At 39.9% G+C, this 72,089-nt stretch overlaps 1 protein-coding gene across 1 annotated transcript; it reads right to left on the reverse strand.

Moving 5' to 3' along the window:
• Positions 1–806: 806 nt before the first annotated feature.
• Positions 807–48,724, reverse strand: CAPN7 (calpain 7). Its single transcript, XM_043967772.1, is given in 23 exon segments — positions 807–2,912; positions 2,999–3,091; positions 3,898–3,925; positions 3,928–4,011; positions 4,014–4,026; positions 5,895–5,957; positions 7,577–7,722; positions 11,641–11,716; positions 12,529–12,664; positions 15,628–15,727; positions 15,854–15,998; positions 18,630–18,750; positions 20,199–20,305; positions 24,708–24,854; positions 28,290–28,383; positions 33,488–33,573; positions 34,779–34,905; positions 37,107–37,193; positions 38,309–38,509; positions 39,269–39,336; positions 40,992–41,149; positions 46,539–46,647; positions 48,323–48,724. Coding segments are annotated over 23 exon segments (2,436 nt in total). The 5' UTR covers positions 48,425–48,724; the 3' UTR covers positions 807–2,767.
• Positions 48,725–72,089: the final 23,365 nt, after the last annotated feature.

Consider the following 72,089-nt stretch of genomic DNA (forward strand, 5'->3'; position numbering starts at 1 on the left):
AACATGACTCTTGGTTTAAGACTTTAAAAGTTTTTTTGCCTGCTACAATTTGAAAAAAAATGCTGCATGTTTCGGTTTGAAAATTTCAGGTCCAAAATTACTTTTCTGATCTCAATATCTTGATGTTTATGTGGATAAAGAACATCAGGTCAGCTGAGATTTCAATGTAATCTTCAGTACAGTATAACATTCCTCCCCCCCCAACTTCATCACAAATACAAAAAAAGGACCAATGAATGGCATTAATCTCCCAAATTATTTAAAAGAACTAAAAACGATATAGATGCATTGCACACTCAACTCACCACCCACCCGAAGTCTTGCTATGTTATTGCAACCTTGCATGTTTATATGACATTTAATATGATTTTATACAGGATACTAGTTTGTTTTTTTGCAGGGCAATGGGGGTTGTGTGACTTGCCCAGGGTCACACAGCTAGTAAGTGTCAAGTATCTGAGGTCGGATTTGAACTCACATACTCCTGAATCCAGGGCCAGTGCTTTATCCACTGCGCCACCTAGCTGCCCCCAGGATATTAGTTTTAAGACTCTAAAATACTTCTTATGCCTAATACCAGAATAGGAAATTTCGAGCAAGTATTGTCTAGTGGACCAAAACAAGCTGTGATCATTGAAAAAAACAAACAGAAGTGACATAATATAGCTCTGACAGTCTGAACTTCTGAGAGCATACAGCAGTCTTGAAGGGATTTGAAACTTAACACATCCAAGCATAGGATGGAAACAGAGGGTCAGAATGCGCTGTGCTCAATGCTGCTTTTTAAGTAACCCTAAATAAGGAAGCTAGTTCTTATATTCCCAGTGTCTCACACAGTGCAGCCTAGCTTGTAACTACATGGAAGATCTTACTGAATTGAAGCAATTCATAAATCCTAAAGACTAAGCTCCTGCCAGCCAAGTCACAGGTGCCACCCCTATCTTGACCTAGCTCAGATGGTTCATCTTCTGGCTGGACACCACATTAATGTGCACGCTGTAGTCATATACACCAACCAGAAGTCAGAACTGGCAGAAAGTTAAAGGCCAATCCTAGCTCCTCCACATGACTTCCTTACCTTATTTTTGGTACATTCAGCCCCATGAAGGGGCTAATTAACAGTCTGTCTGACTGGCTCAGTGCCCAAAGGATGCCACTCTTCTCTGCAACTGAGCACCCAAAAAAGTCCTGTCATCACCAGTTCTTCCTGAGCCACCTTGCCTTCCTCTCTGAAGTCTTGGCCCTGTCTGGATTCCTAACCTAACCTTGGTTTTCTCTGCTTAATGTTGCATGAAGTCAGTGTTGGAGCTGTCACACACAGAATGTAATAGTTGAGGAAGAGAGAATTTGCCACTTAAATACAAAGACCAAAGAAAGCATGCAAAATGATGAGAAGAGACCCAAAGAAAGGAGGCACATGGCAGGGAGAGTCAGGCTGGCAGTCACTTCATTTTGAGAAAGGGAGAGAAGTAAAAGAAGCGCCAAGGAGACAATAAGAATGGGAAAAAAAAGCATGCATAAAAAAGGTCCATAAAACAGGTAGTTCAGACTTGAAACAAAAAAAAGAGAGGTGTATACCTAACACCTTATATCTATGTATGTATATGATTTTGCACATGACAGGAGAAAGCAGGGAATGGGGTAAGGGGATAGTCAGGCTCTGGGATTTGTGGGGCAGCACTAGAAGTGCAAGAGAAAAATGTGTGCTCAGCACCTTGCTGGCCTCCACACACAGAACAAGGTCACAACCAACTTGTTTCATTAATCTACTAAAAGGAAGAACACCTCAGATTCCCCAGGTACCAGTCCATTAACAGAATAAATCTGTGCTCCTAAAATCTAGAACAAGAGTTTAAGAGTTTACCCTTTTAACTAAAAGCATGATCAAAGTTCATTCAAACACGACCCATGGGACTGATTCTAAAGATTTAACAAGAAAGTAGCTGCGCAAACCATTTTGTTTTCACTCGGTTTCTCTAGGTTTTAAGTTAAACTGTGTAATTATTCTGAGGGCTGTAATAAACATCTTTTACTGAAATAAAAAGCCACATTAATGACAAATTAAAATGTTCTTGCTAATAAGGCAAGAAAATCTGACTGAATATCAAATTCTCAAATTATTTAAAATCTATAAATCTCCCCAAAGTAATGCGTGGGTAAACACTCGGGAATTTAAAAATGACATTAGTGACTGGAAAATTTATTCTACCTGAATGAAAATAATCACATCAACTTTTATTTAAGCTCAACTGCATTTTCTTCCAAGTGCTGTTTTTCATAAGAGTCAGAACTAAGAAGCATCAAAGTGAGTAGAAAAGAGTGTAAAAAATTAAATTGTAGTATCTTCAATGTCTCAGAGAATTTTGTCATTTTAAAACTTGATACAAGATGAACCACAAAACTGCAATAGGCAAAATATTCCCATTCTTCTCACTACATTATTTCATATGAGATGTGTTCCTAACTTAAAGAACTTGCACTATTAGGCATTTTTATGCTAAATTTACCAAGATCTCTTAAAGCTTCCAAAACACTTTCATTCCTTGATAATAATACCTGAGTGACAAAAACCTCAGTCATAAATAAAGTAAACAATTGCAAGTGTAAAGATGGAGACATGATTCATTTTAGTAAATAGTAGCCCAAGATGTGTAGTCTGACATGTACAAGTTCATCTGTAAACTTACATTCTTGTAGGAATAGAACAGTTCATATTTGGTGGATGCCTCTGAGTCAAGTCCAGAATTTACCAGTTGTTATTTCTCAGTCACTGAAGTTGTGTTGCCTTGATAGGGACAACACTGTTGAAGTCCAAGAAAAAGGGACCTTCTTGTTTAGGCAAAAAGGTACTGGGGATAATATTGTAGATTCCAGCAGGGATATTTTCCACTTCAAGGTAACAAAATCCACATCTGTATTCAAGAAATGACAAAGGCAAAGTTCATAAGATAGAAGAGAAAAATACAAAGAAAAACTAGATTTAAACTGTGAACATTACCTGTAATCACCACTGCTTTTCTTTTGAAAACCTGAAGGGCCAGGATCTCCTGCTATTGACACTGTGACAAGTTCAAACCCAACACTATATTGCCTATTATTTTAAAAAGAATGAAATTACTTTCATTATTACATACCCTCAAATAAATACAAGCTTGCAATATGGCTACATTTACAGTATGAAAACACTTTTAAGCAAGCAAGAGCTACAAAAGAGCTAGAATTCAGAAACACCTTGCATACTGTTTTTGCATTTAATTATACAAATGTCATTTATTCCACTTAGGGAGAATCTGCCAGGATTAACATTATTTAATTCACTTTATAAAAGATGGCTTTTTTGCCACTTAGTATATGCTTGGTGATTACTAAAAGTTACTAGCAGGATGAGAAGATGGCTGGCAACTGTTTCAAAAATAAAATAAGTAATGTATACCAGTCAATTTGGATTATCTTTTAAAAATCTTAACTGAAAATGTAAAGACACCAGACACAATGGTAGAACTTTGAAATAACTATATTGTAAGCTTTTAAAGAGTTAGGGACACTGGACACTTTTTGTGTTCAAAATGCCTAGTGAAGTTAATGAAATCTACAAGTCCCTGAAGATTTGAGGTTAATCCACAACTATCAATACAATTCATAAAGTGCTTTCTATGTTCTAGGTATTAGACTGGGCATGAGATAAAATAAAATCCCAAGGATTTTACATTCTGACTTATGTATTACTTGCTATCTCTTAATAAACATGTTTCATTGGTTTTAGAAAAATAAGTTTAAAAAACAACAACAAAAGACCAGCAACTTCTTTGAATTATTTCTTAAGTCAGACATGTCCTAAATTTTACTTATGTCAATACTCCAATTTTATTAATGCATTGCAAAGTCCTCTAAACAAACCTTGGTCCTCTGAGCTCAATCAGTAGCGCCCAGCCTTTTCTAGCTGGAATTGGTAGATGGGGGTTATTTTTGTGGAATCCCTGAAGTTCCCACAGTCCTCCAGCACTCGACCTTCCACTGTCCATTAATCTAAAAAAGAAAAGAAAAGGAAAAAAAAACCCCAATATATTAGTATAAATTTTATTGATAACATCTGACAATATTATGAAAATTTCCTATATGCCCAAATTTCTCTTTGAAAATGATTTCCGTCAAAAAGAATCTCTCCATGAATGGCCTCATTTTTTCAGTGAAATACGAAGCAAGGTCTCAGCTGATGGGAGGGAAAGAGGAAGGGAAGTTTGAGGAGGGATGAAATGTTTGGAAAAGCTTCTGTGGTAAATTGGAGAGTAAATCCATTAAGGTGCAAAGAGATTACCTGGTTGTTGGTGAGGGCCCAATTGAGATTATGTAAATATATTGGTAGTGGGATTCAGTCAGCATAGTTTCAGGATTTTCTCCAGTCTCTTTTCAGTAACACATGAATAAGAGCAAAGGCAGCAAATCATGGGAATAATCAAGCTGAGGCTTGGCAGGGGAAGGATTGGTAATAGTATAAGGGGGATTGCGAGAAGAAAACAGTATAGAGTTGAACTAGGTAACCCAAGGGGTCAACAAAATGGGAAGGAATCCAGGGATTCTCTGTAGCCTAAAGAATGGAGATCATGTACAAAGGCCAGAGGATGGGAAATGGATCTTTGTATTGGGGGGACAGCAATTAGGAACATTTATCTGAAATGCAGATCACTAGTATCTCAATAAATAACTTCTGGCATCCTAGGTCTTTTCTAGCAGGAATAAACAACTCCCTAAGAGCTCAGAATTATTCTCCTCCTATTCTATTCCCCTTCCCCTTGAGGTTCTACAGAGCCCTTCGGGATTTTCTAGGTAAACAGTGAGTATGCAGTGAAAATCCAAGAGGTGTGGGAGTCAAGAGAGACAGTGTCTACTCATGAGGCCACTGACTATGCTGTGTGACGATAGGGCAAGACGTCTTCTCTCTGAGGCTAGGGTTTCCTTGGTACAAAATGATCTTGCACTATACAATCTTTAAGGTCCCTTTAAGTTCTAGCATGTTATGTGGTGGTGTTATTGTTGCTTTTGTCCTTTAGAGGTCAGATTGGTTTATTTAACAAACATCCCATGAGGACCTAAGTTATGAGTAGGGTTAGACTTGACAGTCTATGCCAGGGGGCAAGGGAGAGGTTAGTGAAGCTGACAGAAAAAGAAAAGTATTTTTGGAAGCCAATGCAGTGTTAGGACCTAGGCAAGCCGCCTTCCTAATCTACCATCTACCTCCTCCTCTATTTTTATTGACATCCAGCTGTCCTGGTTGTGCTAAATTAGACCTCATGGTGTCAGCTTTATGTAGTCGACGAGGTTGGAAACTCTCTAAGGGCAAACACCATATTTCATGCTTATTGTATTTTCCTGTGCAGTGCTTGGCATAGTGATAATATAAATAGTCAATACATTTTTATTGAAATGAAGGAAAAAGAAAAAAAAGATTCTTGTCTATGGTTAGGGAAATGAGGGGAAACTAGCAAGGAGGTTCTCTGCCTCACTAAAACGGTGCCCAGCCCAGCCCAGCCCCAGGATCCTCCACAAAGATTTCTCTGACTTCCTTAGCCAAAAGCAATCACTGTTACTGCATCTGGTGTTCACCTCATCACATTTTACCTTGAATCACACATATTTATCTAGGCACATGTTTTATCTTCCTGATGGCAAATCTTATGCATGTTTGTATTTCCTCTAGTACTTTAGGCACAGTATATGCTCTCAAGTAATGTATGCTAAATGCATAAAATTCAACACAACTGGAACAGATGAGAAACCCTCTGAAATGACCTTTGCATTTCTTCTTTCCTTCCCATTTTCACCTCTATCACCCTAGTCTGCGTATAATCATGTTGTAAAATATAAATCACATTGACCCAAAGAAACATTTTACTTACCCTTTTTGATACAGTATATGGTGTAGGAATCTTTGAAAAAGTAAATTTACATGCTGAATATACCTAGGTTGAAAAAAGAAAAGTTGTATGAAACTCTACTGTGCAAATACACTTTTTACTTATAAAATTCTTTAAAAATTTAAACTGAATTCCTTGTGTAGAATGTCACAATCTAGAAGAAACAGTTTCTATTAAATGGTCACCGTTGGCCCATTTTAGATTACTACCAGGGCTGCAAAAGGCTCACCAAGTATTGTCTGTATCAATAAGGCTATGGTGATACAGACCTCCAGCAGACTCTCACCACCTCCTGACCTCAATACCTATAGGCTAAAGAGATTTGGATTCATCTGGCCTCCAAGTGGGCAGGGAACTCAAAGGTCAAGACCACAACATGAATCCCTCTAAAAATTACTTGTTACCATCTACCCTTTGCTTAAAAAATTCCAATGAGGGGGAAACTCATTTCTGGGGACAGCCCCTTCCCCACTGGGATAGCTCTAATTGTCAGTTTCTCCTTTACATTAAGCCTAAATTTGGGGTCTTTGCACCTTTTACCCATTGCTACCAAAATCCTACCTTCTGGAGGCAAGGAATACAAGTTTAACCCATTTTCCACAAGACAGCCCCTCAAATTCTTGAGGAAAGCTATCATGTATCCCCTCTCCTAACCCCCTCCAAGTCTTCTCTAGTTAAGCCTGGGTTCACCTTCAATTGATCTTTATGAGGCAGAATCTCCAGGCTCTTCACTATTCTAATGGACTGTAACTTGCCAATTTCCCTCTACTCAAATGTAGTATACACTGGAGACACAGGCTAACGTGGGCAGAGTGACAGGCTGGACCATCACAAGAGATCTGGGTTCAGATCTGGAACCTGTTACTTAACTAGACTTGGGCAAGACACTTTCTGAACATCACTTTCTTCATCCATGATAATATTTGTATTGAAACCTCAAATAGGTAGTGCAGTGGATAAAGCACTGGCCCTGGATCAAGAGGACCTTAGTTCAATTCGACCTAGTACACTTGACACTTACTAGCCGTGTGACTCTGGGCAAGTCACTTAAGCCTCACTGCCCCAAGAAACAAAAAACAAACCTCAAATAGCTATTATGAGGATCAACTGAGATAACAACGACATTTAAAAACTGAACTTAGGAGGTTTATCACAGGATGGACTTTAGATAAACTTTTCCTGAGAAATACAAAGTCCATCAAAACAAAGTACAATATTAAATTATTTTTCCCCCTAACGGAGCTATTGAATTGCAGTACAGAAAGACTGCTTAATTTTTAAAAATGAAACATCCGTTATTTCCCCCTCCACATGGGTCTGGTAACAAACCGTGCATCTTTTGTCGGTAACAGCTCGGGTTTCCTAGCACCTACTGCGTGTTGAGCACTGTGCTAAGTAGCTTGGCTCAGTTCTGAGTGGCTCAGCACCACCGAGCCAGTTTGGGGTGTGGGGTGGCAGGGCAGGGAACTTGCTCATCAGTTCAACTAAGAACAGCATCACTAAGAGAGACTGCAATCTCCTTCAGTGGAAGGAAGGAACCCCCCCACCCCGCCCTGTGAATTACAGACCCTTAGAGTGCTGGAGCATTTTTCCCATGAAAACCAACGTGCCGTCTGGCTAATATCCCTCTACCCCATCCCACTGTGCCAACACACAGAACGTACCCTGATTGTGTAGTGGATGGTATTTTGTTTCTCATACTGAGACACCACTAGTGTAAAGGTGTGAGGCCCTGGAGTTGTCAGCTTTATCTTGGTCAGGTAGTGGGGACTATTGATTCGAATTCCGTCGATATATGGAGGTGGGTCAGCTGGAAGAAAAGAGATGTGCTTGGAAACATGTTTATTAACTTCAGATTCATTTTCAGTCAGATGCCCACTTACAAGAGGGAGGGCACAGCAGGGTAGGGGACAGTCAGAATCAAAACACTTTTGAGGAGGAATAGGGTAAAAGAAGATAGAAAGTAGAGTAAATATCATGGGAAGGGAATATAGGATGGAGGGAAATAGTTATGATGACTGACTAATGTCAAAATGTATGGTACCTACTTTGCTGGGCTATTGTGAAGAAAATTCTTTGTCAAGTTTAAGGTACTATATAAAAATTATGATGAACAGGATGCTATAAGAAAAACCTGGAAAGACCTACATGAACTGAAACAGTGAAATGTACAGTATACAAAATAACAGCAATAGTGTAAGATGATCTGCTGGGAAGCATGTAGTTATTTTCAGCAAGGCAATGATCCAATATAACTCTGAAGGATTTATGAAAATTGCAATCCATCTACAAAGAAAGAACTGATGGTATCTGAAAATAGACTGAAACATTTTTTATTTTTTAAAAAACAATTCCTTAATCTGAAGTTTTGTTTTTATCTGTTTTCTCTCACAACCTAGCTATGTGAGGGAAGTTTTCCATGACTTATATTGAATTGCTTGAGTTCTTGGGGGTGGGAAGGGAAGGAGGAAGAGAAGTGGAACACAAAGTTTTAAAAAATTTGATGTCAAAATTTGTTTTCACATGTATTTTGGAAAATAAAATTCTAAACAGAAGAAAAAATGAGGTCATTAGCTTCTACCTGACAAATTCTAAAAACAAAAACAAAAAACAACCTATGGTTTTATACAACAGTTGTACTGAAACTGACTTGTTCAAAGCGTGGCAGTACAAAATAACCCAAAGAAATTATCTTGTAATATATTCAAAGACAAAGCTGATGAGGTTGACAGGAAGAGAAGGAGAGGGGGAGATAAAGGAAAGAAGAGAAAAGGACTAAAATGAGGAGTATATCACTGGGTCACTGACAACTGTTATACACAGTATCTTATAAGTTCTTCCCTATTTTCTCAGGCATGTCTTTGTCAGAGGTCATGGGAGCCTGCTTCCCCATATACCATACAAATGGTTCTCAAACTTTTATCTAAATCAACAGTTCTCAAACCTTTTGTTCTCAGGACCTCTTTACACTCTTAATTATTGAGGATCTCAGACAATTCTTGTTTATGTGGGATATATCAATTGATATTTACAATGTTAGCAATTAAAACTGATAAATTAAAAAAACCACAAAAAACCAAAATATATTCAGACAAGCAATAATTATGATTTACATTACAGTGAATTCTGAAAGTACTGATTTATCGATGTTTCTTACAAGGTAAAAAATCTTTAAAAATATATGATTTTACTCCATACATACTATGGCCAGGTCCATTTGATGTACGTCACTATACTTGCCCCAGGCATTTTTCCTCCTTCTTAGGGTTCAGTTTAAAGATAGTATGATCTATTTGCAAGTGCTTAGAAGGGGTATTAGGAAACTTGGATACAGTCTTGGTTATGCTACTACACCAAACAACAAACATTTTATGTAGCACTTTAAAGATCTGCAAAACTCTTTTATAAACACTTTGTTATTTGAGCATCACAACAACCTTGTGACCTGAGGTCTTATCCCTATTTCAAAAGATGAGGAAATTGATGGTTCGAGAGGGCTCCATGACAGCTGGATTTTGAGATGTGTCTAGGATGGCCTTCCTTCTCCATCCTTTACTCCTAAGAATCCATAAAGCACTAATTAACTGCCTTACCAAATGCCAAAGACTTAAGACAAAAATGAAAACATTTCATACCCTCAAGGAGCCTACACACCTACACACACACCCCCCCACACCCCTTGTGTGTCTTGTAAATGCCAAATATAAAGTAAGTACAAAGTTAATTTGGGGGTGAAGGTGACCAAGAAAGACTGTGAATGCAGTTTGAAAGGAAGCTCAGAATTCTAAAATTCTGAGGTGAGGAGGGAACCCATTCAGGGTTGAGGCCTAAATCTTGTTCAAAGGAAGACAGACTATTGTCAGTGAGGAACAATAAGAGGCTCAGTTGGCTAGAATGGGGAATGTGTGATGGGGTAAAACGATGTAATAAGTCTGGAAAAGTGGACTGAAACTAGACCATGAAGAGTTTTAAATATCAGAGACATTGTCTATCGGAAGAAGTGGCAGGCAGTCACTGGAACTTTCTGACCAAAGGAATGCCATGGACATAACATTTGTATCTGAAAAATATCACCTTGGCAATTGTATGGAGAGACCAATTATCAAGTTACTGAAACAGTCCAGAGACAAGAGGTGATGAGGGTCTGAACTAAGGTACCTCTACGAGTAGTGAGGAATCAGATACAAGAGATGTTGTAAAGGTAGAACAGACCAGCCTTGCCACCTGACTGGATCTGGGGAAGAGTGAGTGAGTGAGTGAGTGAGAGAGAGAGAGAGAGAGAGAGAGAGAGAGAGAGAGAGAGAGAGAGAGAGTGTGTGTGTGTGTGTGTGTGTGTGTTTGAGAGTCAAAGATGACTCCCAGGTTGTATAATTGGAAGGATGGTGGTGACACTGACACAAATAAGGAGCTTAGGAAGAAGAATGAATTGCTCTGGACATGGGGAGTTTGAATGCTTACAGGACGTCCACTTGGAAATGTCCACATGGAAGCTGGTAACATTGTAATGGAGCTCAGGAGAAAGATTAGGATTGTATACACAAATCTGGGAGTCATCCAGCAAATAGGTGATAATTTAACTCCTGGGAGCTGATGAGGCCTCCAAGAATGAATACAGAGAAAAGAGCAAAGGGTCCCGGACAAAGTCTTAGAGTACATTCAGAGAGAGGGTGGAACATGGATGATGAGCCTGTAACGGAGACTGGTGACAATTAGAACCCCAGCCTCCTTTAAAGCACAGCTCACATGCTCCCTTCTTGATTCCTCCTGATATCAACATTCTTTTTCTCTTGAAATTACTCTGTATTTCTTTACTTGTAGTACATGTTGCATTTCCTCCTGTGGGAAATATGCTTGAGAGCAGGGATTGTTTCATTTTTGTATAGATAGATCCAGCACAAAGCATAGCATCTTGCATATAGCAGGCCCCTTAATAAATGTTTGTTGACTGGATTTATCCAAGTCGCTGATAAAAATGTGAAATAGTACAAGGTCAAGCAAAGATCCCTGGGGCACTAGACGTCAGTTCTTCTAAGCTGACACCACATCATTATTTGTGCCCAGTCATTCATTAGCTCAAATCCACCTAACTATACGTCAGAGCACAAGAGTTTGCCAAATGGTTTTTAAAATCTAGGTAAACTCTATGTCCAGCATTTCCAGATTTACCAATTCAGTAACAGTCAAGGAAGGAAATCGGCCCAGGAATGACCTGCTCTTGAGGGCATCAGGCTGGCTAGCTCTTCTGGATCACTAGCACTTTTTTAGATGCATATGAACCATCTTGTTAGTAATATAATCACAAAATTTGCTGGGAATCAGAGTACATTAGCCTATAGTTTAAAGATTCTATTCTTTTCCCCAATAGTACTTTTTTTTTTAAAGAACAGAACTTTGCTTTTCTCTATTCCTGAGGTAACAATTCTACATTTTCTTTTAAACTATTATGTATACAGTATTATAATGAGCAAGGCATGAAAAATGGAAATATTGGATAGTTGTAAAAGGAGGCAGAAGATAATTGCCAATTACAAGTGATAACGAGATGGAGCTAGTCACAGGAGGTAAAAAAAACAAACCAGGGGTATCTCTTAATTTCTTAGCCAAATGAATAGTTATAGTCTTTATTTTTCCCTTTACAGAACAAAATGTTATTTTTCTCTGACGCAAAATGACAGAGAGACACACATTTAGCATGTACTGTACTGATAAAGTATCTCAACAAACATACCTGGGTAGTAAATTCTTTTCCCATCACTCTTATATACTACCATTGTGATAAATTCTCGATTGTTTGCAAAATCATCCTAAAAAACAAATAGTGGGTTTTACTATGATATGGCCAAAAAAGGGGAACAATATAGTTATAAGAAAACCTAAAATTTAGATAACAAAATTTTAAGAAAGATTAGGATTTATCCTAATATATAATACATAATGCCTGGCCCTGTAGTAAATAAGTGATTTTTTTTTTCAATTTTTTTTTTTTGGTGGGGCAATGGGGGTTAAGTGACTTGCCCAAGGTCACACAGCTAGTAAGTGTCAAGTGTCTGAGGCCGGATTTGAACTCAGGTACTCCTGAATCCAGGGCCGGTGCTTTATCCACTGCGCCACCTAGCCGCCCCCAATAAGTGATTTTTTAAGAGGCAAATTGCAGATTATTTCATAAAAATCGCCATACTAGCAGACACAATGTATTTAATATCCTAGTATCATAAAAAAAGAATAAACTTACTGCAGAGAATTTATTCTCCATAGAATCAGACCGAATAATTTGTTGTTGCCAAGCTTCCTTTAAAACATCTCACTATTAAGAAAGCAACATAAAAGGCCATCACAGAGAAAAAAATCCTATATTCTTTAGAGATTATTTTATACAAAATTTAAGAGTTAATATCTCAGTAAATGGTATATACCATTCTTTGGAGAAAAATATAAATTTGTTCAAAGAATAAAATCCTTTTAGGGCACAAACAGAAATTAAACAAGCAGTGATTAAAATAAATGGCCTCATTTATCGAAATTTAAGGAAAGATCTAAAAAAAAAAATGAGAATAAATCAACACAATACCATTTTACTTTTCAATAAACTACTTCTTGGATGACTGAGCAAAGGTACCTTGTCAGTTATGTGTCTACTAAGCAGAACCCAGACTGCAGCACCACCTTGTGGACAGTGAACTTCCAGTTTATATTGGGGATTGTTTGCCAGGCTGTACACGTCTTTTACAGGCCCATGCTTAGCATCCCAAGTACTGAAATGAGAATGAGATGATGATATCATTTCTTATGGAACTGAGAAGCAAGCACTAAATTTCAACTATAAAGTAATGTTAGTGAATAAAGCACAACAAGGCAAGGGAAATGAAAAACTCCAAGTGTTTAGGATGTGGCAAAGAATGGAACTTGGCCATAAAGAGGGAACTGTTTTTGTTGTTGTTGTTGTTGTTTTTTTTTGGGGGGGGGAATGGATGGGGGGGTCAGGGGCAAAGAGGGTTAAGTGACTTGCCCAGGGTCACAAGCTAGTAAGTGTCATGTGTCTGAGGCCTGAATCCAGGGCTGGTGCTTTATCCCATGAGCTACCTAGCTGCCCCAGGGAACTGTTTTCCCTAAAATATCAGTTGTAAAAATCTTTAACAAACAAATATAGAGACAATGGCAATGTCATTAATTAGGACTTTCAGAATATGCTGAAGTTTTATAATAAGAAACCTATGGATGGTATACTTAAAGAATCCTTGAGAATCAACTAAAAAACTAGTTGAAATAGTTTATAACTTTAGCAAAGTGGCAGATTATAAAATGCGCCCACATAAATCATTAGTGTTTCTATATATTGCAACAAAATTCAGCAGCAAAGATAGAAATTCCATATAAAATAACTGAAGACAATATAAAATAGAGTCTACCTGCCAAGACAAACCCAGAAACTATATGAGCACAATCACAAAAATTTTTTCAAGCAAATAGAGTTAAACAAGTGAAAAAAATATGAATTTCACACAAGTACATGAAGTCAGTATAATAAAATGACAATTCTATCTAAATTAATTTAAGTTCCATACCAATCAAACAACCAAAAATGATTTTATAGAGCTAGAAACAACAATAAAAGGATGCATCTGGAAGAACAAAAGGTCAAGAATATGAAGGGAATCAATTTTTAAAAATGTGAAGGAAGGGGGCTTACCTGTACCAGATCTTAAACTGTATTACAAAGCCATCAAAACAATCTGGTACTGGCTAAGAAACAGAGTTGTGGATCAGTGGAATAGATTAGGTATACCATACACAATAGTAAATGGCCATAGTAATCTAGTGTTTGATAAATACAAAGATTCAAGTTTTGGGGTTGAGAACTCACCAAATGACAAATACTGCTGGGAAAACTGGAAAGCAATTTGGCAGATAATGAAGTATAGACCAACATCTCTCATCATATACCAAAATATGGTCAAAATGACTATGTAATTTAGACATAAAGGGTTACACCATAAGCAAATAAGGGGACCATGGAGTAGTTTACCTGTCTATGGATCTACGGATAAAGGAAGAACTTATGACTGAGCAAGATACAGAGAACATAATGGGATATAAAATGAATAATTTTGAATACATTAAGTTAAAAAGGTTTTGCATGAACAAAATCAAAGTACCCAAGATTAGAAGAAAAGCAGAAAAATCAAGAAAAAATTTTACAGCAAGTTTCCCTGATAAAAACCTCATTTCTCAAATATATAAAGAACAGGCTAATTTATAAGAATTCAAGTAATTCCCCAACTGATAAATGGTCAAGGGATATGAACAGGTAGTTTTCTCAAAGCTACAGTCATATGAAAAAATGTTCTAAATCACTATTAGAGAAATGCAAATTAAAACAACTCTGAGGTTCCACCTCACACCTACCAGATTCACTAATATGATAGAAAAGGAAAATGACAAATGTTAAATGGGATATGGGAAAATTGGGACATTAATACACTATTGGTAGAGCTATGAACCATTCTGGAGACAATTTGGAACAATGCCCAAACGGCTATAAAACTGCGTATCTTTGACCCAGAAATACTACTACTAGGTCTGTATTCCAAAGAGATTTTTTTAAAAAAGTAAAAAGGCCAATATGTATGAAAATATTTAAAGCAGTTCTTTTTGTGTTGGCAAAAAATGGAGATCAAAGGGATGCACATCAATTGGGGAATGGCTGAACAAGTTGTGGTATGTGATTGTGATGGAATACTACTGTGCTATAAGAAATGATGAGAATACTTTCAGAAAAACCTGGAAAGATTTTTATGAACTGATACAAAATGAAGTGAGCAGAACTAGGAGAACATTGTACACAGGAACAGCAATATGATCAACTATGAATGACTTAATTATTCTCAGTAATACAGTGATCTAAGACAATTCTGAAGGACTCACGATGAAAAATGCTATCTCTAGAGAAAGAACTAATATAGTCTAAATGCAGATGGAAACATACTTTTTGCTTTTTCTTTTTGTTCAGTGTTTTCTTTCACAACATGACTAATATGGAAATATATTTTACATGACTGAACATTTAAAATCTACGTCAAATTGTTTGCCCTCTTATTGAAGGGGAAGGAGAGGGGAGGAAGAGAAGTTGGAACTCAAAATTTTATTTTATTTATTTTTTTTTGGGGGGGGGGTGTGAAGCAACTGGGGTTAAGTGACTTGCCCAGGGTGACACAGGTAGTAAGTGTTAAGTGTCTGAGGCCGGATTTGAACTCAGATTCTCCTGAATCTAGGGCCAATGCTCTATCCACTGCACCACCTAGCTGCCCCTTGGAATTCAAAATTTTAAAAAGAGAATGCTCGGGACAGCTAGATGGCGCAGTGGATAGAGCACTGGCCTTGGAGTCAGGAGTATCTGAGTTCAAATCCGGCCTCAGACACTTAACACTTACTAGCTGTGTGACCCTGGGCAAGTCACTTAACCCCAATTGCCTCACTAAAAAAAAAAAAAAAAAAAAAGAGAGAGAATGCTCGGGGGCAGCTAGGTGGTGCAGTGGATAGAGCACCGGCCCTGGAGTCAGGAGTACCTGAGTTCAAATCCGACCTCAGACACTTAACACTTACTACCTGTGTCACCCTGGGCAAGTCACTTAACCCCCAGTGCCCTGCAAAAAAACCCAAAACCAAACCAAAACAAAAAAACCAAAAATGAAATATTAATTAAAGAAAATTAACAAACCTGTGAATACATGTTGATTCTCTAAAAAGACCTGGGTTCCAACTCAAATAAATCACATCAAAATATTGGCACAGATCCTCCCAAGAGATCCAGAAAATACCTGAAAATTAAATATTGCTTAGAATTTAGTGAAAAAATACTGGTTATGTTTTTGCACATTGATTAAATATATTTTAAGTTGTCTAAAGCATGAATAACTTAGATTCATTACTCTTATTATTACTACCATTGTCTATTTTCTGGGCTGTTCTTGGATCAAAGTTTAAGTATTTTTGTAGCTCCGGAGTCCAGTTTCTCAAATCATTTTCACTGTATCTTCCTTTCCAACGTAAATGACTCCAGGGGTTTTTCAACTGGATAAATTGAAGACCCTAAAGAAAGGAGTACCAGGATTCATTTTCAAAGTAACAGTGAGCTCAACCGCATTTATTCAAGTTCATTTAAAAAGTTGCCCATGGGGCAGCTAGGTGGCGTAGTGGATAGAGCACTGGCCCTGGAGTCAGGAGGACCTGAGTTCAAATCCAGTCTCAGACACTTAACACTTACTAGCTGTGTGACCCTGGGCAAGTCACTTAACCCCAATTGCCTCACCAAGAAAACGAAAAACAAAACCTTGAAAAGTTGCCCACCAGCTGCTTATTCGGAGTCGATTTTTCAAGGATTCCGTGTTAAAGCATCTTTCCTCCAAGCTGTCCTCTGCATACCTCTGTCAAACTTATCTTTATGATGCTTTTTCATGTCCAAATCCAGTCCCTAAACTTCTAATGGCTCCCTGTGGCATTCAAGGGGCCCATTGCCTGGCCTTGGTTCTAGTTTTCACCATTTCTAAACACTCAACTTTAGGCAGGCCAAGCCAATCTTCCTTCTACCTTTGTGCCGCCACACAAGTTGTTCTGTTTGACATATCCTCTTCTACATCTACTCTCTAAAAAGTAATTAATATAATTAAACAGCTTATTCTAGTTCATCATCTATCAATCAGCTCTAGTTTTAGCACCTCCATTAATTTTTCTGACCACTCCCACTTTCACTGACCTCTTCCCCCATTATTATACAGTATTTATAATTTGTATCATAGATTCAACACTTTCTTAGGTATTCTTTTGCAATTTGCTATTGTTTCATATGTAGCAATCTTAGCTCTCCAATGTAAGCTGAGTGCTCCTAGTGGGAGCATCCTAGGTCATTTATTCGACATCCTTTATAGGGGAAGTATGATTGAGTAATTACCTTCTGTGACCTAATGCTGGAGTAGAGGTGGCAGAGTTCTAGCAGGCTCTTTATCAACTAGATAGCATTGATTTTATCATGCATCCAAAGGCAACAAGAAACATTTTATGGAATGTATTCATCTTTGCCTTTTGCAAAAAAAAAAAAAGACCACCATGACAATAATCAAAGTTTATGTGCCGACACAGGACATGGAGAACAAGGGTAGAGAAATTCTACAAAGAAGTCAATGATATCTGCCAGATCAAATCAACATATACTTTAATATTCACTGGCTTCAATACAAAGATGCATAAAGGAAAAGATGAATAAAAATGTCAGGTAATACGGCTAAGGATTAAGAAAAGAAGGAAAGAGCCCAAAGGTTTATAGAATGATACACAGAAACTTCATGCCTTTATAAAATAAATACCATCTTCAATAAAAGAGTTGGGAGGTAGTGAACATAGTGAGTACCCCCAACAGCCACAACATTAAATTGATAAGAAATAACTGATTATTGAAGTGGGAATCATTTCTGAATCAGCTGTCCATATAGATAAAGAATATCAACTAATTAGAACAAAAATAAAAATGAGAAGTAGATAAGGTATACAATTAAAATAGTTCTAAACAGATCTACTACTAAGCTACTAAGGCTAAAAAACGGGATGTGGAATAAAAATACTAATTAGGCACAAGCTATCACAATCTTCTAAGAAGTTTAATTGGTAAGGTAAACAAGAAGGAGGCTGAAATAACGAATTAGGAGAGAAATATGGCAGCCAAAGTAAAATTGATTTAGAATATACCCTCTTCTGCAAGAATTTATGGAGGGGGGCAGCTAGGTGGCACGGTGGATAAAGCACCGGCCCTGGATTCAGGAGGACCTGAGTTCAAATCCAGCCTCAGACACTTGACACTTACTAGCTATGTGACCCTGGGCAAGTCACTTAATCCTCACTGCCCCGCAAAAAAAAAAAAAAAAAAGAGAGAGAGAGAGAGAGAACTTATGGAGGGGAATGGTGTGTTGTAAACTATATAACTTCAAATGAGAAAGAGGAAGGGGAAACAGATCCAACAAAGCAAAGGTACAATTTTTTTTTTTGGGGGGGGGGGTAAGTCTCCAGAAGCTGACATAGAATAGATGCTTAATGAAAATATGGCCATATTTTTATACTCTCTACAAGTCTGTAAAAATGCTGTCCTGGCTTTTGTGGAGGTTTTCCCTATGCACTTCTTGAGCAGTCCTCCTCCAATACCTTCGTATTTACAAGACTTCTGTGTCTAAGTTTTACCTCTCAATAGAACACAAGCTTCTTAATGGCAATAATGATTTTGTGTTTGTTTTTCTATTTCTTGTACCCAGCAGGTACTTAAACATTTAATGAACTGGTGTGAATTCAGGGGCCAGGGTCTCAGCTGTCTGCCGTACCACTGTATTTTCTATTTCTTCTTCTCCTTGAGGAGTTCAGTAGTCATGACATGAAAGGCAGGTTAAGTTCTTCAACTCTGTCCATGCTGACAACTGAGAGCTGGAAGAGATTTTCTAGACTCCAGTTTTATACATGAAGAAAACGGAGGCTCAGAGGGGTGACTTGCCTAAGAGAACAAAGGTAGAAGTCTATATTTAAACCTAGATTGCCCGACTCCAAAATCCAGTATCCTGACATCTTATCTGTCTCTATTGTCAATATTATAGTGTAAAATGTTTTCAGTATACCACTTGATTGCCCCTTCACATCCAATAACGCATTTTTGAATGGAAAGAGACAAAGATTTCAATTCCACACCTTGTATTCTCTGATATCCAAAACAGCATATGCATGTGTTGGAACCAAACCCCACTTCTCTCCTTCCTCTTCAGACATCACTCCAGTAGCTGTGGTGATAAGAACATCCCCTTTGTGAAATCTGTAAGAGCATCAAAAGGGGAGGTGATTAAGGAAAATCACACAAAAATCAAAGACTATCCTATTTGTCTAAGGACACAAAATCTCTTCTAAAAATGTATAAACAAAAAACAAATGTAAAGACATCTCTAGAGGGAACACTTCTTATGTAACATGTCAAACAGAATAAAATCCTCAGAGTTCAATTCAGTTCAACAAACCTTAAATAAAGGCCTGACTTCCGAGCAGCATTGTGATGTAGTAGAAAGAATGCTCTTCTTGCTATCAGAAAGCTTGAGTTTGAATATCATTCTCTAACAGTTACTTGTGGGACAACACGATGTCCCATATTTGCATCCCCATATTTCCTCAGGATGAGGAAAGCCTTCCATAATCTTAAAGCAAGATGTACAGAGGAATTATCGCTGTCACTGAGAGCAGAAGGGGTGTCTCAGAAATCTCCAGTCGAATCTCTTCTTTCACAGATAACAACCCAAGTTCAAGAAAGGGTGAAATGATATGGCTCATGGACTAATACATTTTCTAACACTAAAACCTTTCCCTTACCTTACACTGTTTGTTTTATAATTTTTAGCTGCTTGTCAAGAATTACAAAGAATTGTGATCTTTAAGAAGGAAAGCTGGGGGCAGCTAGGTGGCACAGTAGATAAAGCACAGGCCCTGTATTCAGGAGGACCTGAGTTCAAATCCAGCCTCAGACACTTGACACGTACTAGCTGTGTGACTTTGGGCAAGTCACTTACCCCTCATTGCCCTGGCCAAAAGAAAGAAAGAAAGAAAGAAAGAAAGAAAGAAAGAAAGAAAGAAAGAAAGAAAGAAAGAAAGAAAGAAAGAAAGAAAGAGAGAAAGAAAAAGGGAAAGCCAAACTTGAATGCCAAATATTCAAGTTTTACATTTAAGGATGAAGGTGTCGATACTAAATATACCTCAAAAAAGATGCTATTTCATACTCATTTCTTACTTTCTTAGAGTTCAATTTTGAATGCATATCACTGTAGTCAACTCTCACGTCATCCACATGGAATTTGGGGAATAGTTCAGGGCAGTGATAAAACCACCTGTATCCTCCTGGTATTAATGTTCTCTAGACCTTGTCTTCTCAACCTACCCTTCCCCTCAAAAAAAAGCCACCCCCAAATAAAATAATATGTACTTACGCCGATTTTACTATTATTCTAAATATTAATATACTCAGAAAAAAATTTTGAAGGAAGAAAAAAATTAAAGTTTATTCTACTAAAAAGAAGACCTCTGGATTTATGCTACTCTTTCCTTCTATATGGAAGGGTAATTCCTATTTAACCGCAGAACCTCCATGTACAATTTAAAAATGACTGGTAAACAATATGAAAAAACAGGATTTGCCCCTCTCCTGAACAGTAACACAGTGTCCCAGTGACACTTTATAAAGCTTCCATTGCCAAGAAAAAAAAGGGAAAAATAACTAACCTTTGGTAAAGCATCCTGAAAGAGTTCTCTTTATTGAAATTTTGACTGTCTGAATGCATAGCAATCCTTTCTGGTATCCACCCAGTAAGTGCATGGAGATCAATGTTCTGTAAAATAAGCACATTTTGGAGATTGTTAATGGTATGACAAAGTCCATCATGAATCTGAAAGGTAGCTTTATCAATCTGTTTTGTAAACAATAAAGGGAACTGTGAATGTTACTCACTGTGATAGTATTTCATTAACTCTCTTCAAAAATCCAGTTCAAACCTTAAATTAATTTTATGCTTAATCTGATTCTTTTCTCACTTCCCACACAGTCCCCTGGACTGAATTAAAACGGGAATAACTGTATGGGCCAATGTTTAAAAAAATAAACCAAGGCACAAAAGCTAACAGAATTTCCCCAAGACGACATTCCAATAAGTGGTTTCAGACAAATTAGATGAGTACATTTTCTTAATGCACTTGCAAGAACTTAGCAGGTGCCTTTCTGGGCATCTCTTTTCTTATCTGTAAAATGAAGGGAGTTGGACTCCATGGCTTACAAGGCCCCTTCCTATTCGAGGTCCACCATTCTATGAAATGATCTTAGCTTGCTGGCACACCACCTGAGCTTACCAGCTGAGTTACATTTGCCCAGAAGAAGCTATGGAATCAGGCAAGAACTGACTAACAGGGTAGAATGTGAGCCTCTCATACATTCTGCAATAGAGCTCTTAAGAATGGAAAGAGGGGCAGCTAGGTGGCACAGTGGATAGAGCACCGGCCCTGGAGTCAGGAATACCTGAGTTCAAATCCGGCCTCAGACACTTAACACTTACTAGCTGTGTGACCTTGGGCAAGTCACTTAACCCCAATTGCCTTGCTAAAAAAACAACAACAACAACAAAAAGAATGGAAAGAAACTAGGAAAGGAATACTGGAGTCAAAGGAAGAACTCATGCATGCAAATAATTATGGACGTGTGTGTGTGTGTGTGTGTGTGTGTGACCAAGTTGTTAAGTAGTGAAAGGTCAAGAATCACTTCTCCTGGTTGTGGCAACAACACTCTCCCCTACAAGTGCTAGTCTTTGAGAAGGATCCTTACGTATGTTCTCTTCCCTGGCTTTGGTGCTTATGAAGTAAAAGGGAGCATACTAAGAGGAGGGTGTTAGCATTATTGGGTAAGATATTATGCTCCATCTATGAAATCTTAATTTCCTACAACTCAGGAAGCATTTTTTAACTGCCTACTAGGTGCCACACATTATGCTCACCTGGGGCATGGTACCAGGGCTTATCTAAGGATATAAAGAAAGGCAAAAAATAGTACTTGCCCTGAAGGAGCTCATGGCCTACTGGAAGACACAACATACAAACAAGTATGTACCAAGGAGCTAAACATGGGGTAAACTGGCAATAACCACAGAGGGAAAGCACCAGCATTTAGGAGGACCACGAAGGAAAGGCTTCTTGTAGAAGGCAGGATGTTAGCTGGACTCAAAGGAGGCCAGAGAAACTAGTAGGTGGAGATGAGAAGGGATAAAAGTTCCAGACATGGAAGACAGTGAAAATGCCTGGAGCCAGGAGATGAAGCGCCATTCTGAAGAACTGAGAGGAGGCGAGGGTCACTGGATCAAGGAGTACTCTAATACTCTATTCAAATTACCCTCTTTACTGTCCCTCCCAACTATATATATATATAGTCATGCATCTTCCCTCACTTCTGCCCTTCCCTCCTAGCTACATCCTCCCTATCCTTCAAGGCCCATGGTAAATTCTGCCTTTACTGAGGATAAGCTAATGATTCTAGAACACAATTTTCTCCCCTCCTAGCTCCTTTTGCACTTAATGTCTGAAATGTACAAGTACAACTATACTACTGGGGGCAGCTAGGTGGCACATTGGAGAAAGCACCAGCCCTGGATTCAGGAGGACCTGAGTTCAAATTTGGCCTCAGACACTTGACACACTAGCTGTGTGACCCTGGGCAAGTCACTTAACCTTCATTGCCCCCCAAAAAAACCCCAAACCAAAAAAAAAAGAACTATACTACTACTTTCATCTTTACTGTCTCTAGTTCACAATTTAGAACTTTTAAAGATTTATATATAATGCTGACATGTACAGAATTTTGTTCAATACTTATTTCAGGTACATACATCCCATCTCATCTCAATTTCACTATCGGATCTCCTTGTGGCAACACTCCAAATTGCTGATCAAAGTACTAAGCACATAGTAGGTACCTAATATTTTTTCCAGTGATTGCATTTTTTTGGGGGGTGGGGTAATGAGGGTTAAGTGATTTGCCCAGGGTCACACAGCTAGTAAGTGTCAAGTGGCTGAGGTCAGATTTGAACTCGGGTCCTCCTGAATCTAGGGCCAGTGCTTTATCTACTGTGTCAGCTAGCTGCCCCTTCCAGTGATTGCATATTTAAGAGAAGGAACTTAGGAAAGGAAAATATAACAGTCAAGGACACAAGCTAGGTTTTATTCTCATTTAGGACAGGAATGGCTTTATCTCAGGCTTAATTCCTCACCCTGTGGCCACTGGTGATGACCAGCCTCTCTAAACTTATTCAAGTTGGTTAATGGATGTGAGACAGTCTGCTCCCAGGCCATACCCTGAAGTCTCCTGAGCTTGACAGGCCACCATCCATAACATTTATATTTATAGCAGCTCTTTTTGTGGTGGCTAAGAATTGGAAATCAAAGCAATGCCCATCAATTGGGGAATGGCTAAATAAGCTGTGGTATATGATGGTGATGGAATATTATTTTGCTATAAGAAATGACAAGCAGGATGATTTCAGAAAGGCCTGGAAAGACTTGTATGAACTAATGTATAGTGAAGTGAGCAGAATCAAGAGAACACTGTACACAGAGACAGCACTATTGTTTGATGAAGAACTATGAATGACTTGACTACTCTCAGCAATACACTGATCCAAGACAATCCCAAAGGACTAATGATGAAGCATACTATCCACCTCCAAAGAAAGAAATGATATTGAATGAACACAGACTGAAGCATGCTATTTTTCACTCTCTCATTTTTCTCTCTTATTCAAGTTTTCTTATACACAATGACTAATATGGTAATGTTTTACATAACTGCATATGTATAACCCACATCTGATAGCTTGCTGCCTAGGAAAAGGAGAGATAAAATCTGGAACTGAAAACTATAAATAAAAATATTTATTATTTAAAAAAAAAAAGAATCCAAGGTCTAGTCCACAACCCCAGAAGGTACTGTGAATAAGACTTAAATGAATATCTCTTACAAAAGTATTAGCCAGGAATTTTTCAGTTTAATTTTATTTTTGAATACTTCCATTAATAATTTCTAGCAAACCTACAGTGCAGACATGACAGACCCGGTGACTCAGTCACTTGAAACTGCTACATTAAAATCTTCTATTTTAAAACGATATTAAAAAATTAGGTTTTATATAGAAAGGCAATGATCTCTTTAATTGAAGCAGTCTGAGAACTGGAGATTCATCTGCTAAGAGAAGTGTTACTGCATCTGATTTTTGAGCATCAACTAATTCTGAAGTACAACCTGAGATTCCCATTGGCAAAGACCAACTTTCTTTTTTTTTTAAGTAATAACTCAGAGAAAATTTTTTTTCCAGGTGTGTTCAACTCTTTGTACCCCCATTTGGGGTTTTCTTGGAAAAAATACTAGAGTGGTTTGCCATTTCCTTCAGCTCATTTTACAGATCAGGAAGCTGAAGCAAACAGGGTTAAGTGACTTCCCTAGGGTCACACAGTTATTAAGTGTCTGAGACTGGATTTAAACTAAAGTCTTCCCAACTCCAAGTTTGTGGCTCTATCTACTGTGCTACTTAGGTAGCTAAAGCTAAGTGGGGCAGTGGATAGAGAGCCAGGCCTTGAGTCAGGAAGATTCTGGCCTCAGACACTTATGAGTTGTGTGACATTGGACAAGTCACTTAACTTTGTTTGCCTCAGCTTCCTCACCTGTAAAATGAACTGGAGAAGGAAATGGAAAATCACTCCAGAATCTTTGCCAAGAAAACCCTAAAATGGAATCATGAAGAATCAAGCATGACTCTATGTAGCACTGTAAGAGCAAAGAAAACGAAATTTTAAAAGCTCTCCTTTCTAATTCTGGATCCATATCCATATGCTATTATAATAAAATGAAATATATGATACAAGAAATTTTGAATTCTTAAAATAATTTATAATGCTTTTCTGTGGTTAGTGTTTTACTTCCAATTCTTTCTTTCTTTCTTTTTTTTTTTTTAGTGAGGCAATTGGGGTTAAGTGACTTGCCCAGGGTCACACAGCTACTAAGTGTTAAGTGTCTGAGGCTGGATTTGAACTCAGGTACTCCTGACTCCAGGGCCGGTGCTCTATCCACTGCACCATCTAGCTGCCCCCCCCAATTCTTCTTTCAATTAGAAATTTCCCTTAAAACTTTCCAAATTGGAAGAAAATTATACTCAGATATTCTGCATTTAGAATTACATTTCCAAACTATTTGATGCTTACTGAATTCGATCCCGGAAAATCATATCCTCCCATGACTTTCATGTATGCCTTTTCTATGAGAGACACCCACAATTCACTTTTGTTGTTAGAATAAGAACAGAGTAGTTCTCCGTTGCGGTCAACTGGTAACTGGTCATCTATTATCACCTTGGAAGAGAAAACAATATAAATTAATTTTATATTAACAGTTGGGCAAAATTTTAAAAAAATCTACTTCATCAAGAAAAAGTATTTATGTGCCAAGAAAGGCTGTATATTAAAAAGAATGTGACAGGTAAAACTAAATGTGTGTGGTTACTCTATCTGTCCAGTGATGAAATGACACACTGATAATTTCATTTTCTTAAAGCCTAAACAGCCATATAATTTATTTTTTTTTTGCGGGGCAATGAGGATTAAGTGACTTGCCCAGGGTCACACAGCTAGTAAGTATCAAGTGGCTGAGGCCAAATTTGAACTCAGGTCCTCCTGAATCCAGGACTGGTGCTTTATCCACCGGACCACCTAGCTGCTCCCGACAGTTGTATAATTTTAGGTAAATGTCTCATTAGATCTCAGAAGCTAAGCAAAGCAAGAGGGACTTGGTCATCTCAATTGGTTAAATGTCCAGAGCTATCATCATCACAATTAATGGACTCCTAGAAATGGCATTTTATGTGAAATACAGAATAGAACCTTACTATTTGAATAATCCACAACTACTCCCTGTTTTTTCAACGACACCTTTATTTCTACACAAATTAAATGAAAAACATGTTATTCAAGGTTGAAAAACTAATAATATTCCTTGTAGAAGACATTTAACCAATAGGTGAAAATCTCTACATAGCTTCATTTCTGGTTCAGTTTATAAAAGTCTGGAAAGCATTAATATAAAAATTACTTTTATATAATATTATGTAGTAAGATGCTTTTAAGAAATCTGTCATCAACAACTGAGCTAGTAATCTGAATAGAGAAACTACTCTCAATATTGGTTTTTTTTTTTAAGTAACTCCCTACATATAGCACCTTATAACATATACCTCAAAGTCTCTGAAATAAAAAAAAATTTTAAAAACCAACAAAAACACCCAACAATTATAGACATTTATTCTCTCTTTCATCCTCTAACCCTTCCCCAACGTGGAGAGGGGATTTAGAAAGAAAACCAAATTCCTTGTAACAAATATGCAAGGCAAACAAAACAAATTCCATGTTCAAAAACATGTAACTCATTCTGCACCCTGAATCCGTCACCTCTCTATTAGGAGGTAGGTAGACTACTTCACTCCTGGTCCTCTGGCATCAAGGATGGTCAATGCACTGAAATTAATTCTTATAGCTTTCCAAGTTGTCCTTATAGTGTTGTTGTGATTGTATAAATTGTCATTTTCAGAACACTATCGTGCTATAGAAATTATGAGCAAAATGTTCTCAGAAAAAACTGAAAGACTTACATAAGCTGATATAAAGTGTACTGTGTACAAAGTAACAGCCATACTGTAAGATGATCAGCAGTGAATGACTTAGCTATTCTCAGTAATACAATGAGCCAAGACAACTCTGAAGGACTTAGGATGAAAAATAATCCATCCCCAGAGAAAGAATTGATGGTGTCTGAACACAGATTGAAGCATTTTTTAAAATTTAATTTTTCTTGAGTTTTTAAAAAGCTGTTTTCTTTTTATATTTCTTTCTCTATTAGTATAGAAATGTTTTGCATGGCCACACATGTATAAGATATTGAACTCCTTGCCTTCTTAAAGGTAGGGGGTGGGGAGGGAGGAAGGAAGAGAATTCGGAATACAAAGTTTTAAAAACACATGTAAAAACAATTTTAACATTCAACTAGGGAAAATAAAATACTAAATAAATAACTTTAAAAAATAAATTGCCATTATCTCCTTCATCAGTTTACCGTACTGATGTTAGAGTATACATTGGTTCTCCTGGTTCCACTCACTTCTCTCTGCATCAGCTCATATTAGTTTTTCCATGTCTTTCTGAAAAAAAAAACCCCATCTATTTCCTTGTTTCTTAAGAATATACTATCACATTTAAATAACTGGTTTGGTCTGCCATTCCCCAACTGATGGGCATCCCCATAATTTCAATTTTGTTTTTGCCAACACAAAAATAACTGCTATAAATATTTTAAATCATATTTACATATAGGATCTTTCCTCTCTTTCTTTGGTCTCCTTTAGGTCTAGCACAGGCACTTTAGCACTCATGGTCTATTTCTTTAAAAAAAAAAAAATTTTGAGAACCATGGTGTTAGTTTATAAACAAACTGGTCCTTCCAAACTGCCAAATAGATTTGTGGTGCTAGTCAGACAGAATGATCCAGCCAGACACAAATGTAGATAGAAAAAAAATCTATTTTTAATAATGCCTTCTCCCCAGCCCCAAAAGGGACTTTCCATTGTCAGGTGGTCACCCCATCCATCCTCTAGAAAAGCTTTGCCCTTTCTTCCATTAGAAGAGAAAGATGAGGGGCAGCCAGGTGGCGCAGTGGATAAAGCACTGGCCCTGGACTCAGGAGGACCTGAGTTCAAATCTGGCCTCAGACACTTAACACTTACTAGCTGTGTGACCCTGGGCAAGTCACTTAACCCCAATTGCCTCACCAAAAAAACCCAAAACCCAAAAACTAGAAGAGAAAGATGTCTCTAAGCCATCTCCTCCCCTTGAGGGGAAATCTTTGACTTCCCTCTTGGTCACTTTCTCCAGTGCTCCAATAAAGACCATCTTTATTCTCATTGGATTGTGGGGGAGAATTGTCATTCTTTCAAGAAAAATACCTAAGGACTCCCACCACCTCTTTCCCCCATGACATAAATATTTAAGTAAATTGTTTGAACAGGAGATGTCAATGAAGGACTATGTGGGCTATGTTCCTCAAGGGCAATTAAGTGGTCAGTAAGCATTTATTATGCACTTACTTTCAATTCAATTCAATAAATATTTTTGACTACCTTAAAATAAATGCCTTCTGTTTATACTTTACAGTTATTTCCCTTCCCTGTACAACTGAACCCTCCCTAAAAACAGTGAGGCAAAACAAAGGCCACAGTGATGTCTGCCAAGGTAATCCAACACTTTGCTCTGGGAAGGAGATTTGTTTCATTATCTTTTCTCCATGATCACAATGGGTTGTCACAATGACTCAGCGTTCTACTTCTTTTTAGTTCAATGGATATTTAAAAAATAATAACTAAGGTATGTAGTCGGAAAGTTCATTTAAGCACTAATATATCAGGATATTATTAGAAAGCAAATGTTCTTTGAAATACTTCCTATCAATGTTTCTGTAATTAAGTGGAATTTTTTCCTGTAAAACATCTTTAAAAATGGATTTTGACTATCCTAACTTTATTTTTAGCTACCAATAATAGATCAAGGTTAGTGTCAAGAACTTGTATCCTATTCATAACATAAGTTGTTGTTGTCTATTTGACATTTTAAAAGTCTCAGGCAAAATACTTTTTTTTTAAATCATCTTAGGAATTTTAAAAGGAAGGAAGCAAAGAAAAAGTGATAATTCATTGAATTTGATCTTATCTGGCATTTTGCTAGTCTATCTAAAAGTATACTTACTTTTCTTGGAACACCGTTAATGTGAAGTTTTACCATGTATTTTCCACATGGATTATACTCTGGTTCACCTTTCTTATTCTGAGGATAAATTATGCTTTTGCAAAGATAAAAAAGGTCATATATTAAAATTTGACACAAACAACATAACATACTCTAACATATTATATAATACTTTATAGACCTCAAAGTCAATTTCCTTTGACATTTAAAACAATTTAAAACAAAGTGAAAGCAGTTTCATATAACTAAGCACGCAAAAAGCTAATCTCAGATTTATCAATCGGTCAACAAAAATTTATCGAGTGCTTACTAGGTGCCAAGAATTGTGTAGAAAAAAAGGGGGAAAAAGTCTATTCTCAAGGAGCTTACTTTCCAGTTGGAGAGATAACATGTAAACAATTAGGTATAAACAAGATACAGAGAGAATAGATGAAAAGAAACCTTACAAGAGAAGGCTCTAGTGTCTGAGGAGACTGAGACCAGCTTTCTGCAGAAGGTCGTATCTGGGTTGAATATTGAGAAAAGTTAGTCTAAGTAGAGATTGTGAGAGAGAGAGAGACAGCTGAGGTCAAGAATGGCTCATGTGAGCAACAAGGAGGCTGGTATTGCTGGCTTATAGGAGAGGGAAATGTAAGAAGAATATACATGCCAAAGAACTGTCTATTTGATGCTGAAGGGAACAGTTAGCCAATGGAATCTGAGTGGTAGAAGGAGAGTATTGCATGGTCAGGCCTGCACGTAAGGAAAACCAATTTAATGGCTACTTGAACTGGAATGAGGAGATGAGATAGGGAATCTGTTAGGAGGATTTTATCACCCTGTAATAGGGGACATAGAGCCTGAATTATGGTGGTGACAATGGGAGTGGAAAGAAGGGGCCAAACAGAAGTGTTGTAAAGGGAGAAATGACAAGATTTGTCTATGTAGGTAGGATAAGAAGGAGGACAAGAGTCTAACATTGAGGTTTCAAACCTGGGTGAGGTCTGAAACCTAGAAAATGGTAGTGCCTTTGATTAATATGCATTAATTAGAATTAATATAAACCCATATTAGAAATAAGCATCCAAGAACTGTTAAGTACGTTACACAGTATTCTGAAAACTGTCCAGTAGGTTTTTTCAGACATTCTCCAAGAAACGATGAAAAACAATACAATTTCCTGGCCTTAAAAGGAAATTTCCTCCCTACTCCAATCAGGAAGGGATGGGAGAATAATGACAACTGAGTCTTAGACAAGAAAAGTTCCCAGCTGTGAAAGGTCAATTTGTGTAAGGTTGCTGCTCCCTCCTGCAAACCCCTCAGTGTGCATTTAAAGGTCCCCATGTCTAGCTCCAGCTAGTCAACCTTCCCAGATATTCTAACTAAACTGGACCACTACATATTCACTGGCTTGGTATTCACCACCTCCTGCTGGCATGGGCTTCTGAAGTGCCCGGAATACACTCCTTCCTTACCCTGACTATGTAAAATCTCTAGCTTCTTTTATGGCTCAATTGAGGTGCCACCTCCTCTGAGAATCCTTTCCTGATTCCCTCAGTTGTTGTTCTTTTCTTCCCCAAAGTACCTTTGTATTCACTGATCTGTGTTAAGGCTGTAATCTTTGCCCTCCTAAGCCGCCCCACCTCCCTCCCCAACTTTCTTTAGGGGAAGGGCTGTTTCTTTCCTTCTCTCTATTCCCAGCACCTAGTAGGCACTAAATAAATGCTTAGGGAATTGAATGTCAGCAATCTATTAAAACTAAATTTAGACTAATTTCTGTTATCTTCATCATGACTCCTAACTTGAACTAATACTGATAAAGCAAAAAAAAATCTAGAAAGGGATATTTAAATTATTTCACAATCTCCATGTGATTTCAAATTCATATTTCAGGAAATAAGAAATTTACAGTAAAGGTTTTTTATCTTCTCTGGCAGTGACATGTGTGGCTACTGTAAAGTGTTTATTTTTTTAAAATTTTTTCAGGGCAATGAGGGTTAAGTGACTTGCCCAGGGTCACACAGCTAGTAAGTGTCAAGTGTCTGAGGCTGGATTTGAACTCAGGTCCTCCTGAATCCAAAGCCAGTGCTTTATCCACTGCGCCACCTAGCTACCCCTGTAAAGTGGTGGGTTTTTTTTGTTTTTTAATCAACTTTAGACAAATCTAGTCAGGCTTAAATTTTTAAAAAATCTTATTATTTTCAAAAGTGGTTTTCTATTTTATTTTAAATTCACCACAGACAAGGTGACTTATGGGTCCTGGGGGAATTGGAGGGTAGGAGGCATGGAAGGGCTTCTGAGAGTACTTCATTTCCCACCTCTCTCACATGAGGTTTTTGGGCAGGAGTTCAACCTCCAAGGGAGACGAGAATCCCGGATATTTCCTGACCCCTTTATCCAAACAGATCCATTCTTTCCACCCTTAATTCCCGTGTTTAGAGTGACTAGCTAAGGAAGCTGTCACTAACTACTCTTGCCTTGACTCCATGTCCGTTCATTGTAGAACCCTGCAAGATGGGGCCCCATCAATTGTTTCTCCTTTCCTTGAATGTCTGGCAAATGCCTAACTCCTGTTCCACATCTTTTGTGATTTGCAGTGGATGAATGCCAAAGTCTGGCCTCTCACATTCTTATCCGCCACAGGTCTACCCTGCTGTGGTTCTCCTACCGTATCCCTCCTATTCCTTTATGCCATTCTCTAAACTATCTTCATTCCATAATTAGTCTTCCCACTCTCATTCATCCTTCATCTCTTCACTTGACACTTTTTTTTCATTGACATTACCTTATGTGCATCCGCCACGCACTAATGGAAATCTGGTCATCTCTCTAGTACTGACTGAAAACCTAGGCTAAGAGAAGCCAGTGCATTCTCTGCCTCACTGCCAAGTCTAGATGATCGCTTTGACACTATTACTCAGTGGTGTTCCATTGTTTGAGATTTACTCTGCCCATCTAGATCACCTGGTCTGAATCTTTGCTGCAGTTATCTACTAGATTCTTTCCCCATCTCTGTCGAGGAATCCAATACTTGCCTCACAATGAGGTTCATTACAATACTTGCTGTCATACTCAGACTTCAATCTAGAAATGCCCTGACCAACGTCCATGAGCTCCATCTCTACTCTACCTCAGAACAACTTATCTCACTCCTCTCTCCACAAGCCACATTTATGAAATTCTTCTCACTTATCATAAGCTCTCTCAAAACTTATTCTTCATCCTCATTATGACCTCTAGTTCCTCCATCTCTTCTTATTCTCCCCATCTATCAACAAACTCCAACCTTAGGTTTCCCCAGAGTCTACTTTCTTGAATTCTACTTGTACACTGCTGAATGATGCTGAACAAAAGCCACAGAACTGTGTCTAACAGTTCCTCTACAAATTTACATGACCTAACACCTCAGATGGGAACTACCCACTGTAAACTCCCCTGACACTACCACATTCTGCAAAGAGGCAATCCCTAACCTTTCTTTTTTTCTGTTCCCTACCCCCTCTTAGCCAAGGGCCTTGCTTCCTCCTTAATTAAGAGCTTCTTCTTCTGCCCCATTCCATAGCTCAAAAACATTCTACAGCATCCCCCATTCCATTCTCATTTGCTCCATTCTGAGAGGAAGAATGGACCCTTTTCCTCATCAATGCAACTCTTCTCCTTAGACCCCTGGATTTCATTCTTCTGCTGGCTCAATTATTTTTCTCTTTTCTTTCTATCTCTTGCACATTCACTTTCAACATTTCCTTTTTCACTTACTTGCTGCCTAAAAACATTCAGGTCTCCCTGTCCCTCTTTAAGAACCCTCATTTGAGCCTGTCATCCCAAGTTATCAACCCTTATCTTGTTTCCCTTTTACAACCAAACTTCCTGGGGAAAAAATCATCTATGCTAGCTGCCTCCATTTCCCCACCTGCCTCACTTCTTTTTTTTTTTTTTTGCGGGGCAATGGGGGTTAAGTGACTTGCCCAGGGTCACACAGCTAGTAAGTGTCAAGTGTCTGAGGCCGGATTTGAACTCAGGTACTCCTGAATCCAGGGCTGGTGCTTTATCCACTGCGCCACCTAGCCGCCCCCCCCCTGCCTCACTTCTTAACACCTTGTAATCTCACTTCCAATTATTCCAATAAAACTATCCTTTCCATACTTATCAATACCAATTATTAAATCCTTCACTGTCTAACTTAATCAGCTGCAAAGTCTTATCCAATATACTTCCACAACATTAAAGCATATATTCTGCTCTCTTCAATCAGTGCATTAAACCAGTTTAGGTCTTTACTACCTCTCATATTGATCTCCTTGCTCCTAGTATCCCATCTCTAACTTACCCTCTGTGGAGCTGCCAAAGTGCTTCTTAAAACACGGGTTTGATCATGCAAATCCCCTGCTGAAGACGCTCCAGTGGCTCCCCATTGCCTCCAGGATACAATACAGGCTGAGGCCTAGCCTTCAAAGCCCTACAAATCTAGTTCCAAAACACTTCTCCAGGCTTATTTCACAGTGTTCCTTCTTCTACACATTCCAACCAGACTGGACTCCTACTTGTTCTCCAACCTTCCCAGGCCACCTCCCACTTTTGTGTTTCTGCAGAACCTGCCCTCCCATTTCTGGAATGCCCTTCTTCTTCAGCTCAGCCTTCTCACTGTCTCTTCTGAGGTCAGCTCAGGTGCCATCTGTGTGAAGTCTTTCCTGGCTCTTCCCACTTGTCACAGGTCTCTCCCTTCTGAAATTACCTGATATATCTATTTTATCCCCATGGCAGAATAAAGTTCTTAAAGACAGAGGCTATTTTTTGGTCTCTGCCTCATGGAGCACACAGCAAGCAACTGAAAAATGTCTTATTGAATGGAATTTGATTATTTCTTAACTAAAATATTTTGTAATTTATTAAGTAAAGAGTTCAATGATACTGTGGTAAAATATAAAATCATGTAACAATCTTGCTTTCTCTGACCAAGTTCACAATGTCATTGTAAGAAAAAATTAACATGTATAACATTAATTTTTAGATATGTATGCATTTATTTATATATTTATCGGGTTTAAGATAATCTACCATACTTTTCAATTTAAAAAGAATACTCCAGACTTCTAGAAAAGGATCATAGCATTATCATTCATTTAGCACAGCCACTTTCTCAATGTAGACACTCTTAAGTTAACTTTTTTGAAACAAGACGTACAAATAATAATTCTTACACCAGAAGAAGCATTACTTACCTTGTAATTAATTTCTTATTATACCGTCTCTCATAAGCTGCGCTGATAGCTAGCGATGCTACAAAGGAACAATCTGATACTATTGTCTGGTGATAAAAGAAAAATATTAAAACATATGTATATATCTGTCCAACTCAAAAACAATTCTATAACAAACCTACTTGTTATATCCATTAATCTTCCCTTTTCCTGTTAAGGGCACTGACTAAAGATATAAAAGAAAACAACAGAGCTCCACCAAAAGTAAGCTAATAGCTGAAAAATTAAATCAATCCTTCAATGGTTTATGGAAGTTATTTCAGAACTATTACAAATGGATAGCATAACATGACATTACAGAATCTTGAATACTGCAGCAGAAACCATACCTACACAAGAATGCTAAATACTCAATTCCATTAAAGCTATATGGTTTTACTACTGAAATGTTAATTTAGGCAAACCTGTTTCTCTTTTTTATCTTTTCCAACTCTTTGTCTAAGCTGGAACTCAAATTCTCAGATAAATCAATTTTATATAGTATGAAAATGAGAAAACAAAGAAAAAGCTAAGCTGACAAACTGAAAATCTACTGTAAAACCAATACATTGTGATGAAAACAAAATTTTCAAAGAAAATCTTTTCCACATCTCAGACCTTGTGTCACAGAAATGTCCGTGACAGCACAGGTTCGAGTTCTGGAAAGGTGGGTTAGAGCCAGATTCTTTAGGACATCTGCTTGACTGGGGGCAAGTCACTCTTTTTTTTTTTTTTTTTTGCAGGGCAACGAGGGTTAAGTGACTTGCCCAGGGTCACACAGCTATTAAGTGTCAAGTGTCTTGAGGCCACATTTGAACTCAGGCCTTCCTGAATCTAGGGCCAGTGCTTTATCCACTGTGCCACCTAGCTGCCCCAAGTCACTCTTTAAGAATTTAAATTATACATGAGTTGCTGATACGGACTGATGGATAAAGCTTCCAGAGTTCCTTACACTGACAAAATCAGTTGTCTCTGTGCCCCCCAAATCTGAACATGTAATGAAAAACTAAAAAAAAAAAACAACACTTTATTTTTTTTATTTTTATTTTTTTTAGTGAGGCAATTGGGGTTAAGTGACTTGCCCAGGGTCACACAGCTAGTAAGTGTTAAGTGTCTGAGGCCGGATTTGAACTCAGGTACTCCTGACTCCAGGGCCGGTGCTCTATCCACTGCGCCACCTAGCTGCCCCAAAAACAACACTTTAAATAAAATTAGAAGATATTATTTTAAGTTTTTAATTTAATCTAACTTTGTGCAAAAAACAAATGCCTACCTGCTTTATGCTGAAGCTGGACACAGTATAGATCATGGTAGGATTGTTGGTGAGATCATCTGGCCGTACCCATTTAGAAAATATTGCCTTTTGTTTTGGTGATAGTGGTAGCTTACCACATCTATCACTGAGGTATAGAAAAAAATATAAAGTTAGTATTATGGGACTCGGGGAAGGGGGTAGGGGAAGCAATGATAACTACCAAGATGAACCCTGAGAACTAGAGAGGCATTGTGGGTAGAGAACCTGCCTCTGACACATCCTGGCCACAGGACCATGGATAAGTCCCAGGAGTCCCAGGTGTCTATCTCCTTAAGGTTATAAGTGGTAGAACAGGTGAAGATAATGGGAAGAAGGACTACATCAGTACAAGTGCAGGGTCAGACCAAAAAACACCCTCCCCCCAATCCCTCCACCAACCCTTAATCAAGCTCACATCCTTGACAAAGTGACCTGGAAAATTTTAACTCAGATCCAAAATCTAGGTCATGTCAACCTGATGATACACACTGATGGAGTTACAAGAATAAAGGTGTGGACAAAGATTCCACTATATTTGAATAAGTATGTATGCTTTTGTTTTTGATGAAGGATATATGATGTTGGAATGAATTGGAAACGAAAAATGAATTTACAGTGTGAAAGCCTGATTCAGAAGGAAATGAATGCAATTCCCACGGACAGTGTTTTCATCTGCCCACTCAGGTCTTTTCTAAAACAGGGGCAATGATTACATTGATGTATTTAAACAGCCTTCCTTCCTAAAGGGTCAGCTGCATGCATATTATGATGTAACAGAAAGACCCCGAGAGGCAGCAAAGATTTCCAGTCTGTATAAAGTCCACTCAATTTTTGCCTTTTCCCCTTCTTTCATAGAACCATAACAAATCTATCACTAAGTTCTATCCCTTCTCCCTTCCCATTGCTCCCACCTTATTCTAGACACTCACCTTCATCCTTGGGCCTGTCCTTTAGTTCACCTCTCTTCCTTCTACAATCCATGCTACATAACGTCACTATGTGAGTCTTTCTTTTCTTTTTTAAAAAAATTTTTTTTGTGTGTGAGGCAATTGGGGTTAAGTGACTTGCCCAGGGTCACACAGCTAGTAAGTGTCAAGTGTCTGAGGTTGGATTTGAACTCAGGTACTCCCGAATCCAAGGCCAGTGCTTTATCCACTGCGCCACCTACCTGCCCCCATGTGAGTCTTTCTAAGAGAACCCTTTGACTGTCATTTCAGTGGCTCCCTATTCACTACCTCATCTTGTCTAAATTGTTCTGGTTTTCAAAGATGCCATGATTTCAACTCATTGAAATTTATTTGACATTATTTCCTGCCCATACAAACCCTTCATTAGTCACACATCACCCTGTAGTTCTCAAAACACACCTTTCTTTCTCCCTTTTGTTCAGGCTGTTTTCTTCGGTCTTTCCTCCCTCAACTTACAAATTTTACCTATTTTTCTAGGCCCCCTTCCTCCATGGAGCTGTTTCCTTCTGCCCCAGTAGGTGCCAGTTAATTATCTACTATTCTTACATCATTCCCAGGAGAAGGGTCAAGAGAAATGGGGGCCACTAACCATACATGAGGATGGCCTGTGGGAGGCATACTGACTTCTAAACCACACCTAAAATCAGATAAGAACTACATTTTAATCTGGTTTGGGGCACACTCGGAAGTGTTGTGGGCCTTGTGTTGGATACCTCTGCTCCAATTCCAGTGCAGTGCTTTGTATATAAAGTATGCATTTAATAAATATTATTAGCTGACTGAGAAACTGATGCTCCTATGCCATGAAATTTCACAAGGGTAAAGATAAAGTCCTACACTTGTAATATGGCAGCAAAGGAGATGACATTGAGAGGGACTGTGCTGAGGACAGGGAAGGAGTTGGCAGTACTGCCCTGGTCAGACTCATGTGGAGCAAGCATCACACTCAGTTGTGTGCACACATCTCAGAAATCACACTGCTAAGCTGGAGAACACCCAGAAAAGGATGATCAGGAAGAGCTTGAGATCATAGCATATGGACACCAGAAGAAGGTGGTGGGAATACTTAGCCCAGAGACATGAGAGGGTCATGACAGCTGTTTGAAAGAGGAGAATGAGACCCTGAAGGAGTGAGAAAGTGAGCCTCCGGCTACCTCCAGTACGTCTCCAGTTCTCTCTTGTCCTTCTGCTCCAATCTTTTAATCACACTTCCCTTCCTACCAAATTATTCTTTTGGATTATAAGTTTTAACTTTATGAATTAAACTGGTATTTCAGAGTACTAGGAAAAATGTTACTGAAATAATCTTGGGAGTCAAAAATCAGTAAAAAGTACTTACGAAAATGGCACTGGAAAGGCAAAGCGTTCTCTCAAGTCAACATTCATGAAAGGAACATACTCGATACCATTTATTTTAGATGTCTTTCTATAGGAAAAGAAAAGTTCTGTTGGACTAAAAAAGTCTAAAAGTATAAGCTTCATTTTATTATATGATATCGATGAGCATATTAAAACGTGAAAACATTAGGTTATGTAACAACAAAATGTATTTAGTTTCTTAAAGAACTATGAGACCCCAGTTATGCTTGTTCCTGTCGTTGGATCAAAATTTCACACAATAATGGTTTATGAGAGCACGAGGGTAATTAATCAGCTCGATGACCTCATACTATCAATGTCTACACCTATTTTCACCTAGGAGAGGATATAGCTCATCCTGGGTCCAAAAGGAAGGCTTCAGATGGATGACTTCAGTTGGTTATAAACGGTCCACTTTTGTCTTGTACCCCACAGCACCAATAGCATACAGTAGGTGCTTAATAAATACTCATTAAGGAACCTTTTATACCTTTATAAAAGTGTTATACAGATACTAATTGATGAGCTTAACTCATCAAATGTAGAAGCTATTTATAACTGTTTTTAAAAACTGTTACAAGATGCATCCTACTCGCCAAAGTGGAAATGAAAATAACCTATTATTTTCAGCAACCTATAGCTTTTAGGGTTATTTGGCAGAATCACCACCAGAATTATGCTCCAACTCAACTAGCCTCTTAATGCCCTAGCTATGTCATAATTTGGGGGGGGGGGTGTCTCAGCACAGTCTAGCGAGGAAGGTATTACTTGTATAATGAACTAAAAGTATTAAATATCATACCAACATGTAACACTAAATAATATAACTTTTACTATTTCTCAAACAATGAAAAATTGATATATTTTATCATGGAAAAATTTAAAGTCATAAAATAAGCAAGTTCTTTTTTGTTTTTACAAACATGTTTTTAACCTCATTTTTAGTAACAGATTTGATGATTACTGCAAGTTACTCTGCATTTTGATAGATTTATGATTACACTGATGGGGGACTCCCTAAAGTCAAACAGGATAGGGACTGAATGAGGACGGTAGAACCGATAATGCCACACAACTTTTTCCCTCAAGTTCTAGAGCCTTCAATTAAATTCTGAGCACACAATATCTAATAATCAGATACATGCTGGTTCCATTTAAGTACAAAAAAATTTCTTGACATACCTGAGCACTTCTATTTCTTCTGTTGTGTATCTCTGCCCCTGTGGTTCACTTGACTGCACAGTTCTAACTGTTTGAGGCTTATCATTCAAGGAAAAATCAGGTCCCAGTGGAAAAAATGTTCTGACTGGCTGATTTGATTTAACTACAGTTGGCTTGTCCTTTTGAGATGGCTTTGACATAGATTCTTTCAAAGCTTCTGCTCTAAAACAGGAGTTAAAACCAGAAAATTCCATTATAACAGCCTCTCTACATCGTGCCTCTCTACAAATAAAATTAACTTTAGGTCCTATACCTCTTACCACCATAATCATCATATAACATTCTCTCATTACCCAGATTCTCCCACCATAAGCTATTCAGGAAGGTTCTGAGCATTCTAGAAAGTGGGCATGCAACCCCCTTCCTTTTCTCTTCCTTTTTCCTTTTCTGCATGATACACCATGTATCCACCCAACATCCAGGTGTTACTCGATCAGAACTAGTTTCAAGTAGCCTCATACTCAATTTCTCTATTTTTAGTAATAGTGTTGAACTTTAAAAAAAAAAAAAACGTACAAGACAAGGAGGAACAAAAAAGAAGGCAGGACTAGCAACCTATTTTCACAGATGCTTCTGTTACACTCCATAAATACTGGCTGGTAAGCTTTTCTCCATGAAACACAGAATGCAACAGAAACAAAAACCAAGCATCCCAGAAGCTCTAACAAAGAAAATGTTATAGGGATAGGATGGGGGTGAAAAGGAGCTGCTCACAGGACTATTAATGGCGGTCACGTTCTAGCAGCTGAGTCAGGATATACAAAAATTAAGATTTTGTTTCAAATTCCAACTTTGTGAACGCTATAACTGCAGGACTACAATAATATAGCAACTTGCGTTAGAAAAGTGAAATTTATAGACAAAACACTACACTATAAAGTAATAAATAAGAATTTAAAAGGCAGGTTAACAACAACTTACCTATCCAGTGCTTGTCGGGCTAACAGTTTCAGTTTACTTTGCAAGGACTGATCAGAAGTTTCATTAGACTTGAGGGGAAAAAATGGATAAGATGCCGATGAGCCAATTAAGGTTGTGTGAAAAGTCTTTCCCCCAAAATTGTTTGGTTTGGGATACTTCTAAAGTTAATACATTTAGCATGGCACACTAGCAATGACTTGACTTTTAAGTAGTTTAAGTTGCTATTTTAGGATACTCTAAAAGTTTGTCTTCTTGCATTTAAGACCACTTGAACTTGGAACTGTGCTAATGTGGCTAGAGGGCTACAAAAATTCTGGAAAGGAAAGACTGTATGGTAGGCACTGCAAAAGACACTGTCAAGCGTGGTTATCTTCAGTGTAATACCCCAAAGCACCTACCTAGGTCGGAGGATTCCTATCAGAGTTTCTTTCCACTATGACCAGTAACACTGCAGGCATAAGAGATGCCTCTTGTTGGGCAGTCAAGCCAGGAAGTTTCCCCAGTTGTTCCCCAACATCCACTGCCTAACCCACTACCATCTGATAACCCCATTTTGGAAGCTTGTCTACTGAGAAACAATTAACATCTGCAAGTTGAATTGATTTTTAAGTGTTACCCTGTAAACATTAAGTAATTCATAATACAGACTATACAAACTTATTAAAGCACTCCCAAGATGCACCTTCTATTTTCAGTGTATGAGAAATGGAAGAAATATAATCAGGCTTGGAGTTACATCATGATGGTGAGCTACCAGGATTTAGAAGAATGTTTTAAAAAGTACTACCTGTAGTTCATTCATTCATTCATTTATTTTAAAAGAACTTACAACAGTTGCCTAATGATTCTTTAATGCTTCCAAACATTTATCAACATTTTAACAACATTATTAGGCTTCTACACTAATTTAAATGAATCACCATCTTTAATGGTTACATTTATAAAGCTGTGCAAAAAAAAAAAATCATTTGACTAAGTCAACTGTCCAATTGCTACCAAAGATGAATTAGGAGCCCCTAATTTTGAAAGATTTACATTTGGAGTTACAGCAAACTTGGAGACCATAATAGGAATAATCTGGTGAAAAAACTTGAAGGTAATAGTTTTTCATAAAGTTTTGAAAATAGCTTCCATTTACACAGTACTTTATGGTTTACAAAGTGCTTTTACACATACAATCACATTATTTGATTCTGAACAAATCTGTAAGGTAAGTAGAGCAAATATTACTTTGAAAGAGCTATGATTTAATTGCTGTGGGTACCCTTTCCACTCATACAAATCACAACTCATCACCAAAAGCCAACCTCCCTATAAATCAGTCTCTCTCTCTCCTGAGTTAAGCTGGTCCTCTGACAACAGGTGTCTTGTTCACTGTGTGCCTCTTGTGCACAGCTTTCCAGACCCCACAACCATTTCTATGCCATCAAGAGGTCTAAAACCTTCATGAAGGAATAAAAATTAGCCCCATTTTACAGATAAGAGAACCGAGGCTAAAAGAACATCTACTAAGTAGCACTGCCAAAAATTATATAATAGTCAATACAGGCTATGCAGCTATTAAGGGGACATAACGTAGAAAACTAATAAGAAATGATGTATTCTGCAACTGACGGTACAGGGACTCCATTGTTCCAGCCAATTCTAAGTGTGATTCACTTGTAAGTGGAAGAATTTCTTACCCTAACATAATTCCACCAAATTAACTGCTAGCTTAACATACTGTTTTCAGACAGAGATCCACTGCTTCTGTGTATAGTTCTATAGCTTCTTCAGCATTGCCTTTATCATCTTCATCAAATGCCTGTGTCACCAGGAAACGAGCACGTTCCAAATCCAATTGCTGTTTTGGCTTCAAGGGGTCATGGTTTTGTGACTGAACTAGGACCAAATAAAACAGATGTTGTTAAGGGGATACTGAAGGCATAGCTACTAAGAGCACTGCACCTCTGTAATAAATTAAGACATTCTTTGCCACAAATCCCCCAATTACCCTTATTTAAAAACAAAAACCAAAAACCTGGGCTACTGAGAAAAGCCATACTTTAACAGAGCTTAAATCTGTTTTCTTGCTTTGATTTTAAGTTGAAGGTTTTGGGGGTGGGAGGGAACTCAAGTAAGTCCTTTTCTAATTCTACATAGCAAATTCCAATTTTATTTGTGATACAGATGCCGAGAAACACATTTTCCCCCCCTCTTCAAGTACTCTGCCTCTTAGCAGTGCTCAATTCCCATCCTAAATTCTGCAAATAGTATTTTTTTTCTCCCCACAGAATTTCCTCCTCTGCAGAGGTGCTTGTATCAGTAATAAGTAAACAGTGGCTCTGAAATGACTTCTCTGTGTATCCATTTGGTGTTAGAAGCTCTCTGCAGTCCGGGCTCCTTTGCCCTTACTCCAAGATCCAGAAACACTAGCCTTACTGCTCCTCACCGGAGACCACTCCTGACTATGGGCATTTTCACGCATTCTTTCTCATGCCCAGAATTCTCCCCCTCCTGGCTTCCAGCTAAACTTCCCCCTTCTACAGGAAGCCTTTTCTGGTGCCTTCCCCAGGTGACTTCTAATTTATGCTGCTCTGAGTTTGTCCATACATATCTTGTTTGCATGTTGTCTCTCCCACTAGACTTGAGGTCCTTGAGGGCAGGGATTACCTTTTGCCTTCCCTTGTATCTTAGCACAAGGCCTGGTGCATAGTTAGTGCTTATTAATTGTTTATTGACAGCTTGATTAGACTAAATCAGTGCAGCAACACAGGTTTGGTTTTTTTGATGCATCTAAGGTTCATAAAGAATAACTCAGGTTTGAGATTTTATTTTTGTGCCACAAGGGCACACTTATCCCCTTTTATCTGGCATTATTTAGGGGGGGGGGGTATTTGGTCATGATGAGGCTGCCTCCTCTGGGCAGGGCAGAGTGAGCGTACACTGCTTTTTTCCTTGAGACCAGGCCCATTCTTTTCCCCAAGTAGTTCCAAAGCACAACCACAGGGCAACCAAGTCACTGCATTCAGTTTGAGGCTCTGAATTAACTGAAAGAGACAGGATGACATCAAACTGGAAAGCCTCTTAAAGGTGCCTATCACATGACGATAAGCCCTTAAATCCCTCTGGGGGAAAAATAGTTGTGAGACTGCCTTATCTTAGATGTATTTGTCGATAACATTAGGCTACTCTGGCTCCCCTGTGGTCTCAAATCTAAACCTATTTTCTTGACTAGTTGGGAAAAAAGTACTCTTTGGGAGTAATAGATTTTCCCTTCTCATACCTATTCAACTGCTCATACTGAAACTTTTAAAGCAGGGGTTCTTAACCTGACATCCAAAGACTGGTCCATGAAAAGATTACAGGGAGTCCATGAACTTGGATAGGGAAAAAAAAATATATATCTAATTTTCCCTAATCACTAACTAAAATCTAGCCCCCCCCCCCCAATTATTTAGAAACTTCTGAGAAGGGGTCTGCAGAGGGTACCAGAGACTATCAAAAGGGTCCTTGCCCTCCAAATTTGAGGATGATTAGAAATTTGTGCACAATGCTGCCGAGGGTGGCTAAGATGGCTCACAGGGGTTGAGGGAGGTGGGTAATTGTGCCTTAGGCAGACAGTGTTCACTGTTACTGGAGCAATACTGCTGCATTATTTCTATTCTCATCTAACATTTCTTCACATTTTTGCTACTTAATACCAATGGAAAAAAAGAGAAATTGTGGGGAAGAAATACACTACCTCATTTTCTATCGTGCAAGCAGAATTTTATTTATGCTACAATAAAGCATTGCTAATTCTAGAAGCAAAGGGACTATAAAAACAAAAACAAATTATGAAATAAGAATCCTGATTACCTGTCATTTTGTATTTGTGGGAAATAGCAGTTCCTTTAGATTACATATTATTTGTATAGTTACACAGATACATACACATAATCAACTCTTGATTACGAATAGTAGCAAAGGGATTATAATTATGCACTAATAAGCATAACTGATAAATACATTTATGGTTAGAAGTGATCTCAACACTCCACCCAAAAGTCAGACCAACCTAGAAAAAAAAGTAGCCTCCTTCAGATCACAAAATCTACTTGAACAGCTTTATCTAGCCTGTTTAAAAGAGGCAAGCTCAGATGTAAATTAAAGATCAGTACCTATTCATGACTTAACCAGCTCCCTTTGAAAGGCATGCACATGTGTTTACATTTGTATGAATAGGCACATACTCATGCATCTATGGTTTTATTAATCCAGGTTTGTGTCCACTGACAGATTGTAACCTACCCATGTCTGCCTATTCCATGTAATTCTTGTCCATGTCTACCCACATTTGCCATAAAGGGTTCAACCAATAATATGCTGGGAGTGTTTTTCTTTTGACAACCTGAGGATAACAATAAAGCATATGGATTTTCCGATGGTTATCTCCTGCTCTTGTCACGTGAACAGCTAATGTTTTTGCTCACACATTTCTCTGAAGACATTCTTTTCTCCAGGTCTTCACAGTTCCCCATTAGTAACATGTTTAGCCTACTTACATTAACAGTTGCCTTTCTGTTGCCCTCTGGTAATTCTCTGGAGACTGTGGCATTCCATAATGCAGAACCACATGACAACATTAGTAGAATAGTAGTATGAATAAAGAGGAACCTTTGTTCCTTAAAAAATTTTGGGCCACAAAGATTACTTGCCCAAGGCAATCCAGTTCACTTATTTCCTTTTAAATTCTAGGCTAAAATCTCTCCTATCTATGCAGTCTCTCTCCCATGGATGAATCCCAAAGATTCTTCACCATTCCAACCAGGATATGTGTATTCTTCATCCATTTGGTTTTTCTAGTGTTAGGCCAAAATCTCTGAGTGGTTATGGATTTTATCCGAAAAGCTCTGCAATGTTCTAGGGTTTGAAGCAGTCACTGTAATAGGAGCATCTCACCATTTATAGCAGGGGTACTTAACCTGGGGCCATGGATATATTTCAGGGCATCCAGGAACTTGGGATGGGAAAACAAATTACATCATTATTTTCCTTATCCTCTAGCTGAAATTGAGCATTTCTTCCAATTATGAATGTAGGTCACAAACCATTATTCTGAGATGGCATCCAGAGGTTTCATCAGACTTCTAAGGGGTTCCAAGACACAAAAGGTTAAGAATCCCTGATCTACAGGGGATCCCTCTTGAACTTAGTGTTGGATCTCCTCTGTAACAGCAGCTAACACCTTTAACAAACATACCATGTTTCCCTTTTATGTCTCATCTGATATTAATGATCTAAGAGTTAAAGTTTTCTCTATTGTTATAGTAGCTTTCAAGGAATTTTGCCGTATATGTTACAAAAATAAATAAAATATAAAATATATTATAAAAATAACTACTATAAAAATAAAATTGCATATATAAATTTTTTTGGTAGAGTAAAAGGTTTCTCTCTCTACATATATAAATGTATATGCACCCAAATTCCTACCAAATAAAATGTTTATATATGTATGTGTGGTAAAAAGTACGCCAGTTTTTGAAGGACCACCCTTTTGGGGAGGAGACCATGACGAATGGCCGTGCACTCCATCTCTGTCTGTTAGGCACTCCACTTCCGGGGTGCAAGCTTAAAAGGCAAGGAGAGAATGGAAGTGAGGTCTTTGGTCCACTCTCCTTGTCCGCTGACTTGTGCTGCACACACAGACGCTGACTGAAGTGGGACTCAGCCAGGTTCTCTGTAACAGCACGTGCCTTCGGAGGTGGCCTTGGGTCTTTGGTGAGTTTTATGCGGAATATAGACTAATCTTAGATTTAAGACTATTTGTTTGTATTTCTACTTTCCTATCTCTTTAATCAACATCACCTTGTAATTTCCAAACAATAAAAGCTCTAACTAGAGACCAGAGGCTTCTTCCACTTACTAGTCTGGGAGATAAATAAGGGAAAGGTTAAAAGGGGAGGTTAATGCTCTAGTAAATCTCGTGTGTGTGTGTGTGTGTGTGTGTATCAACTAGTTGGAGGAGGGCCTTAAAAGTGGCATTTTGCTCAACCAAATAAAATGGTTTTTTATAGTCAAACATAAGCACAGTGGGCTTGTGTATTCTCTATATCTTTTAGAGAACTGTATGTAGGCTACAGTGGAAAGTCACTTGCAAAATCTTCCTGGTTCCCCTGTAAAATCCTCACCAATGATATTGTCTTAGTCTTATAAAGATTTTATAAAGATGGAAATTTAGGTATGTGGGTGGGAGTCATTAATCTTCTCTTGGCCATCCTCTTTTCTTTGGTAGTAACAAGGTCTCAGATCTTTTCCACACCTTTGGATACACTGAAAGCCAATTCCTTAACCCTCTCACCATCAGTTTCCAGCCAGAACCTCCCCTGGACACACCTGGTTTAGTCCAAGTGCTTTCTCCATCTTTGTTCCCTCACTGATCTCTCTGGATCCCTCATCCTGGCACAGCCTCCAAGTAACCAGGGGAGCACAAGCTCTGGCAGCTTCCACTTGATTGTCAAAGGCTTTGTTTATGTCTCGGCAACAGACTGAGTCTTATTTTTGTGGAGCCTCCCAAAGACTGTCCATGTGGTAATGAATCCTTTGTCCCGAGAAAACGATAAAAAACCAGTTGGTAATGTAGACAGCATGACCGCTTCTACAGCCATGGTGGCAGAAAAGGGCAAAGAGTACCAAGAATCTAGACTTATACTTGTGTGTAAGTGCCAACTGCTCTGGATGGAGAAATATTTTTTTGAAGGTTTAATCTGAAAGTTAATATGGTTTTGAAAAGGCTGCATTTGAAAAGTGTGCATTTAAGGTACTTAAAAATCATACCTCTTAATTTTGACTAGTCACAGTTCTCTTAATATTAATCAACTGGCATTTATATGAAAATAGTAATTACTAAAAAGCAAAGTAAAAATTAATTTTTATGCAGTACAGCGAAAATTACTTATGTACAAGCTAATTTACTCTAAAAGCAGAAATCCTTCAGTCCATAAATAGGTGCTTTTGAAAAAGTAGCATGGAGTAGGAGAAAAAAAATAAGAAAACTGTTCTGTGTTTCAGCAGCTCCTCATTAGCTATGAGATCACGGGCAGCAAGTTGCCACTTCTCCCAGGCCTCAACTTCTTCATTTATAAAATGGGGATAATATCCACATCACCAACCTCCCCACAGAAATATCTGTAGAAAGGAAAGTGCTATGGAAATATCATCTTTATTATTAGCTACTGAGTTTAGAAATGTTTCCTCTAACAGCAGATCTATGATTTTATTGATAATTACAAAGTCCTTCACTTACCTGCTGAATAAAGAGCTTGAACTCTTTCCATATACTCATTTATTTTATCTTGAATATTTTCTAGGCTTGATCCTGCCATCCCAGCATAAATTAAGGCTTGTGCAGCTTCCTAAAATCAAAACAAGACACTTTAAAATAAAAACAAAAAAACAAAAAACACCACTGCTTACAATTGGAATTATCTTTTAACGTCTCCACATTCATCATTCTCATGAAAAATATCAAAATTAGATTGTTTATTTGCATATACTTTTCAAATTAGTACCTCTTTCCTATTAGGAAGGAAACAATAATCTGGTCAACTAATGCTTTTTGTTCATCTTCTAATAACTTCAAATTTCTCTCACCAAAGTGAGAGGGTATGTTTAATCACTTGTCTTAATCAACAGCCCTAATCCAATATAATACATTTTTCAAAATATGGGGAAATTAAGCATAATTATTACAAAGCACAAAATCAAATATTATTTAAAATACAGTATAAATAGACTGTATTTAGATGACAAGAAACTATATTCTTCATCAGTGGATACATTTCCAATCATTTTTTCCTAGCCAATGAAGGATAGTTCATTGGAAAGAGGACTTTTCTTGTATTAAATAAGTTTACCTTAAATAGAGCACCTCGTATAATTTATTTCTATAGTGGGATTTGAATCAATTAAGAGGTTAAACATACTGTGACTACTGGGGGCAAATGTACTCACTAAAACTTGATATTGCCAGCACTGCTACGCAAGGAAATGGAAGAGAGGAGCTGACAGGTTCCTATCCAGTACAATTAAAAGGCATTACCAGGTGAGAACTGTAACAGAAGCTTACTGCAAAAGGATGTATATATGCCACTACTAGGTCTGTATCCAAAAAGATTTAAAAAAAAAAAAGGAGAAGGAAAAGGACCTATATGTACAAAAAGTATTTATAGCAGCTCTTTTCTGGTGGCAAAGAATTGGAAATTGAGGGGAAGCCCATCAATTGGGGAATGGCTGAACAAAGTATGGTATGTGTTTCAATGGAATACTATTGTGCTATAATAAATGATGAGGAGGATGCTCTCAGGAAAACCAGGAAAGACTTACATAAGGGGACGGCGAAGGCACGTTTGACACCTATAAAATCGCGGCCAAGGGAAACACGGACCCAGTTTCGTTATGTTTTGGGACTCGAGATCACACAAAGGGGAGGCGGACCGCTGGTTCACAAACCATTTTCTCCGAGACGTGAGAGAAGCTAAAAACGCCGATTCGGAAGGAGTCCGGACAAACGGACAGTAAATCGGAGACCCAAGAGGCCGCCGGACACGCATCCGGACTATCTGCCACTTTAATCGGCCTCGCTCCGAGATGTCACTTGATTCTCCGGAAAGTTCGGGCTCCTTCATCCACGGCGGTTCCGAGCCACGGAGACAAACTTCGGAGAAGTTTCCGAGCCTCCCCAAAAAGGAGGGTCCGCCTTGGGGGGCGGGGGTCCTTCGCGAGTCTGGAAGGCTGGGGGGGTTCAGGTACGAGCGGAAGTGGACGGCAGGGGGTTGCCCACACTCTGGGCTCTGTGATCAGGTGGGGGGGGGGGGCGGAGAGGGTCCGCCGAAAACAGCGGGGGAGGGGTCCGGGCCGGGCTATCAGCCGTAACCTGGACCCTCTTCTGGGGGGTGCAGGGGGCGGGGCCGGATGGGCTCGGAACGAGCCGGGGTTCGGCGCAGGCCCGGGTGGGCGCCGCGAGCGGGCGCAGGGGGTCGGGCCGCCCCCCTTTCCCCTCCCCCCGCGGTACCCCTCCCCCGGTCGCACCTTGTAGTAGAACACCGCCTCCTGGTAGCGGCCTCCCTGGTCCTTCTGCACGGCCAGCTGCGCGAAGTGCACCGCGTCCCGCTCCAGCGCCGCGGCGTCCATGGCTCCGCTGCCCCCCGCGGGGACCCGGCCGGCTGGCCAGCGGGGAGAGGAGGGGAGGACGGCACTTCCGGCTCGGCCCCCCGCCGAGCGAGCGTCAGCTGGAGAGGAGCCGAGCTCACTTTCGGTTCCTGCTCGAGAGCCGGCTCCCCTCGGCCCCTCCTCCCGGACGTCGCTTCCAGCTCATCGCCCGGTGATGACGAGGCATCGGCGGCGCCACCCCGGGCCCCGCCTCGGCCAGCCCAGCCCAGGCCGCGCGCTGTCTCACGACTTCCTCGTGACGACGCCAGCCGCGCCTCGCGCTCACCTGTCACGCCGCCTGCGTATGCGCACGCGCAAGCGGAGCGTCGGGGAGGGGCGGTGTGTGTGCTGGCCGGCCCCACCCTTGGAAGCGCCACCTGTCGTGCCGCGCAGGCGCAAACGAGGCCCCGAGGTCCGCTTTCCCCCCTGTAAAATAGAAGTTCCCACGTGGTCCAGGAGGCTGTGTGATCCCACCCAGAGCGTACGTGGCCCGAGAGCTTGGCTAAAGGACGACGCCTGGTACACAGCGGGCGCTTAATAAATGCACACTGACTGACTGTATCACTGTGATTTCATTTCCTCCTTCCCCGCTGTGGCAGAGGCCAGAAGGCCTCCAGGTGCCAAATGGCGATTTGAAACCCAGGTGTTTCCCTGCTCCTGGTCCAGCACTTTAAACTCTTAGGCCCTGGCCTCAGAAACTTAAATTCAGAAATGAAAAATAAGAAAGGAAAGGATGGAGGTGTATATCCTGGGGGCTGTATAAAGCGGCTGCTTTTTATTGTGAACTTGAACCGTGGAGAAAGTGTGAAAGCATAATAAAAGCAACTGATGCCTGTCAGAAGCGATTTCTAAATCCTTCAAAGGAAGAGGGCAACCCCCCCCCCTTTGAGATATCCAAGTATTTATATAGGCTTTAAGGTTTACAAAGCTCTTCTATAATTATTCCCATTTCATAGTTGAGGAAACTGAGGCAGACAGATTTAAGTGACTCACCCAGGGTGGCACAGTTTGCCAGTGAGGCAGAACTTTAATTAAAGTGTTCCTGACTCTATCCACTGAGGTGCCTCAATGAGATGTGACCATGTGTGGTGATTCATCCCACAGATTTCTACAGTCTCTTTGGCTACAAACTCTTTGTCTTGAGAACCCCAGGTTGTTCCAATGCAATTAACATATTAAGGAAAAATTTAAGTATAATTCGATTTTGAGTTTGCTTATGCATGATTTCATCTGAGAAACAGCAAGAGTGAAGAAAACAGCCGGCTTCACAAGCTGCAACCCTTGCAATGCTCACTTCCACAAGCCGATTTCAGGTCTTTTTCTAGGTAAGAGCCATATTTACTTCTCTCTCTCTCTCTCTTTCTCTCTCGGCAGTGAGGGTGAAGTGACTTGCCCAGGGTCACACAGCTAGTGTCAAGTGTCCGAGGTCATATTTGAACTCAGGTCCTTCTGAATCCAGGGCAGGTGGTTTATACACTGCACCACCTAGCTGCCCCCAAGAGTCATATTTATTGATCTTTTTTGGTGCATGGAAGCTGGAGGATTAACCTCCTTCTCTCCCATCCCCCACGCTCCCTCATTGCTTTTTATCTTTAGGAGACAGACTAGGAGAGAGAGAGAGAGAGAGAGAGAGAGAGAGAGAGAGAGAGAGAGAGAGAGAGAGAGAGAGAGAGAGAGAGAGAAAAAAAAACAAATAAAAATGCTAGAAATCAGGGAAAAAAAGATATCATTTAACTGGCATATAACTAAGGGAAAGGGTGTTTTACATTAATCCAAAGAAACAATAAACAAGCTCCTGTATCACAATTTTGTTTATGTAGTGCCAGCTCCAGAGTGAGCAGTACCCTCAGGCTGTGGACAGAAGTAGCCTCTATTTATTATAGTATTTTATGTATGTCTTAACCATTTAATATGTATAAAACTGTGCTACTGTTTTGATTAGGTGCCTATCTTTTTTAAAAAATTGGTCACTGATGAAGTTTTTGAGTATCATGCCCCTCATCTCATTTTCCCTCTAAACTTTATGTATTTTATTGAGCAATTTTGCATAGTGAGATGATGTTAAGGAACCCATGTCTTGATAGCAGAACTGACTACTTGTGAGAACTGTTTACCTCTTTTTTAATGGCACTTGGGAAAAGAATGAGAACATGTGGAATGCACATTTCACAGGAGCCTGGTGTTAGATTTGGAAGGGCCTTTAGAGACCATTTCCTCTAGCCCTTCAGTTTTACAGATGAGCAAATAACCCTAAAGAGAAAAAGTGACTTGTTCAAGGCTGCACTGGAGTTATGAGGAGAACATTACTTCAGGTTCACATTCTCTGATTGCAACCCCAACCTTCTTCCCACTCAGTGAGGAAATGAGACATTTATCTTGGTTTTCTCTGATTTAACATAAAACACGCTTTTCCTTCATTAAATTAGTTAAAACCAGTTAAATTATATATATATTTTTGCTAATTTCTAGCATTTTTATTTGTTCTTTGTGCCTCTCTCTCTCCTTCCCCTAGTCTGTCTCCTATATGTAAATATTTTCCACAAGATCAACTAGCATTAAAAAACATTAAAGTGCTCATTGGTATGTGTTAATAATGATGACTGATAGTTATATATATAGGCAGCTAGATTTCGGGACTCAAAATCAAGAAGACCTGAGTTCAAACCTGACTTCAGACACTTGCTAACTGTGTGGCCCTGGGCAAGCCATTTAACTTCTGCTTGCCTCAGTTTCCTCATTTGCAAAATTGGGGATAATAACAGTACCCAATAAAAGAAAAAAAAGAAAAAGAAAAAAGGAAAAAAAAAATAACAGTTCCCACCTCCCAAGGTTGCTATGAGGATCCAGTGACATAACATATAAAGTATTTTGAAAACTCTAAAGCACTATGTAAATGCTACCTATTATTATTAGATAGGACTTCAAGGTCTCCAAAACATTTTATGCTTATATTGTCTCACCGGATCCTCATAGCATCTCCTGAGAGGGGAGTGCTGAAGACGAGATGATTCCCATTTTAGAGATAAGGAAACTGACTGAGAGGTTAAGTGATTTACCCATAATGTCAGAGTCGGGACTGGAGCCTTGCTGCTCTGCTCTCCTGAATCCCTTCTCCTTTGTGCTTCAGGGCATGTAAAGCTTTTATAGAGAATTTTGGCCTGAAATTCCTGGAAAACAGAACTTCCTAAAGGCCTTCATTTCTTCTGAAGCTTTTGTTCTTCTTTATGTGTCATCATACAATATCACCAAAAGAAGACATTTTTCAGTTTCGACCGACTCCTGTGACCCCATTTGGGGTTTTCTTGGCAAAGATCCTGGAGTGGGTTTGCCATTTCCTTCTCCAGCTCATTTTACAGATAAGGAAACTGAGGCAAACAGAGCTAAGTAACTTGCCCAGGGTTACACAGCTAGTATTTGAGGCTGAATTTGAACTCAAGAAGGTGGGTTTTCCTGATTCCAAGCCCAGCACTCTGTGCACTATGGTGCCACCTAGTAGTCCAACCAATACTCTATCGATGTTAAAAAGGTGGGGCCTTTGTTTCAGGGAGAAGTTTGGGGTTCTTAAAAGGACAACTTTACTTTTTTTTTCCAACACTTGTTTTCATAGGATTTTTAATTCCAAATTTTTCTCCCTCCCTCCCCCCTCCCCAAGACAGAAAGCAATCTGATATAGGTTATATATATACAATCACATTAAACATGAAAAGGACAACTTTCCAAAGGCAATCCAGCCACTTTGGTAGGATGCTTGGCCCAGTGGTCGATTTGTAGTGTTCATTCAATGATGGATGAGCTCTGAAGGCCATGCCCTCTGGAGCAGACGTTTGTTGACTGAATTGGTCTCGATTTTTTCTGTCTCCTTTCACGAGTGATTGATTTACAAAAGATAAATGTCCATGTCCTATTACTATTATGAGTGTTAATTATAACACGCAGCAAAGCAACTGCCAAGTACCTTAGAGAGGAAGGGCACAATTGGGATACTAGGCATTGTTTACCTGTATGTTTTTTCCTCTCTGGTTAGTTACTCTTTTGAGGGATCATGGATTTTAAGGGGATTGGGATTTTCTGGCCCTCAATACCACCAGCCTATGTGCATGTGGTGGGGACCTATATTTGAGGAATAGTTCTGTAGTTAGCCTGCGATGTGGATGTTCTGTGCTGGTTAATCCAGTATTCTGTTTAATGCAGAAACCCACATCCAGACACTATGTGTGAGTTGCTGCTTTTCAGGGAATTTTGATGGACCTGTGATTTGATCGTTCTCTCTACCAATGCTGCTCTGAAGCCCTTCCCAACTTTGCCACCTAGATTCTTGTCTGTGTCATTAGAAAGATAATTAAATAATAACGATAGTTTACGGTAGAGGATAGCATGTGTATATTGGACTGAGGGGAAAAGGACTCCTGCTCAATAATTCTCTGGAACTCAGTGGCGGTGATATGTCACAGGCTCATTTATTGTCATTTTCACAAAAATGGTCACCCAGTATGCAGCTGGTGGGTACAAAGAATAGGGGCTCAAAAGCCCTGTTTCAGGGGGCAGCTAGATGGCACAGTGGTTAAAGTACCGGCCCTGGATTCAGGAGTACCTGAGTTCAAATCCGGCCTCAGACACTTGACACTTACTAGCTGTGTGACCCTGGGCAAGTCACTTAACCTCCATTGCCTGCAAAAACAAACAAAAAAACAAAACAAAACAAAACAAAAGCCCTGTTTCAACCCCTGGTCCCTAATAAAAATGGATCCTCCCCTTTTTCATCACTGGTTGATTACTCAAGGGTTACAATCTATGTGCAAAAACTAGCTAACCTGAACTCAGTATTCCTAACCCTAATTTCCATAATTATTCTTTGGGTTCTAAACTGTGTATAATAAAAACTATATGTGGTGGCCCTATTACTGTCCCAAGTGTAGGGAAAATTAGCTGGGGTTTATCATATATTTGTTACTTAGAAATTAGAGGCTACCACACTAGTTTTGAGCATTAAGCATTTATTAAAGTGTATTAGATATTAGTAAAGAGAGAACATGTGGAGTTCAGAAAGTTCAGAAGCCCTACATACCTAGGATAGAAGAGTCAGAACAAGGCACCCTCACCACCTCAGAGTCTCAGGTCAAAAAGAGAAAGTTCCTGTGCCTGTGAGAGGGGAAGCTCCTTCTGGGTCCAGATGAGAGGCAGCCCCTATACACCGCTCCAAGCTAATTGGCTAGCATCACCAAAATCCATTGGTTCACTGGACTTGAGGGCGGTCCATGAGCAGAAAGGTCAGAGAACCCACCCCCTGAAGGCCAGGCTCTCGGGGAGGTGTGGTTTCAATCAAGTCAACTTCAAGTGAGTCAATCATCAAAGTCAATCCAATCAATCTTTTTTTGTGTGTGTGAGGCCATTGGGGTTAAGTGACTTGCCCAGGGTCACACAGCTAGTAAGTGTCAAGTGTCTGAGGCTGGATTTGAACTCAGGTCCTCCTGAATCCAGTGCCAGTACTCTATCCACTGCACCACCTAGCTGCCCCAATCCAATCAATCTTAATATAATCCCCTGGAACAGGGGGGCCTCTGGGCATTCCAAAACCCATTATTTTCTCACATAGCCAATGAGGGAGGTGACATAGGTGCATTTCTTCAATCTTCCCTTATATGGACACAGCCCAGGAGAGGACCTAATTGAGACCAGCTCAGGGCTCCTTGAACTATGTGATCTTGTTTGCCGGAGGGTAAGGAAGGGGACTAAGACTTTTGTCCCCAAATAGGTACAGAGGAGTGTAATTTGAATGGTGACTGTTATATCCTTATTGAGAGGAGACCATTACCCATTTCCTCACATGGACTAATTCTATTAACTCTTTGTGTATGATAATACTCATGTTGTAAGTTTTGGCCTTTCTACTCAAGGAAGCCTTATCTCTGTTAATGATTTCCTATTCATCCTATATAGAGCTTGCTTTACATATATTTGTGGTGTCCTTGAGGGCAAGGACTATCTTTTGCCTTTTCTGGTATCCCTAGTGCTTAGCACAGGTCTTGGCACATAGTAGAAAGCTTTTAATAATTGATTGATTAGTGCGTTTTAAAAATTGATTGCTATTGGGGCAGCTAGGTGGCTCAGTGTATAGAGCACTGGCCCTGGAGTCAGGAGGACCCGAGTTCAAATCTGACCAAAGACACTTGACACTTACTAGCTGTGTGACCCTGGGCAAGTCACTTAACCCCAATTACCTCACCAAAAAAACAAACCAAAAAAACCAAACAAAAACAAAACCAAAATTGATTGCTATTGCTATCAGTTTGGGGTAAGCATATTTTAATTAATTAATATTATATCCCTGCAAAGAATTGACCATGACTCTCCCTAACTTCTCGTGGTCTCAGGCAGCATGGTAAAGAAAGCAGGGAGTGAGCTTCAGCATGCCAGTTAGCAAGAACAGGAGAAAAGCCCCAGCAGACCCAACGTGGTTTCGAGGAGACCCAAAGAGTTCAGAAGATCTGCTAGACCTCTGCTCTTCTAAGAGGGTGTAAGGGCCTAAAATTCTAGCTGTGATGTCTAAAATCTAATGAGTGGTTGCCTTAAATTAGAAAACATATAGCCCCAATCTTTGGGCATTAAGTGTTTATTAAAGTATATTAGGGTTTAGTAAAGAGAAACACGTGGATAAAGTATGAGATTTGTCTACTCTCTCGATTCTGCCTGTCCCTGCTGCCGAGCTGCAGTCTGGACCCCAAAAGACCTCGCTCCTCCCTGGCTTCTCCCAGAAGCCTCCTGTGAAATGGGAAACAGGGCCGTCCTCACACACACAGAGCTCCAAGCTAATTGGTTGGTAGCACTGATTGGCATGACTAACAGATGGCAGACGCGACTTCCTGACGCCGATCTGACTTTCGAAACCCCAGAAAGGTCACTTCCGGACGCTAAGTCACATGCGTTCTTTTCATGGAGGAGCTTCCCTACAGTATCTTTCTCAACAGGTTGGTAGTGCTCTAATGCTCACAAGGGAGAGCCAAGAGAGCTTGTGGTGTCTATCCACTTTCCATAGAGGAGGGTCATTATACATTGATCAAAGCTAATTGGTTAGCATCATTCAATTCCATTGGTTGACCTGATTTGAAGAAAAATGAACTCTATAAATTACATCAGGGAAAAGAATGCAAAAAGACCCTAGCTGGGGGCAGCTAGGATAAAGCAGTGGATAAAGCACCGGCCCTGGATTCAGGAGGACCTGAGTTCAAATCTGGCCTGACACTAGACACTTACTTAGCTGTATGACCCTGGGCAAGTCACTTAACCCTCATTGCTCAGTTTCCCCCCCCCCCCCAAAAAAAGACCCTAGCTGAAGTTGCTCAAGGCAAAGTCCATTATCTAAGTGTGGTTTGATCCCAACAGTCCTTTACCAAGCTAGACAAAAGAATCTCCATTTCTTTTGTTCCCTTGGGTTTGTTCCAAATAAGATTTGCTGAAGTTTCTTAAGAACTGGACTTTGGAAGGGGGAGGGAAGGGAGGACTGAGAAACTGACCCCTGGTTTCCCCAAGAAATCCATTATTAATAATTATTTTCTCACATTAGTCAATTAAGTTACTGTTTACCAGGAATTAATGTTCCTTCTCTTGCAGAGATAAGATTGGTCGTGTTTAATTTATGTACTTAGAAACATTTTTCTGAGAAGGTTTTTCCAGACTGGCAAAGGGATCCCAGAAACAAGAGATGAAGAACCCCTGATAGATAAGAAATCGAAAAAAGTTTCCAAATCCCCAGTGATAAGAGTAACGCAAATGAAAACAACCCTAAAGTTTCACCTCACACTCATCAAACAGGCAAAGACAGCAGTAGACAGAAATGAACATTGTTGGAAGGGCTGCGGGAAGATGTCTCTAATGACTAATGCCTAGCCTTGGGTGCTTTTTTACGTTCTCCAATGTCCTTGAATATCTGAGTACGTGTTGGATTCTCCCCAGCAGAATGTCAGCTCCTTGAAGGCAGAGGTTGTTTTATTTCTGGCTTTGTATCCCTCGCACTGAGCATGATGCTTTGCACGTGGGAGGCATTAAATAACTTTGTTAAATTAAGTTGGAAGGATTCAGTGAGGACATAATAGTAAAGTAAATAAAAAAGAAAATGAGGCAATCGACTCAACAGCAGCAGCTGTTCGCCCCCCTCATCTCGCCTTCCCCCTCCCCACACACGTACAATCATGGGAATGGGCACAGTCAGAGCCAGAAGGGCACAATGCCCCGGTAAACTGATACCCTGAATTGAGAAAGGGCTGTGTCATGTCTGGAGTGCCTCTCAGACCTGAGATCTCCCCCCCCCCCCCGCCCCCCCCAGTCTCCGTCGTCTGCTCTGCCTGTCAGCTCTAAGGAGTCTTGGGCCTTGACATCTGACATGCTACTGACCACTCACAGACCTTTCCATCTTCCCTGAGGCTGAACTCACCTATGTGTATGGTCTCCTCCTTTGAAATATAACCTGTCTGAGGGTAGGGACTATCTTTCCCTTTGTGTTTGTATCCCCTGGCTCCAGGCATGTGATAAATGCTCAAAAATGCTTTTTCATTCCTTCATTCCTTCATATTATTTAAAGTGGCTTTCTATTTAGCGACAGCTTTTAGGGGGAAATATCAGCAATGGTGACTATTTTTAAAAAATCTGTTTTTTCTTGTTCTACAAACTATTAGGATAGGTCATAAGTTCTCATTTTAATAGTTTCACTTTAAACAGTTTGAGAAAATGTCAAAAAGGAACATTAATTCATTCACGGACACATTGATGAATGCCCAACTATTCTTAAACAGCTCTGAGTAATTATATAAGGGCAGAGAATGATATTTTATTTTTCCCTTAAAGGTCAGTGTGATGAACTCCCCAGAAGCTAATGTCACAGCCAATGGAATGAAATATATGTGGACCATTTCAGGGATGTATAGTTGTTCTTATACTTCGTGACATTCATTGGCCAATTTTAAGAGCAAGATGTTAGGTTGATTTGCTTTTATGAAATTGAAAATGGACAAAAAAAAGTTTTTTGCCTTAAAACATTAAACTAAGTTTGAAAATTTATGACTTCATTAACACCCTTTGAATTATGGTACAGTCAACTTTAGAATATTCAGAAAATTATGATTTGGTTTGTAGATTATCTAGGGTTTTTATTTCTCTCCTCCCTTCTAGCATCCCATTTTAACGTCTTTGTTTGCTTTTTAGTATCACTACTGGAGGGAGAACATGAAGAGGGATATTAACTTCAGAATTTAACTAGTCAATTTTAATAGACCATTTGATCTCCAGAGATACTAAGAATTAATGTATGATATCTGTAGGAAGGGCTTAACAGATGATTCCTCGAATGAATAAGCATACGTACACACACACACACACACACACGTGTGCGCGTGCACGCGTTTGTCATGCTTTCTTCACCATTATGCCACCAAAAAGATTTTATTTTAAACTTGGAAGCCACAATGGGCAATTTCCCTAGTTCTTATTTCTTTCCCTGAGATGAGCTCTTCACTTACTGTTAATCACTTTGTTCTAGTGTTAAGGGTATGATAAGATGATCAGGGCTGTTCAGCCATTCCCTATTTGTCCCTTATCCTACTACTGACTTGTTGCACAGATGGGTTTCTTCATTCTTCATCTTTTTGTTAATACTGAGCCCCCAGCTAGAGAGCATTTTTCAGTGTTAGAGCTCGCGTACTCTCTCTCTCTGTCTCTCTCTGATTGTGACTGAATCTCCTCAGCCAATACCAATATACCTCCTGTGTAGTGTCATTTCACTTTTTTGGGGGGGGGTGGGGCAGTGAGGGTTAAGTGACTTGCCCAAGGTCACACAGCTAGTAAGTGTCAAGTGTCTGAGGCCAGATTTGAACTCAGGTCCTCCTGAATCCAGGGCCGGTGCTTTATCCACTGTGCCACCTAGCTGTCCCCCATTTCACTTATTTTAAAAAATTTATTATTTATTGATTTATAACATTCTCTTTTAAAATGTTGAGTTCTAAATTCTCTTCTTCTCCTCACTCCCCTCTCCCCAACCCAGTGAAAAGTCAAGCAAATTGATATTAAGCATACATGCGAAACACATTTCCATATCAACCATAAAGCAAAAAAGAAAAAAATAATAGAGTGAGAAAATTACAATTAAGTTTGCACTCAGAGTTTAGCAGTTCTCTCTCTGGAGGTGGACAGCACCCTCTTATCATGAGTCCTTTGGAATTATCCAGTGTTACTGCACTGACCACAGTAATCAAATGTTTTACAGTTCATCATCATTACAACATTGCTTCTATGGTGTACAATGACCTCCCAGATCTTCTCACCTCACTCTGTATCAGTTCATATAAATCTTCCCAAGCTTTTTTTTTTCTTTCTGAAACCACATCCCACAATAATATTCTATCCCAATCATATACCACAACTTGTTCAGCCATTCCCAAATTGATGGGTATCTTCTTGATTTCCAATCTTTTGCCACCTGGGTCCTCAGTGGGCAGCTACCACTTCTCTTCTCAAACTAGGTACTTCTGAGATTTAGACTTTTGAAGGTCTCCCAGAGGTGGGACCTATCATTCTTCATCCTGTCCAATTGCTTCCTTTATTATTCACTCAAAAGACTAATTTATACTTCAGAAAGGTGGCAGTGCCTGCATTTTTAGTTAGTTTAACATCTGTGATACCAGGTACCTTTTTCTGTGATTAGGTTAACTCACATGTTAATGAATAATGCACTTTGAGGAGATGACAGCTGTGTGCTAAGGAGAAAAGGGCTCACAGCTGCTTGTAGGACTGAGTTGCCATTCAAATTATAAAAGAGTTTAGGATATTCTCCTGACATTGGTAATTATAGTGGGGTTCTGGTTTGAAGATGTCCTCCAAGGAGCTTCTGAGTTTTCTGAGGGAGTGTACTGTTAGGCTTAGAGTGATCTATGTTATGAATTTGGTTTGGTGATGGGATTGTATGTAAACTGAGGAAATAAACTTTAATCATTGAGTATGAGCCTTGCTGTGTGTTTGGGTATGGATCCAAGGGCAATTGACAGGTTCATTTCAGGCCTTGAGGTGTAGATTCCTGGAACTGTATGGAGGATGATGTGCTAATGATTTGAACTCTGAGACTGTGTGCAATAGTTCCCAAGTGCTGATTCTCCCTGGATGATTTGAGTACTTTTTTTTTTTTAAGTTTTTTTGCAGGGCAATGAGGCTTAAGTGACTTGCCCAGGGTCACACAGCTAGAGTCAAGTGTCTGAGGTCAAATTTGAACTCAGGTCCTCCTGAATCCAGGGCTGGTGCTTTATCCACTGCGCCACCTAGCTGCCCCCCTGAGTACTTTATTTTTAAGGCATATAAAAAAAGACCACCATCATCATTATTACAATTGTTAAGACCTCCCTTATTTCCAAATATATTTTGACAAAAACACATGAAATGGGAAGAGGAAAGAATGTTCTTCCTGAGAGGAGGGAAAGAAGAAAGGAAGGGAGGGTCAGTTAAGTGCCTGTCATGTGGCGGCCCTATGCTAATAAGCACTTCACAAATAATGTGGGAAAACATTCCCATGTAGAATGTAGAGTTGGAAGGGTTCCTCATGTGTCGTCCTGGATCGCTAGATGACATCTCACTGTACCAAGTTTCAGGGAGGTCAGGCAATTTGCCCACAGTCCTAGGGTCATAGCTTTACATGAATAGAATGATCAATTAACTAATGAATAGATTGACATTAATTAGTTAATAATCTACATTAATAGAAGGATGTTTTGGATATCCTTCACTCCAACTTTGTCCCTTCCCAGATGCATGAACTGAGGGCCAGAGAGCATTTCACATGCATCTCCAAGCTGGTAAGTAGCAGAGTTGGGTCCTCTAACTCTTAAGCTCAGGGCTTTTTGTCTTATACCATCCAGAGACAATTGGTGGAAGAGCTTACCTCCACTGGAATTCTTTCTTTTACCCTCTGTTATCTATAGGTGCTTATTTCACCATGAATGAGTGGGATATAGTAGACTTGAGTCAGCTCAGACTCTGAGGCTGGGGTCTGGAAAGTACCCCGCAGGGCAGCTAGGTGGCGCAGTGGATAGAGCACTGGCTCTGAAGTCAGGAGGACCTGAGTTCAAATCCGGTCTCAGACACTTAACACTTACTAGCTGTGTGACCCTGGGCAAGTCACTTAACCCAATTGTCTCACCAAAAAAACCAAACAAACAAACAAAAAGAAAGAAAGTACCCAGCACCCCAGTCCCTGTTATTGCTAGACCACTCTGTCCTTACTCCATCCCACTGCTAAAGCACCCCCCCATTTTTGTTCTGTGGCCAAACAGGGTGTTATAGCAATCTCTCTGAGAGACACATATTTTGCCTTATTGAACATGGTGTACCCCAATGCCCTCCTCCTTGCTGTCTCCTGTTAGTGCAACCCACACTGGCACCACCCCTCCCTTCTGGCATTCCAAAGCCCCTAGCTCCTGGTATCACCCCTCCCCTCACATGGGCTAGGTGGTTTCACAACCACCAGGGGTTTCACAACCATCTGCAGCCTTTCCCCCTCTCCTTTCCCCAGCTCTGGAACCTAGCTGAGCATGCCTCCATACCCTCTTCACGAGCTCAACACAAGCACCAGGTTGGGACAGGATTGGATGTTAGACTGTGAGCCCACCTAGTGCCTGAGGGGACTGCCCCCTCAAACTTTTATAAAAACCCAATTGGCATGCTCCTCATTCTCATGAGAATGAAATAAATTTGTCTCTGCTTGATTCGGTGGTCTCCTCGAATTATTTATGTAAACTGAGGAAATTGTTCCATACAATGAATCACTGAATATCCTTTACAGTTTTTTTCCCTTTACAGTTTTGAAAATGATTCCCCCCAAAATTATTTCAGACTTTTACTCATCAGAGCCCTTAAGTAACAAAACCTCTGTGATGCAATTAGTTAGTTGCAGCTTAACCAACTTAACTAAAATGTTAATGGCTTATCCACTTGTCCTGGACATTTATTCCTTTTAAAGGATGACCAAAAGATGACTTGATAGCTCTTCCTATTTTTCCATTCTGAAAACATAGTAAAAAGAGATCTAGGTGGGGGCCGGGTGACCTTGGTTCCACTTGGCGTTCCACTTGTTTGGCTTTGGAAAAACTGTTTCATCTCTCTAGGTCTCTTTCATCTGCAAAAGGACTGTAGTAGACAGGATTCTCTCCATAGTCCTTTTAGATAACTCAAATATTCTACCTTCTGAGGTCAGAGTTTATCTTCCTTTTATGTATTTATTTATTTATTCATTTATGTATTTAATTTAAATTTTTTTAGGGGCAATGAGGGTTAAGTGACTTACTTGCCCAGAGTCACACAGCTAGTAACTGTTAAGTGTCTGAGGCTGGATTTGAACTCAGGTCCTCCTGAATCTGGGGTGGTGCTCTATCCACTGCTCCACCTAGCTGCCCCCTTGTCTTCCTTTTAGAGATATTTTAATTTACATTGTTATAGTTAATGTTTAGTGATGTGTTGGTGATTGTGGTGTGCTGGTAAATGTTAAACAAGCAGCTCTCAGAAAACAAAACAATGCACTTGTTAATCTATGTTATTAACATTTTTCTCCATCACTTCTTAAGTCTAGAAAATCAATAAAACAATAAATATCAAGCCCTGATTTGTATCATTTGCTGATTTCTGGGGTGTAAATGGTTACATCTAAAGTATGATGATCAGCTCTGGGCCATTTGGGGCACTGGGGGTTAAGTGACTTGCCCAGGGTCACCTGCTGGATACTTACTGTAGAAGAGTTCTGCCCATGTCTGATCCCATCCAAGACAGTCTAAGAATAGAAGGGTGTAAAAAGGATAAAAACTCTGGGCTCTGGTATGGGCCAAATGGATGCCCGTTCCCCCCGACTCTCTGTCGACCTTTGGTGGAATACCTGCACTCTTTAAGTCACTGGAGTCCTGACAAACTGCTAAGTTTAGGCTGAAAATATTGGGGATAATTGAGACGAGCTGCACATGATGTTTATCTACAATGTGAGATCTGTCCTAAATATAATGTAAGCAAACCCATAAAACCTCCCCCTGGAAAATTCCCTCTCCTTGAGGCCCTGTTTCAAGTCTGGCAGATTGATTTTATTCAACTCCACCCTCTTCCAGTTATAAGTTTGCATGAGTTATGATTTGCACGTTCTCCCAATGGGTAAAGGCTTTCCCCTTGCAGGCAAGCCACAGGGACAGCTGTACCCAAGTGCTTATTAGAAAGGATTTTTCCCACCTGGGGAATTCCTAAAGAAATTCACAGTGATAGAGGGACTCATTTTACATTTAAATCATCTCCTAATTGTTAGCTTCCTGGCCAGTGCTTCAACACTTACATTGTGCTTTTCACCCCAATCCTCAGGTCTGGTAGGATGTATAAATGGGATCATTAAGGTTCAGCTTGGCAAGTTTATGGATGATTTAGGTCTACCATGGCCAAAAACCCTTCCCCTAGTTCTTCTGAACCTTAGGGCAACCCCTTTTGGTAAACATTGTCTTTCACCTTTTGAAATCATCACTGGGCATCCTATGCCTCTTTTTTCTCCCATCAAGTGATTCCTTCTCCATCAAGGCCTCCTTTCTGTCCTATTGTAAAGGATTCACATAAAGTCTTCATCACCTTAATCATCTTGTCTCAGTCATTTTCTTTTTTCCTTTTTTTTTTTCGGGGCAATGGGGGTTAAGTGACTCGCCCAGGGTCACACAGCTAGTAAGTGTCAAGTGTCTGAGGTCGGATTTGAACTCAGGTCCTCCTGAATCCAGGACCAGTGCTTTATCCACTTCACCACCTAGCTGCCTCTCAGTCATTTTCTAGAGGCTCAACCTTAATTCAGTCTAAGCTACAGTTGGAACCAGGAGACTGGGTCTATTGGAAAAGGCACTTATGCAAGAATTCTCTACAGCCCAAATGGAAAGGTCCCTATCAAATCATGCTGAACAGCCCGTCTGCTGCAAAGCTGAAAGGAATTGACAGCTCTATCCACTTATCACATCTGAAAAGAGCTCCAACTCCTGAATGAACAGCCAGACACACTACCAGCAATACCAAACTACTACTTTTTGGTCATCAATGAATTCCAGAATTCATCTTGACCAAGAGGAGGGAATGATAAAGACAATTTACTGAGAATTGACAGATTCCTACCTGCTCCCTATTCCCAGGTCAATGAATTGCCTGGGACTAACCAATTTTTGTCAATTCCAGACTCTTGATTGACTTATGGATCTCCCCCAAACAAACTATCCCCTCCAAAAGATTCCCCATGGGGCAGCTAGGTGGCACAGTGGATAGAGCACCGGCCCTGGAGTCAGGAGTTCCTGAGTTCAAATCCTGCCTCAGACACTTCACACTTACTAGCTGTGTGACCCTGGGCAAGTCACTTAACCCCAATTGCCTCACTTTAAAAAAAAAAAATTACCCATCTTACTCCCTAGACTTTAGGTTATTATGTAAAAGGATCTAAGTAGTTTTTATTTAGAGTTAAGTAGCCTCTATACTTAACTCAAGGGTAGTCTTAGAGTTCCCTCTGTTAAAGGTTCATTTACATTAAGTAGTTAAGTGTTTCTATTCTTGACTCATGAACAGGCCTCTAGTTCTCTTTGTTCTGTTACTCCATATAAACCCTGTCCTTGGTTCCCATCTTTGAATATTCCTAGCATTCTTGCTTGTCATATTTTGCTGTACTTGTAGAAACTTGACTTGACTGCAGAGAATGTTGGGTTAGCCTGGACTTTATTACGTAAAAGGATTTTGGGAAATTGTCTCTTTCCAGGGAAACTTTAATTTCTCTAAATGAAACAGTGGAAATATCCTACTTGCCATGCTATAGCTATTTCCTGTTAATATATTACGTGTTCCTAAAATGTTCCAATAATAACTCAGTGACCCTGCTAATTCAACACAATAATTGAACAACCCTGGGCAAGTCATTTAACCTGTCTGCCTTAGTATCTTCAACTGTAAAGTGGGGATAATTATAGCACCTACCTTGAAGAGTTGTAGTGAGTATCAAGTGAGATAATACTAGTAAAACAATGCCTGGCGCATAATAGGTGCTTAATAAATGCTTGTTTCTTTTCATATACCATTTGTCTTCCAACTCTATACTACCTCATATATCCTTTGCCTTGGGAAAAACTATTAAGAGTACTTCTTTTGATCAGCTTGGCTATAGTACCCATTTGGGCATCTATGATCTGGCTCTTCTATTGTAGTTGTAAGAAATAAGAAATGAATGTGTGTGGAAATGGGTCTCCTCTCAATGAGGATAAAACAGTCACCATTCAAATTATACTCCTCCTGGGGCAGCTAGGTGGCACAGTGGATAAAGCACTGGCCTTGGATTCAGGAGGACCTGAGTTAAAATTTGCCCTGACATTTGAGATTTACTAGCTGTGTGACCCTGGGCAAGTCACTTAACCCCAGTTGCCTCGCCAAAAAAAACAAAAACAAAAACAAATTATACTTTTCCTGACCTGTTTTAGGACAAAGGTCTCAGATTCCATCTTCTTCCCCTCCAGCAAACAAAATCACATGGTTCAAGGATCCCTGAACTGGTCTCAATTAGGTCCTCTCCTGAGCTATGTCCATATAAGGGAGGATTGAAGAAATGCCCCTGTGTTACCTCCCCCATTGGCTAAGAACCCAAAGAATAATTATGGAAATTAGGATTGGGAATACTGAGTTCAGGTTAGCTAGTTTTTGCACATAGATTGTAACCCTTGAGTAATTGATCAGTGATGAAAAAGGGGAGGGTCTATTCACATTAGGCACTAGGGGTTAAAACGGGGCTTTCAAGGCCCCATTCTTTGCACCCACCAGCTGCACACTGGGTTGCCCATTCTTGTGAGAATGACAATAAATGAGCCTTTGACACATCACTGACACTAAGTTCCAGAGAATTATTGAGCAGGAGTCATTTTCCTCATAGAATGTCTTTACTGTTCAAGAAAATACCTGGAGTTTCAATATTAGTAATAAGTGTTGGCTCCTTTTGAAATGTTAGGGCATTAGGCTTAATATTTGTGTATACAAATAAGCCTGTAGTATGTTATCATTGATCACTTGGTTGTATTTAAGATATCACTGAGGACATGAGTGTTATTGTTGGGGGGATTTATGACCTGGATGGGAGTGGGTGAGTGGACCTAGCTGACCCAAAGAATTGGAGGCTCATCACGAATCTTGTAAAATAAAAAGAGATTTATTAGGAGAGAGGAACATATGGATGGGGAGGCAGAATCACTATGGAGACTGTCCCACTCAGTAAGAGGAAGACCTGGTCTTTTTGTATGTTTACAAAACAAAGAAAGGGGAGGGAATTGTAAAACAACTGGGAGGGAAACAAAGCAAAACTCCTGGGAAGGGTCAAACAACTAGGAGGGGATTTTTGGATAATGGGGCATCTGTAAAATATGCAGCACCCATCTATATCTTGCATGTCATCTTGCAGACCTTGGTATTGCTTATCAGAGTGCCAGGGTCCTGCTTGGCCACACTGCACTCCTGAGGTGGGAGGCAGTGCTGTTTCTCCTTTGGGAAAGTTTAAGAATTCCTTGGGGATTGGGGTCCCTCATCCCACAACAATATGTGTTATACATTAAAAATGAGATGGATAGATGAGGTAGTATATTGTGCTGCCAGTTTTGAAGATAACTCCATTTTCCATCAGCAACAGTGCTTGGTTTGGACTTCAGAGAGCACCATACCCCCAGTACGCTTTCCTCCCCTGCTTTCAGCATCCTTTTGTTTGTTGTCTTCCTCAATTAGACTGTAAGCTCCTTAAGGGCAGGGATTGTATTTCTTTTTCTTAGTATTCCCACCACAAAGCCCAGCACAAACTAGGTGCTTAATAAATGTTTTTTTAAGTTGAATGAAAATGAAGGTGTGACAATTGACATATGGAACGGCAGCTGTTTGCCACAGCCCAACCAAGGGCACTGGTCTCTCCCACCCTGAATGGCTGCCAATTGCTGGCCTGTATGAGCAAAGATGGCTTTTATAGCCCACGTTTCTGGCTAGCATTTCTAAGACCATCATTCTGCGGTACATAGAACTGATCGTACTGTCACTAGGGAGGAGAGCCCGACAAGCAGGGGACATCTCAGTTTGGCAGAGGAATACAGTTACATGAGTGGTGTTCCTTGTGTTTCTGTACTTCCCCATGTCGTACGTGCTCCTTAGGAGAGTCTTGTTCAGTGTCTGCGCTGTAAGCGGTTGCTGGTCTCCAGGAACAACACCCACACCCAATGGCTTGGGGAGCCATGATGTCCCATCACAAAGCAAATGATGGCTGGGACCTTGGCAACACTTCTGAGTCCTTGCCTCTCCTCCAGGGCCATGGTGTCAAAGTCAAACAGAAACAAATTCCACTTAGAAAAACAAATAAACATTATTTTGGTTGCATTTAATTTTTATGTATTTTGTTAATCATTTCCCCATTACATTTTAGTCTGGTTTGGCGTTGGAGGCGTTTGCAGATGTAGGCAGGGTCAGAAGTTTGACACCTTGGTTTAGGATATGGCTGGAACCCAGCAGGAGGCAGGGCACGAAAGGGCCTTGACCTATGAAAAGCGCAGGAGGAAGTCATCTGGCCTATTGGATAGATCCTTTAGGAGTGATGCTGCAAACGCAGCTGTGTTGTATCAGACAAAAGCAAGGTTACCAGGAATTGATTAGGGTTCTTGAGTCACATTATCTCATCCTTTGCTTTCTCCTTCAGCCCTGCCAATACCGGGCTCTCTTTGAATGTCCTGCCAAAGGGGATGGAGGTAGAAAATGTTCTGTTTTATGACCCTTCCAAAAACTTAACCCTGGAAGCCCTATGCCTCCCTGGTGTCAAAAATGTCTTCCATACAGAAACCATCAGTTTGATGAGGCATTTGAAGTAGTAGAAGGACTGCTGGGTTTGTAATGAAAAGCTGTAGCTATGACTACAGCCATTCTAAACATCAGTAACTCAGAGTGTTGGGTCTTGCTTTGCCTAGTGCCTTTTTTTTTTTTAGTGAGGCAATTGGGGTTAAGTGACTTGCCCAGGGTCACACAGCTAGTAAGTGTTAACTGTCTGAGGCCGGATTTGAACTCAGGTACTCCTGACTCCAGGGCTGGTGCTCTATCTACTGCGCCACCTACCTGCCCCATGCCTAGTGCCTTTTAACTAATAGTATTTTTGTCCTGCTACACAGGGAAAAAGTGACAATTATCTGAGGTGGTGTGGGGCAGAGAACAAGGCTGGACCTGGAGGCAGGAAGAGTCGGGTTCAACTCTCACCTCTGATCCCTACTAACCACATCAGAGGTGTCAGACACTGGCCAGCAAGCATGTTGTAAGATTTGTGATAAGCCTCCAATTCTTTGGGTGAGCTAGCCACCCCCCCCCTGCCATCCAGGTCTATAATTACAGTCCTACAGCCCCTACACAGGAAGAGCACAAAAAAAAAAATCTGTCTTGGGCTACAAAAACCATTAGTGTTTTTTATTTTATTTTTTAAGGGCTAGAGCTTTAAATGTTGGGAAATTTTGCCAAGGCATAAAGGGCTGGCATGAGGCCTGTGAGAATTACTGAAGCCTGATAAGTGTATAGGTGGGCAAGAGCTAACTGCTGAGAAAAAGGGGCCTTTTGTATGAGATTTTGTTTGATATTTGTAGGTGAGGACTAGGGATGAGCGTAGGAAGAGGGAGTAGACTTATTCTCTTTGGCCCCATAAGGCAAAACCAGGAGCCTTGGTAGAAGTGGCCTGAATACAAACATCTGCTTGACTTGGGGAAAAAAAAACTGCCCAACAATGAGTGACCCCAAGGTGGGAAGGACGTCCTCTGCATGTAGTGAGCAGCCTTGGAGGCTAGACCTTGCTTTGTTAGGTCTGCTGCGGAGGGATTCCTGTTCAGGGATAGGTTGGGTGGGGGTGACTGAGGGCCCTTCAAACTCCGGAACCTTATGGAAAAGGAGGGGGAAGGTCCAAATCTTTAGCTCTTAGAACCAGAGGACACCGAAGGGCTCTCTACTTACTGTACCTTAAACCCTCTGGCCTTCTTCCTATGACTTAGCTGAAATCCCACCTTCTGCTGGCCTTTCCTGAAAGTGTCCACCCCCCTTAGAACTGCTCTGTAGATAGCTTTTGTGTACCCCATTTGGCAGGTGTCGTCTCTCCATTAGAATATGAAATCCTGGAGGGCAAGTTCTCTGGTTTTGCCTATCTTTGTATTTTCAGCACATAATCCTGTGCCTAGCATGTAGTAAGTGCTTAATAAATGCTTGTTGAGTGACTGAATGTCAGTTTATTGAGGGTATTCCTTCTCAGAGACAAAGGGACTGTTACTTTTGGCCCACCATTTAAAACATTGAGGTGATAGCGGGTGGGCTTGTTTTGTGCTGGGCTGGGCAGCCAGGTGGCCATACCTACAGACTCACTGTTGGGGACTGCAAGGTGGAGCGTTAGATAGAGGGTTTGCTACTTTAGCTATTAAAGCTTCTTACTGCATTAAAACTTTTGGAACCCCCTACATAGGGATGAGAATCATTCCCAAATAGAGAAATGGTTCAAAGGAAAAATCCAAGCTATTGACAACCATCTTTAAAAATCACTAATAATTAAAGAAAAGCAAATCGAGCGTATCAGATTAGCGAAAATGACCTGTTGGAGGGGTAAGAAAAACTGGCATATCCAAAACATACTATTGTCTTTTAAAATAAAAAATAAAAATCTTAAAAAAAAAATCTAATAAAAAAGTTTGACACATCATGTAGTTCTGAATATCGGCACAAGGTGGTGCTGTGTTCTCAGAAAAACACAGCGGCGGGGGGGGGGGGGGGAACATTCCCTTTTGGTCCATATGGAATATTTATTAATATTAGAGGCAGAGTGACCTTTCGCATCTGCAAAGGTGCAGAATCAACGCACTTTGGGCACAAACAAGCCTCCTCCTAATTCCCAAGACCAGGAAATTCTTTAGTAGAATCTGGGTCCGCCGGGATCCTTCTTTGGACCTTGTTTTGCAGACGGAACCAGCAGCACATCTGCTGTAAATCAGACGTCTCTGCTGTTCTGCGAAACAAGCTCCAGCAGCAACGTCCCCAATCTGTCAGTGGCATAAAAAATCGGCTCGTTACCGCAACAATGCACAGCTGTACACGAATAAACTCGGAACAACGATAACCCCTTTTGTCTTTCCTGGGGTGGAAGGTGTGTGTCCGTGTGTGTGTGTGTGTGTGTGTGTGTTGTTTTTGTTTTTGTTTTTCTTTTCTTTTCTTTTTTAAATAGATGAAGGGGCTCAGCAAAAGTTGCAAATATATTGAAGAAGCCAGAGGTTGTGGTGGGGGGGTGGTTAGTGAGACTGACACCTGAAAAGGAGAATGGTAGTGGGGTTAGATTTGTGCATAAATCCTAATAGGAATCACAAAGCCTTGATTTAACTAAGGGATAGAAGAGATTTGTGGATGATCCAGGAAGAAAACTCATCCTTCAGAATCATTGATGTGATTCTAAGGAAAAATAACCTAGAGTCACAAAAGGAAAATAAGACAAGGAAAAGAAGAAAGATTAGGGCCCAACAGAATGAAGGGTTTCATTCTTGTCTTGGAATTCACAGCACCTAGCTCAGTGTCTGGGATATTATAGATATTTAATAAATGCCTGTTGAGTTGAATTGAGGGATCCAGAGGAAATCTATCAATCAATCAACAAACTTTTATTAAGTACCTACTGTGTGCTAGACAAAGAATGAAACCCTTCTTATTGATAAGGTGCTTAACTTGGTCTTGGCTGAGGCTATTTGATGTAGTGGAAAGCATGTTATCTGGAATCAGAGCACCCTGGGTTTGAAATTTGGTTTTGCAACTTGCTACCTGTGTGACTTTGGGCAATCAGGCACCTACTGTGTTCCAGGTGCCAGGCACCAGGCTTGATGCTGGGGTTGCAAAGACAAAAATGAAACAGTTCCTGCCCTCAAGGAGATTACATTCTATCAGGAGTCAGTTTCCACCGTTTCCACAAAAGGGCTAGAGAGGTGATTTCTAAATTTCCCTCCAGCTCTGAACCTGGGACCTGCATTTGCCAAGAATTAACATGATTATCTTTTCCTCAACTACATGAACCTTGAGGCGGTAGAACAAAATGTCATTTTAATAATAGAATAACAAAAACTAGTACAATATTGATGAGGAAGCTGTAAATTAACACTTTATCAGAAAGGAGGAAGAGGACTGATAGATATCTTTAGGGCACATGATAAAAACAAGTAAAAAAAGCCGACAGAAATACTTCTGGAACAAATATATTGCTTTGCTGGGCAGTAGTAGGGCTGGAAAGAGGACACTGGATTTGTCCAATGGCTAGCAGAAAATAGTTTACCTCTGGATAGACCTATGATATGACTAGGTCTGAGAAGGGAATCAAAAGGACCCTTTCCCTACCCCTCATCCCTACTCCCCATATCTGAGCTCAACCAATAGTACAGCAACAGACGTGTAGGACAAATGACAGAAACCTCTATGTTTGCTTATGCAGACAGGAGACCTTTTGTTGGTGGTCCAGGATCATATCATTGCCTCCAGGAATTATAGACATGATATTCAAAGGGCCCAGGCTTACTGATTAATACAGATCAGGCAATGGAGACAAGAGAACCCACAGGATATATCACTACCAGTTGCAAACATTTAATAGATATCGAGAGAGGTGCCCAGAATTATATGTTGTCCTTTACAAATGAACTGATAATAAATCATCATATTATACACACAGATCCCCAAATATCCTTGACAATAATACGAATAAATTATACCGGAACTGGAACATCATCCCAGACAAAGCAGTTGGTTGGACAGAACACTGATCCTCAAAAATTTATGGGCAAAAATTTTTGGAGGCAGCTTGGTGGCACAATGAATAGAGCACTAGATTTGGAATCAAGATCTGTGTTCAAATCCTGCCTCAAACACTTCTCTAAATTATATTGAATGAAAAGCTTTCAAAATATAGATACATAGCATTCTGAGGGTGAAGAAGGAGGCAGCTAGGCAGCTCAATGGATAGAGAGCTGGGCCTGGAGTCAGGAAGACCTGAGTTCAAATGCTAGCTCAGATGTTAGCTGTGTGACCCTGGGCAAGTCATTTAACCCTCACTGCCAAGAAGAAGAAGAAGAAGAAGAAGAAGGAGAAGGAGAAGGAGAAGGAGAAGAAGAAGGAGAAGGAGAAGGAGAAGGAGAAGGAGAAGGAGAAGGAGAAGGAGAAGGAGTTAGGATTGTCCCACTGGACCTGTTTGCAGCCATAGTTCTCTTGAAGGTTCTTTTGGTGAATCTGCTGAAGAGGAACTCACATCCCTGTACTCTTATTCTTTTCCAAAAAACCGCACAGTAGCCTGAAGAATATTAAATATAAAAGAATGATAGAAAGATAGGAACTTGTCCCAGGACTATTTCTAGCTCAACACCATAGGAAAAGATTGGAACAAGAGGAATAACAATCCTTCCCCTCATTGGTATAGTATTTTGCACTTTTCAGCATGCTTCCACTCATATCTCTTTGGATCTTCACCACAACCCATGATAAGTGCAGGGCCAAGTGGTACTGCTCTCCCTCTACGTCCCCCTCAGTTGCCAGATGAGGAAACAAAAACTCTATAAGCTCTGATGACATGGCCAAGATT

The sequence above is a fragment of the Dromiciops gliroides genome, chromosome 5 (assembly GCF_019393635.1).
Source record: "Dromiciops gliroides isolate mDroGli1 chromosome 5, mDroGli1.pri, whole genome shotgun sequence".
Classification (NCBI taxonomy): Eukaryota; Metazoa; Chordata; class Mammalia; order Microbiotheria; family Microbiotheriidae; genus Dromiciops; species Dromiciops gliroides.